Genomic DNA, 72089 nt, shown 5'->3' with positions numbered 1-72089 from the left:
CTGTCTGCGTGCCCTGAACCCAGTATCCACCGCTATATCCACCTATATAGCTAGCTATCTTGCTCTTTTTAAATAGAGCTTGCAGACAGTTGTCGGAGATTGTGCGTGCCGTCTGCGTGCCCTGACCAGAGTATACACCGTTATATCCACCTACATAGCTCTTCTCTAATTGAGCCATCTGCCATCTGCAGGATTTAGTGGATGTTGTCTGTGCCTCCAGCACAATATACACTACCCAATTGCTGGTTTTCCCATCTCCCATCCGGCCATTACCATGTCTGGAAGGCCAGCAAGGAGAGGCAGACAGGCACGAGCCGATAAAAGAGGGCAAGCAGGCTCTGTGTCTAGAGACAACAGTGCTGGTCGTGGACGCGGTGCAGCGTCATCAGCACGTGGCCATGGGACATGCTTGTCCTTCTTTTCGGCAGCTGGACATGTTGAGCCGCAACATGCCAACGACTTGGTAGAGTGGATGACCAAGCCCTCTTCATCCTCCTCATCCTCTCTCACCCAGGCTCAGGGTACTAGCAAAGCAGCTGCCAACGCATCGTCTTCCCTCCTCTCAATGTTTTTTAATCAGTGACTCCTTCCCTAGACCCACCACGTCCTCCTGAGGAGTCTCCTGAACTCTTTGAGCACAGTGTTGGGTACATGCTCCAAGAGGATGCCCAGTGTTTTGTAGGCTCTGATGATGATACTCAGCTAGAGGAAGGCAGTAGCGTGAATGCAGAAAGAGGGGATGCTCAAGAAGGACAGCAATCTGGCAGTCATGTTCCACAAGCTGCAGCATACTGCCAGGTTTGCTCCAGCGATGAAGAGGGAGGGGATGATGAAGGCACTGACTCCACGTGGGTGCCTGGTAGGAGAGAGGAGGAGGAGGAGGGGGCACATGTCCAGCGAGGCAGGAAATCCCTCCGGGGGCCAGCTTAGGGGCAAGCACACCGACTGAATCACACCGCAGTGCTCCGCCTGTGCAGGGCGCTGCCTCTGTGCATTATTCTAAAAGTTCTTTGGTGTGTGCCTTTTTTGAGACGAGTGCATCAGATTGCACCGCTGCTATTTGCAACATATGTCTCAAGCGTATCTCGCGTGGCCAAAACATCAGCAGCTTGGGCACCACATGCTTGACCAGACATATGTTGACCTGCCATGCAGCTCGTTGGCAAGCATACCTCAAAGACCCACACCAAAGAACAAAGCGGACCTTGCTCATCATCAGCTGGCATCTTCAACCCCACTAGACCTTCAGTCCGCTCTGAAACCTGCTCTTAGAGGAATGAAGGTGTAGAATTAGGTGTGTCACAGCCAAGTGTTTCCGGGCACTCTGCTAGCAGTACACCCACGTCCGATTATAGCAGGCAAATGTCCCTGCCCCAGCTGCTGGACCGGCGAAAGAAGTTCACTCCCAGCCAGCCACATGCCCAGGGGTTGAATACTAGCTTGGCTAAATTGCGATCACTTCAACTGCTGCCTTTTCAGTTGGTAGACTCGGCCCCCTTCTGTGAGTTTGTACAATGTGCGGTTCCTCAGTGGCAGGTCCCCAAACGCCACGGAAGGCGTATTCGGCTCTCTACCGGCATGTGGAAGGCAATGTCCTTGCCTCGCTGAACAGGGCGGTCAGTGGTAAGGTGCATATTACCGCTGACTCGTGGTCCAGCAGGCATGGACAGGGACGTTACCTGTCTTTCACTGCCCATTGGGTCACTCTTCTGGCAGCTGGGAAGGATACAGGACAAGGTGCAGTAGTGTTGGAGGTTGTTCCGCCACCAGGCCTCCAAAATGCTACTATTGGTTGTGACACACTTCTCTCCTCCACCCCCTCCTCTTCTTCTTCCTCCATGGCCTCTTCCAGTGCTCTGTCCTCAGAACCAGTGGTGCTCCGTAGGCGTTCCAGGGACTACCCAAGTACGCAGGCAAAAAGATGCCATGCCGTGCTTGCGCTGGTTTGTTTGGGGGACAGGAGCCACACTGGGGCGGATGATTTGTCAGTTCTGCGGGGGCAGGCCGAGAGGGGGTTGACGCCACGCCAGCTTAAGCCAGGAACGGTGGTTTGCGACAATGGCACCAACCTCCTCTCCACCCTCCGACAGGGACAACTGACCCATGTGCCCTGTGTGGCTCACGTCCTTAACCTGGTGGTGCAGCGGTTCTTGGGTAGGTACCCGGGCTTACAGGATGTCCTGAAGCAGGCCAGGAAAGTCTGTGTGCATTTCCGCCAATCATTTAATGCCTGTGCTCGGCTGGCTGAGCTCCAAAAGGAGTTGAACCTGCTCAAGAACCGCCTTATATGCGACATGCCCACCAGGTGGAACTCAACGTTGGCCATGCTGCAGCGGGTGCACACGCAGCAGAGGGCCATAAATGAGTACCTGTGCGACTATGGCACCAGGACAGGGTAAGGGGAGCTCGGTTTTTTCTCACCACGCCAGTGGGGCATGATCAGGGATGGATGCACTGTCCTGTCACCGTTTGAGGAGGCCACAAGGATGGTGAGCAGTGACAGTGCATGCATCAGTGACACTGTACCTCTTGTCCACCTCTTGGAGCATACGCTGTGTGGAATAATGGACAGGGCACTTGAGGCAGAACAGAGGCAGGAAGAGGAGGACTTCCTTGCCTCCCAAGGCCCCCTTTATCCAGACAGTGTTCCTGCTGTGCCACCTATCACACAGGAAGAGGATGAGGAGGAGGATGATGATTGTGTCAGCATGGAGATGGAGGCTGGCACTCAGCAGCAGCAGCAGCAGTCTTGTAGGGATGATTTACAGTCCCAAGAAACCTGTGGACTTGTATGTGGCTGGGAGGAGGTAGCTGCGGATCATGTTGTCCCTAGTGACTCAGAGGACTCCGGACCGAATGCCTCAGCTAACCTACCCTGCATGGCCTCCCTGATCCTGCAAAGCCTACGGAAGGATCCTCGTATTCTTTGGATCAAGGAGAGGGACCATTACTGGCTGGCCACTCTCCTTGATCCACGGTACAAGGGTAAGGTTGCTGACCTTATCTTGTCGTCAAGAGGGGGTTGCAGTGAATAGATCGGGCGCTATACCTATATATTGTCAGAGAATATATCACTGGGGACTCATTTGTCCGAAGTGTTCAGCATAATAGCGGGTGGTATTAAGAAATGGGATTGGTTGTATTAGTGTACCAATAAATAAATTAAAAATTAAAAAGTGTTAAACCAGCCCAATTATATAAAGAATTAAAGTGTACAACGTCCTACCACTTGGTGTGGCACTAGTGAAAAATATAAAAAATATTACGAAAAATTAAAAGGATTAGAAAATATTTTCCACAACAATAAATATTTTCCAGCGCGCTGGCTATATAAGTGAAAAAAACTAAGAAATAATAGAAACTTATAATCCTCAAAAAGGTTGTGACCAATTGCTGGTACAATTAAATATATGAAGTGCTAGTGCTATTGCATTGCTAATAAATTAGTGACAATAAAGTATAAAACAAAGACAGACTGTGCTGTTTTCAAAATTATTAGTGCACTGATGTGACGGTGAAGTTTATACGAAAATTCATGCAGCAAGTAAAATGATACAATAAATAAGTGGTAAATATCAATGCATCAAGTGAAACATGCCAAAAAAATGTAAAAATAAAAATAAAAAGTCTCTGGTGAAATAGGATTGATAGGGTTGTCCCGTGAAATGGGGAGAGGGAGTGTAATAAATTCAGATCTTATTCTCCATGCATTGTGGTCACTTCTAGGTTGTACTCTCACCGGAAAAAAGACCCCATCCGGGGTGGATCAGCCTTCACAATATTAGCTATTGTGTCGCTCTCTGGCTTGCTTCTGGTAAAGTGTTGGGGATCCCTCGTTATTTCCAGGTGGAGTGTGCCACAGTATATATGTTAAAAAAGAGGACCATCCATAGTGTGATACCGTATGAGAAACAGTTTTATTGACAAAGATTAAAACTACTTACAATTGTGAGTAGAAATAATAGCGGTTTGGTTTGATTATTCTTAATGTTGTAAAGCAGCTGCGAGCGTTCCGTTCGGCTTCCCCGCCGTCTATACTGAAGGTGTATGTCGATTAGGCCACGCCCTACGCGTTTCGTCACTAGGACGTCATCTGGAGCGGCCATCTTCATACACCCTACGCTCTATATAGAGCATAATACACCTATCGCGCATGCGCGGACAATCGCCGCCATTTTGGATATGGGAATGCCCTTGTAGTACAATAAAGCGCGATGGTAATTATGTTTACGGCTGCTGGCACTGTGATTTAACCCACCGAAGGTTTTGCAAAACCCCTATATATATACATGCAGACATGCCTGCTCTAAAAATACACATATGATTATTATACCAACGTATTATAAAAATATAGGAACATGAATGTAAAATAAGAATGCAATAAAATGAAGATAAAAATAGAAATAAAAATAAAAATATCATTAAGACAATTGGGACCTAGGAACAAATATTTGTTAGTCTATGGTGTTTTAATTTAAGTGTATTGTTTGAGGGAAAGAGGTATGTTGTGATTGATAATTTAAACGAAGGAGGACCTGTTCTTAGCAACACTCAGTATATGTCAGGGCGGAAATCGCCATGTAAAAATAGAATAAAAGCATATATGTGTGTAAAGATTAAAATAGAGATGAAGGATAAAAATGGGAATGAATAGGATTAAATTAAAATTTGAAATGAGGCGAAGGTTCAATTATTATAATTAAATTTGCTTAATAAGAAATACTTAATATAAAAGCTCTCTCTGGTTGCGTAAATTATGTAAAATTATATATAAAAAAGATTAAAATATAATATTATATCCAAGAATAATACATATTTTTGAAGGATGGATTCCCTGGTACTTGTATGTTATTAAATGTGCCCCAGCACATTTTTTCTCTTTCTTCCCTTGTATAGTTTATGTATTTAATTTGTTAAAATAATGTTGAAATGATTGGTTAAAATAATGGTTTTTTTTTAATAGATAACATTCGACCTGAATTTCTATGGATTACATTCGACCCAAAATTCGACCCAAAATTCTGTGTTGTTTTCTTAATATTGGTGTAGGTATGAATTACATTAGATCTGGATGTATTCTCAAAGGTTTTAAAATTACAAAAAAAAGGTATTTTAATAAATACTAGATTAAAAATTAGTTATATAGCAATTGAGATCCAGGTCTATGTTCATTCCTGCAGGATATAAGGTTTCTAAATTAAAAATCCACCTTGTTTCGTTCTGTGAAATCTTTTTGGTCATGTCTTCTCCTCTCCAGTGTCCCTTAATTTTGTCGATGGCATAGAAAATCATTTGCTTGGGATCCTGATTATGAAAATCTCTAAAATGCCGCGAGACACTGTGCTTATCATATCCTTTCTTAATATTTTTGATGTGTTCCCTGATTCTTTCATGTAATTCCCGTGTCGTTCTTCCTACATATTGTTTATGACAGGGGCACTCTATGACGTATGTCACATGCGTGCTTTTGCAAGAAATCAGCTCTTTTATGAGGAATTCTCTTCCGTTGGTGGTCGAAATGAATTTAGTGGTTTTCCTTTGGGTTTTTTTGCTCCTGCGACAAGGAAGACACTGGCCACACTTAAAGAAGCCTTTCAGGTGTTTGTTAATTTTAATGTGTCGCGGGGGGTCGATTGTGTTTTTAACCAATCTATTTCTCAGGTTAGGGGCCTTCTTATAAATAAAAGCAGGGTTGTTGGGCAATATTTCTTTCAACGTTTCGTCTGTTTTTAAAATTGACCAATGTTTCTTTATAATCCTTTCTATTTGTTTATGTTGCCTATTGAAACCAGTAAAGAAAGCAGTTTCTATATTTTTCTTATTTTTAAGGATCGTTTTGTCTTCTATTAGTTTTTTCCTCTCCATTTTCATTATGGTTTCCTTGAGGGCTCTAAGATAGGGCTCCTTGTATACCTTCTGTGTAAATCTCCTAATAATGACCTCCGCTTGTGCGTCGAAGTCCTCTCTCTTGGTACAATTTCTGAACCTTCGCCTCATTTCAAATTTTAATTTAATCCTATTCATTCCCATTTTTATCCTTCATCTCTATTTTAATCTTTACACACATATATGCTTTTATTCTATTTTTACATGGCGATTTCCGCCCTGACATATACTGAGTGTTGCTAAGAACAGGTCCTCCTTCGTTTAAATTATCAATCACAACATACCTCTTTCCCTCAAACAATACACTTAAATTAAAACACCATAGACTAACAAATATTTGTTCCTAGGTCCCAATTGTCTTAATGATATTTTTATTTTTATTTCTATTTTTATCTTCATTTTATTGCATTCTTATTTTACATTCATGTTCCTATATTTTTATAATACGTTGGTATAATAATCATATGTGTATTTTTAGAGCAGGCATGTCTGCATGTATATATATAGGGGTTTTGCAAAACCTTCGGTGGGTTAAATCACAGTGCCAGCAGCCAGAACATAATTACCATCGCGCTTTATTGTACTACAAGGGCATTCCCATATCCAAAATGGCGGCGATTGTCCGCGCATGCGCGATAGGTGTATTATGCTCTATATAGAGCGTAGGGTGTATGAAGATGGCCGCTCCAGATGACGTCCTAGTGACGAAACGCGTAGGGCGTGGCCTAATCGACATACACCTTCAGTATAGACGGCGGGGAAGCCGAATGGAACGCTCGCAGCTGCTTTACAACATTAAGAATAATCAAACCAAACCGCTATTATTCCTACTCACAATTGTAAGTAGTTTTAATCTTTGTCAATAAAACTGTTTCTCATACGGTATCACACTATGGATGGTCCTCTTTTTTAACATATATACTGTGGCACACTCCACCTGGAAATAACGAGGGATCCCCAACACTTTACCAGAAGCAAGCCAGAGAGCGACACAATAGCTAATATTGTGAAGGCTGATCCACCCCGGATGGGGTCTTTTTTCCGGTGAGAGTACAACCTAGAAGTGACCACAATGCATGGAGAATAAGATCTGAATTTATTACACTCCCTCTCCCCATTTCACGGGACAACCCTATCAATCCTATTTCACCAGAGACTTTTTATTTTTATTTTTATTTTTATTTTTACATTTTTTTGGCATGTTTCACTTGATGCATTGATATTTACCACTTATTTATTGTATCATTTTACTTGCTGCATGAATTTTCGTATAAACTTCACCGTCACATCAGTGCACTAATAATTTTGAAAACAGCACAGTCTGTCTGTTTTATACTTTATTGTCACTAATTTATTAGCAATGCAATAGCACTAGCACTTCATATATTTAATTGTACCAGCAATTGGTCACAACCTTTTTGAGGATTATAAGTTTCTATTATTTCTTAGTTTTTTTCACTTATATAGCCAGCGCCCTGGAAAATATTTATTGTTGTGGAAAATATTTTCGAATCCTTTTAATTTTTCGTAATATTTTTTATATTTTTCACTAGTGCCACACCAAGTGGTAGGACGTTGTACACTTTAATTCTTTATATAATTGGGCTGGTTTAACACTTTTTAATTTTTAATTTATTTATTGGTACACTAATACAACCAATCCCATTTCTTAATACCACCCGCTATTATGCTGAACACTTCGGACAAATGAGTCCCCAGTGATATATTCTCTGACAATATATAGGTATAGCGCCAGATCTATTCACTGCAACCCCCTCTTAATGTTCTCCACCCCACCAGGTGGATATTAATAGAGGCTGCTCTTACCTATCTCGACATACCACTTCTTTGTACTACTTATATATAGGCCCCATAGCGCAACCTACCACCCCTTTTCATTATCTTGTCGTCGCAGAGGGAGCAGAGGATGAGACATCTCCGGGAGGCCTTGCAGAAATGTCTGTGCAACGCGTTCCCAGAGACTGGGAGGTTACAAACTCCTGGTCCTGGACAAGATGTTGCTGAGGCATCGGTCAGAAGGAGCGGTGGAGAAGGTGGCCGTCTGACCGATGCTTTCAGATAATTTTTTAGTCTGCAGCCCCAAGGTATGATCGGTTCCAGCAACCATCGCCAGCGTCTGATTTACATGGTGCAGGAATACCTAGGGGCAAGGTCAGACTTGGACACCTTTCCCACCGAAAATCCTCTGGCTTACTGGGTCTTGAGGATGGATCACTGGCCAGAGCTTGCACAGTATGCAATTGAGCTACTGGCCTGTCCTGCATTTCAGCGTTCTTTTGGAACGCACCTTCAGTGCTGCTGGTGGCTTTGTTACCGATCACAGGGTGCGCCTGTCCACCGAATCAGTTGATCGACTGACCTTCATCAAGATGAATCAGTCTTGGATTACCCACAGCTACCAAGCACCTGAAGCTGATGTAACCGAATAATTTTTTTTGAAATATCACATCCCTTCAAGACTGCCTATGCTGATGCTGAGTGACTGTCCTGTTATGTTGATTGTCTATCCTCTTCCTCCTGCGCTGATATTTTGGAAGAACATTTTTGGTTCTGGGTGATACCATCAGCCCAATTTTTCTGCCCCTTGTTTAACAGGGGCGTTTAATTACAATTTTTGATGCAATGCTTTGCAGCAGGGCTGATTCCTGCACTAAAACTAGAGTATATGGGAGAGGTTGCAGTGTCGTGGCACCAGCACCAGTGCCTAAGGCACAATTTTTCTGCCCCTGTATAACAGGGACATGTAATTACAATTCTTGATATAATATTTCACAGGAGGGCCCGTTCCTGTGCCCACCCAGAGTAACTGTGAGGACTTATAGTGTTGTGGCACCAGCACCACAACCACCAAAGGTAAATTTTTCTACCACTGTTCAACAATGGCATGTAATTACAATTCTTGATATAATCGTTCACAGCAGGGCGCTCCAGTGCCCACCAAGAGTCACTTTGAGGGCTTACAATGTTGTGGCAAAACCAACACCTTGTACCGCCATTTCTGCAGAGCATATAGGGCAGGCCCCTACTTTCAAACATCCAACTTACAAACATCTCCTACTGCAAACGGAAGGAGACAACAGCAAGTGAGATGAAAAAAGACGGACGGCAAAACAAATTATACAGGGGTGATAACCCTTCCCTATGTTTTCCAAAAAGCTTAAAAATTGTTTTTTTGACTGGAGCTACACTTTAAAAATGTACCAGTTGAAAATTACAAACAGATTCAACTTAACACAACAAATCTACACAGTCCCTGTCTTGTTTGCACCGCCTGTATACTGCTGTTCTGAGTATATAGGGCCTGGGGGCCACACGTATTTCCTTTTTTTAATATGGGTACGGGGTTCCCCTTAATATCCGTACAAGACCCAAAGGGGTTGGTAATGGGCAGGGAGGGCTACCCATGCCATTTTTCTCAATGATTTTCAACCATATTGCAGGAACCAGATATAACATTAAAACCGCAAGCAGTTTTAAATGATGTTATTTCCGTTAAATGTCATTTTGTGCAGGGACTTTTCTAAACACGGGAAACACGTGGCACTTCATAGGCATACTATAGACACCCCCCAGGCACGATATTTAAAGGAATATTTCACTATTTTTTTTCACTTTAATCGTCATTAAAATCAGTGCTCCCGCCAAAACGGCCATTTTTAAAACTTTAAAAAAAAAAGGGGGCAGGGGCAGGAGCCAGGTCTCCAAATCCTTTTTAGGCAGTATCTTGCATATTAGCCGTTAAAATTAGCACTTTTAATTTTGAACGTTCGAATCCCATAGACTTCAATGGGGTTCTAACGTTCGTGCGAATTTGGGGTCCGTTTGAAAATTCTGGTGCGAACCGAACCAGGGGGTGTTCGGCTCATCCCTATTAGTGTGTTATGTCTTTTAGAGCCTTCCAGCGGTTCTTGGAGTAAAACTGAGGAGGGCCTGGAGGACCACCCTTTTATTTGATTGGGTTGACGTGTTTCCTGTCCCGGAGGGAGGAGCTGCAAAAAGATCCAGAAAGTCGACAAAACAAACAAAGATTTCACCGCTCCAAGTCAAAACCACTGACAGGCTGCTAGCTCTCCAAATGGGGTTCCAGGTGCAGGCTGATTGCATAAGCCAAATGTGTAGAAACAGAACGAAACTCTGGATAGCCACACTCCGGATTGTGTAAAAATTAGATGCCTTTATTTCTTCAAAATGCAAGTGCAAAACTTAATTGAACAAAACGTCACAGCAAAAAGGGAACAAAAAAGGATTTTTGAATAAAATAGCTAACGCGTTTCACGCTACAAACAGCGCTTACTCATATGAGTAAGCGCTGTTTGTAGCGTGAAACGCGTTAGCTATTTTATTCAAAAATCCTTTTTTGTTCCCTTTTTTGCTGTGACGTTTTGTTCAATGAAGTTTTGCACTTGCATTTTGAAGAAATAAAGGCATTTAATTTTTACACAATCCGGAGTGCGGCTATCCAGAGTTTCGTTCTGTTTCTACACACCCGGAGGGAGGAGCCCTATATCTCAGAGGCTGTCCTGGAAGACTCCTAGAAAAAGAGTTACCGGTAAGTCTAACTCCGTTTTTTTTGTTTTGTTTTTTTGCATTGATACATGTCCCCAGGGACAGGAGTCGGGTCCCCAAACACATTTTATGACAATACCTTGCATATAAGCCTTTAAAATGAGCACTTTTGATTTTTCATGTTCATGTCCCATAGAACCGGGGGGAGTTTGGCTCATCCTTATTTGTGAAGTCTCTGCTGAGATATCCTGGTAGAGTGCTATATTGGTGTAAGGGAAGATAGCAATCTATTTGACCTGGCTGCACATAGCAAGCACTCTTTGATGTGGTAAAAGTGTACTCTAGGGCAACTCTGGGAACCGTATCTGGAGTATGAGTCGGTTTGGGGATTCTGTGTGCCCTATCCAGCAGCATATCCCTTGGTGTTAGATCTGGGATGAGTTTGAGAAATAGTTGGTGTAGATAAGCAACTAGACCACTCTGCTTCACAGCTTCAAGGATATCCCTGAGCTTGATATTGCGCCAGGGAGCGATCCTCAACATCTGCCACTTTATGTTAAAGTTTACGGATCAGGGTTTCCATTTGATCATCATGTCTACCAACTCATCATGCGCTTTGACTACTTCTTCCACTTGGGACTCTAACAAGTCAGTGTGGTCCAATGGAGTCAATATGGTTGGTTAAGTGAGAAATAGAGGAGCGCAGCTCCTGCTCTTTTTTTTTTTTTTAATCTTTATTTAAATTTTTCATTTAAATTGCCTACAAAACATAATCAAGTATTAAAAGAAAACCATAGGACCAAAATACATTCATGCCCTTCAATTTTTCACATTATCCTGGTTTTCTTTCTTTACTTCTCGAGTTCTTCTAAATTATCTCCCTCCCACCCCTCTCCCCACCCCTACCGACCCATTACCTCATTAAAAATCATAGATTGTCTAAAGATTTTCCAGTATTTCCATTTCACATGGAATCTCTTTCTTTCTCTTTCTTCCTCCATTCCCAGCCCTTCAATACTATACATTTCCTCAACTTTTCCTAACCATTCCTTTACTTTGGGTGCTTCTATTTCTTTCCATTTTTTCGGAATCACACTTTTTGCCACGTTTATTAATGAGCTTGTAAGGGAATTCCTATACTCCTTAATTGGGGTATCTACTGCATGGAATAGGCATATCCATGGGTTCTCAGGTAACTGTATTTTAGCTATTACTTCTATATATCTTATTATTTCTCTCCAATATTCTTTAATCTTGGGACAGTCCCACCATATATGGGCCAAACTTCCCGTTTGTCCACAATTCCTCCAACATTTCCCAGATTGTCCCTCCTGGTACTTTGCCATTATATCTGGGGTCCTATACCATCTTACTAAAATTTTATAATTTGTTTCTATCATCTTACTATTTTCCGTGGATCTGTGCACCATCTTCAATATTTTTTCTATATTTTGGTTTTCACCCCGTGCTCCTATCTCTTCTTCCCATTTTTTAATGAAAGTTGGTACCTCCGCTTCACATTCCCGTCTCAAGACCTTATAAAACTTGGCAATACCTGCCCTTGGGGTTTTCCCCTCACATATCCGCTCCAAGGCAGTCAAATTTTCTCCAACTCTAAGCGGTTGTGGTAGTCTTGAGACGAAATGTCTAAGCTGCAGGTATCGCCACTCGTTCAAATCCATCCAATCATTTTCTTTCTGTAATATTGCTAGTGTTTTCAATTTCCCCTCTTTAATTTTGTGTCGTAATTGCATATTATCTTGTTTTATCCATTTCCCTCCTATTGTACTTTTACCAGGTGCAAAAAAATCATTATCTTTTAAATAAATTAAAGGGGAATTATATTTCCACTTGTTATGTTTGTGTATTCCCTCCCATACTCTAAACACATTTTTTGTGACCAAAGGTGTTGTCTTCCCTAGTGATCTATATTTTAAAGGAGTCCAGATTTCTCTACCTAGATTTGTGCCTGATAAACTGTGTTCTATTTTTCCCCATCTTTTTTTACTTTCTAATTTTGCCCATTCAACCACCCGTGTTAACACTGCTGCTTCGTAATATTTTCTAAAGTCTGGGACATTCAGACCCCCCCTCGTCTTTTCCCTTTTGCAAAGTCTTTAGTGGGGTTCTAGGTTTCTTGTTGTTCCAGATAAATTTAGAAATTAAAGAATTTATCATTTTAAAATATAGAGGGGGGATATATATTGGTAATAGCTGAAATTTATAAAGGATTTTAGGTTGAATAATAATTTTTAAGGCATTAATTCTTCCCAACCATGACAGGGGCTTTGTTCTCATTCTCCTTATTTCTTCTCTCAATTCTTCTAGAAGGGGGATATAGTTTATTTGATATATTTTTTCTATTGATGCAGTCAGTTTAATCCCTAAATATTTAATTTCTTTTTGCCATAGAAATGGGAATTCTCTCTTAATGTCAAGTTCTTCTCTCGAATTTATATTTACGTTTAAGATTTCTGACTTGCTTGGGTTAATTTTAAAGTTAGATAATTCCCCGTACTCCTGTAAAGCCTTTAACAAGTTTGGCATGGAGATTCGTGGGCTAGATACATAAAACAGAATATCATCCGCGAATGCGGCTGTCTTATGTATTTCCCCCTCTATCTCAACCCCCTTTATGACTGGGTTTCTCCTTATCGTCTCCAGGAGTGGCTCCAATGCCAGAACGAACAATAGGGGGGACAGCGGACACCCCTGTCTAGTCCCATTGTTCATTCTGAAGGCTGTTGATAGTACCCCATTAACTCTTACCACTGCCTTGGGGCTGTTATATAGTGCCTTTATCCACTTCAAAATTTTGGGTCCAAACCCCATTCCCCTTAGGGTACCCATCATGAATCCCCAGTCTACTCGATCAAAAGCTTTCTCAGCATCTATTGATAGGAGTAGACTGGGGATTCTACTCTCCTTCATCCTCTGAAGCAGTAATATTGACCTTACTCCATTATCTTTTCCTTCTCGCCCCTCAATGAATCCCACCTGATCTGCATGGACTAAGCTAGGCATTAACTTCTTTATTCTAGCGGCCAATGTTTTTGCGAACAATTTAACGTCCGTATTGAGTAGTGAGATCGGTCTATAGTTTGAGCATATTGTATTCTCTTTTCCCTCTTTCAATATCGTGGAGATTGTCGCAGTGGAGGCCTCCTCGCTCAGTTCATATTTTGTACCTAGTCCATTATAATATGCACATAAAATTGGGGCTAGTATGTCTCCAAACTTTTTTAGATATTCTATTATATAGCCATCAGGCCCTGGACTCGTTCCTCCTTTGGTCTCTTTTATTGCCTGTATTACTTCTTGGACTGAGATTGGATTCTCCAATTCCTGCGCCAATTCCCCCGGTATTTTAGGGATATTTGCTTGAAATATATAGTCTTTGATTTTTCCCCTTCTCTTCATCTCTTGTTTTTCTGTCTCTTTTTTTCTCACGGAATATAACTGCCCATAATATTCTCTAAAAACTTCTGCTATTTCCTTAGTTTTATAGACCGACTCTCCCTCTTTATTTAATATTTTCTCTATATAATTCTTCGATCTTTTTTTCCTCAATATCTTTGCTAAGATCTTACTATTTTTAATGCCGCCATAATATCTCTCTTTAGTAATCCTATTATATATCGTCCTCATTTCCTGTTCCATTAATTCCCCAAGTTCCTCTCTTTTCATAGCCAGTTTATGTAATAGGTCCACTACCTGTCCACTTTCCCTGCCATTTGCCTTTTTATGTTCTTGCTCTAATCCATGGATTTCCTCCCTCAACTCCCTACTCTTTTTAATACCTTCTCTCTTCCTATTTGTACCTAGTGAAATATATATCCCTCTTATATAAGCTTTATGTGTCTCCCAAATAATATTTTCCATATTCTCTTCATTTAAATTAGTGGTAAAAAAAAACTCCAATTCCTTTATAATTATTTCCTCTCCCTTCTCGTCCAACAGTTCCCTATTCAATTTCCAGGAAAAAGGAGATTTCTGAAATCCTGGGATTTTGATCTTCAGGCATATTGGAGAATGATCAGACAATGTTCTAATTCCTATATCTGTGGGTATCACCTCGTCCAGAACCCTATGTTCCACTAACCAGTAGTCGATCCTTGTGTACGTCCCGTGTACAGGGGAATAGAACGAGTAGTCTCGTATCCTTGGGTGCATTGTTCTCCACGCATCCATTAGCTGATACTGATATAGCCTATGTTTTATTATTCTCCTCTGCTCCTTCCCAATCCCCTGCACACGGGACGAACTATCCATTTGCGGATTCATACAAAAGTTCATATCTCCAGCTATAATTACTCTTCCTCTTTTAAAATCCCATAATTTCTCCAATATTCCTTTCAGAAAAACCATTGGACTTCTATTTGGGCAGTATATGTTAGCGAGGGTATAGTCTACTCCCCATAGTTTCCCCTTCAGAAAGAGGAATCTACCCTCCGGGTCGACTAATCTTTCTTCTATTTTATAGTATACCTCCCGTCCTATACCGATAGCTACCCCTTTTGAGTTCCTTGAGTAAGAATCTCCATAAAACCACACCGGGAACCTAGGGGAATATATTCTAATCTTGCTTTTGTATGATAGATGGGTTTCCTGTAAAAACACTATACCCGCTTCATATTGTTCTATTTCTTTCAAATTTTTAAACCGCTTTGCTGATTCATTTAGCCCCCTTACGTTATATGACAAACAATTAACTATAGACATAGATTTTAGTCAAGCTGGTTTTTTCTCTTTTCTCACTTAGCGAGGTTCTCTGCTGTCGGGTCTTCTTTCTCCCCCCACCCCTCCCAACCTCCTCCCAACCCTCCCAGACCCCTCTTTGGTCCTTGTACCTATATCCAGAATATATTCCCATCCTGGAATGTGTACCTCACCCCTTGGGGTGAAGCTCCAAGCCCGGCATTCCGTGTCCCTCCACCCCCCCCTGGCCATGAAGGCCCGGTAGACATAGGGGGGGGAGAGGAGGGAGCAGATAGTCCAGGGAGGCTCTTCCCGTTTCCACCCATACCCACATTAACTTTTATTTACTTTACCTCTCCCATCTCGTTTCTTTTGTAATAAATTACACCAACCCCCCCTCCCCCTACCCCCCCCCCCCCCATTAAGCTCTCTGCCCTATTCCCTCTTCAATTAGTCTTTCTTCTCTTTCCGATCGTTTAGGTATACTAATGGTTGGAATCTGTAACTCTGTACAAAAGTCCTGTACTTCTTCCAGAAATTTCAATCTAACCGTCTTTCCGTCCCTATGTACTATCAATGCTGCAGGGAACCCCCAACTATATTTAATATTAGTTTGTCTTAAATGTTCTAATAATGGTTTTAATTGTCTTCTTCTGGATAATGTTTCACTTGACAAGTCCGCAAATACTTGCAAAGTTGTTTGCTCGTATTGCAACGGGTGTCTCTCTCTGAGGTTCCTCCATATTTTCTCCTTGTCTGTATACCGATGGAATTTAACAATGACATCTCGTGGGGTTTCCTCCTTCATTCCTAGAGGCTTTCTGATTCTATGTACTCTATCGATCTTTAACTCCTCGTTCTCTTCTCGTCCTAGTAGGGGGTTAAATATTTTCCTTATTTTTTCTTCCAGTTTCTCTCCGTTTTGCTCTGGGAGGGCTCTTATCCTTAGATTTTGGCGTCTATTTTGATTTTCCTGTGCTTCCATTTTATAAAAGGTATTTCTTTATTTATTTGTTTATTTATTTTTTATTTGTTTATGTTTATTTGCAGTGCTTTCACTTGCGATTTTAATTCTGCGATTTCTTGTGTTTGTTTGTCAGTTCTCTCCTCAGCCTCTTCTACTCTCCGCAGAAAATGGCCCAGATCCATCCGGACATTTGTAATCTCACTCTTAATTAAACTTTCCATCCTTTCAAACATTGCCATCATCTCGATCTTTGTGGGCATTTGAGCTATACTTCGCTGTTCTTCCCCCTTCCCCCTCGTTAGTTGCCATCTCTCTCTCTGTTTGTGTATCTTCTCTTGTTTTATCTCCTTGGGCTCCTTTTAACTTAGCCATTTCCTTTTTTGTGTTTTTGGTTGGCAAGGATGTTTTTTTTTCTACATCTGGGCTTTTTTGGTTACCCTCTTTAGTTGTCAAATATTTTTGTATTGAACTAGCAGTTACACTAGTATTTAAGTCTGTGTGCATTTCCGCCAATCATTTAATGCCTGTGCTCGGCTGGCTGAGCTCCAAAAGGAGTTGAACCTGCCCAAGAACCGCCTTATATGCGACATGCCCACCAGGTGGAACTCAATGTTGGCCATGCTGCAGCGGGTGCACACGCAGCAGAGGGCCATAAATGAGTACCTGTGCGACTATGGCACCAGGACAGGGTAAGGGGAGCTTGGTTTTTTCTCACCACGCCAGTGGGGCATGATCAGGGATGGATGCACTGTCCTGTCACCATTTGAGGAGGCCACAAGGATGGTGAGCAGTGACAGTGCATGCATCAGTGACACTGTACCTCTTGTCCACCTCTTGGAGCATACGCTGTGTGGAATAATGGACAGGGCACTTGAGGCAGAACAGAGGCAGGAAGAGGAGGACTTCCTTGCCTCCCAAGGCCCCCTTTATCCAGACAGTGTTCCTGCTGTGCCACCCATCACACAGGAAGAGGATGAGGAGGAGGATGATGATTGTGTCAGCATGGAGGTGGAGGCTGGCACTCAGCAGCAGCAGCAGCAGTCTTGTAGGGATGATTTACAGTCCCAAGAAACCCGTGGACTTGTATGTGGCTGGGAGGAGGTAGCTGCGGATCATGTTGTCCTTAGTGACTCAGAGGACTCCGGACCGAATGCCTCAGCTAACCTACCCTGCATGGCCTCCCTGATCCTGCAAAGCCTGCGGAAGGATCCTCGTATTCTTTGGATCAAGGAGAGGGACCATTACTGGCTGGCCACTCTCCTTGATCCACGGTACAAGGGTAAGGTTGCTGACCTTATCTTGTCATCGCAGAGGGAGCAGAGGATGAGACATCTCCGGGAGGCCTTGCAGAAATGTCTGTGCAACGCGTTCCCAGAGACTGGGAGGTTACAAACTCCTGGTCCTGGACAAGGTGTTGCTGAGGCATCGGTCGGAAAGAGCGGTGGAGAAGGTGGCCGTCTGACCGATGCTTTCAGATAATTTTTTAGTCTGCAGCCCCAAGGTATGATCGGTTCCAGCAACCATCGCCAGCGTCTGATTTACATGGTGCAGGAATACCTAGGGGCAAGGTCAGACTTGGACACCTTTCCCACCGAAAATCCTCTGGCTTACTGGGTCTTGAGGATGGATCACTGGCCAGAGCTTGCACAGTATGCAATTGAGCTACTGGCCTGTCCTGCATCCAGCCTTCTTTTGGAACGCACCTTCAGTGCTGCTGGTGGCTTTGTAACCGATCACAGGGTGCGCCTGTCCACCGAATCAGTTGATCGACTGACCTTCATCAAGATGAATCAGTCTTGGATTACCCACAGCTACCAAGCACCTGAAGCTGATGTAACCGAATAATTTTTTTTGAAATATCACATCCCTTCAAGACTGCCTATGCTGATGCTGAGTGACTGTCCTGTTCTGTTGATTGTCTATCCTCTTCCTCCTGCGCTGATATTTTGGAAGAACATTTTTGGTTCTGGGTGATGCCATCAGACCAATTTTCTGCCCCTTGTTTAACGGGGCGTTTAATTACAATTTTTGATGCAATGCTTTGCAGCAGGGCTAATTCCTGCACTAAAACTAGAGTATATGGGAGAGGTTGCAGTGTCGTGGCACCAGCACCAGTGCCTAAGGCCCAATTTTTCTGCCCCTGTATAACAGGGACATGTAATTACAATTCTTGATATAATATTTCACAGGAGGGCTCGTTCCTGTGCCCACCCAGAGTAACTGTGAGGACTTATAGTGTTGTGGCACCAGCACCACAACCACCAAAGGTAAATTTTTCTACCACTGTTCAACAATGGCATGTAATTACAATTCTTGATATAATCGTTCACAGCAGGGCGCTCCAGTGCCCACCAAGAGTCACTTTGAGGGCTTACAATGTTATGGCAAAACCAACACCTTGTACCGCCATTTCTGCAGAGCATATAGGGCAGGCCCCTACTTTCAAACATCCAACTTACAAACATCTCCTACTGCAAACGGAAGGAGACAACAGCAAGTGAGATGAAAAAAGACGGACGGCAAAACAAATTATACAGGGGTGATAACCCTTCCCTATGTTTTCCAAAAAGCTTAAAAATTGTTTTTTTGACTGGAGCTACACTTTAAAAATGTACCAGTTGAAAATTACAAACAGATTCAACTTAACACAACAAATCTACACAATCCCTGTCTTGTTTGCACCGCCTGTATACTGCTGTTCTGAGTATATAGGGCCTGGGGGCCACACGTATTTCCTTTTTTTAATATGGGTACGGGGTTCCCCTTAATATCCGTACAAGACCCAAAAGGGTTGGTAATGGGCAGGGAGGGCTACCCATGCCATTTTTCTCAATGATTTTCAACCATATTGCAGGAACCAGATATAACATTAAAACCGCAAGCAGTTTTAAATGATGTTATTTCCGTTAAATGTCATTTTGTGCAGGGACTTTTCTAAACATGGGAAACACGTGGCACTTCATAGGCATACTATAGACACTCCCCAGGCATGATATTTAAAGGAATATTTCACTTTTTTTTTTCACTTTAATCGTCATTAAAATTAGTGCTCCCGCCAAAACGGCCATTTTTAAAACTTTTTTTAAAAAAAGGGGCAGGGGCAGGAGCCAGGTCTCCAAACCCTTTTAAGGCAGTATCTTGCATATTAGCCGTTAAAATTAGCACTTTTAATTTTGAACGTTCGAATCCAATAGACTTCAATGGGGTTCTAACGTTCATGCAAATTTGGGGTCCGTTCGAAAATTCTGGTGCGAACCGAACCGGGGGGTGTTCGGCTCATCCCTATTAGTGTGTTATGTCTTTCAGAGCCTTCCAGCGGTTCTTGGACTAAAACTGAGGAGGGCCTGCAGGACCACCCTTTTATTTGATTGGGTTGACGTGTTTCCTGTCCCGGAGGGAGGAGCCCTATATCTCAGAAGTCTAACTCCGTTTTTTGTTTTTTTTTGCATTGATACATGTCCCCAGGGACAGGAGTCGGGTCCCCAAACACATTTTATGACAATACCTTGCATATAAGCCTTTAAAATGAGCACTTTTGATTTTTCATGTTCATGTCCCATAGAACCGGGGGGAGTTTGGCTCATCCTTATTTGTGAAGTCTCTGCTGAGATATCCTGGTAGAGTGCTATATTGGTGTAAGGGGAGATAGCAATCTATTTGACCTGGCTGCACATAGCAAGCACTCTTTGATGTGGTAAAAGTGTACTCTAGGGCAACTCTGGGAACCGTATCTGGAAGATGAGTCGGTTTGGGGATTCTGTGTGCCCTATCCAGCAGCATATCCCTTGGTGTTAGATCTGGAATGAGTTTGAGAAATAGTTGGTGTAGATAAGCAACTAGATCACTCTGCTTCACAGCTTCAAGGATATCCCTGAGCTTGATATTGCGCCGGGAGCGATCCTCAACATCTGCCACTTTATGTTAAAGTTTACGGATCAGGGTTTCCATTTGATCATCATGTCTACCAACTCATCATGCGCTTTGACTACTTCTTCCACTTGGGACTCTAACAAGTCAGTGTGGTCCAATGGAGTCAATATGGTTGGTTAAGTGAGAAATAGAGGAGCGCAGCTCCTGCTCTAATCCAGTTTGAAAGGACAGCAGCATCGATTTTAGTGAGGTTTCTGAAGCTGGAGAATCAGAGGCAGGGAATGCAGCTAATGGTGTTTTGTGTTCTGCATCCATGTCAGGTTGTGGCTGTGAGGAGGCTACCCAGTGATCTTTCTTTGTGGAGGTTTATAGGGTGAGTGTGCTGGTGAGAGCCATTCTCTTACCTGTCAGTAAAGTGTAGAGGCATCTTGTGATGTTTCCTCCATCCCATCTGGGTTCTCCTGTTCTTGTTCTGCTAGCAAGTGTGCTGAAGAGAAAGAACGGCCATTCTCCTTGGTGACATCTTTGCTTCCTTCTCCTGCCTGTAGCATGAAGTAATGTGTGATATGGAATGGTGCTGATGTCAGGTTTTTCTTGTGGGACATAGCCTGCTAGATGCCCGCTCTCTTTCCCTCCTAAATGAAGGTATCTTCGTAAGTTTCCATCGCTCGTAGCTGCTGCTATCATCCTCGGTAGTGCAGAGAAGCCAAGTCAAGCAGCTATCACGCTCCGTGGCTAGGGCATGCCCCCATATTGGCCCTTTTTTAAATATTGGTGTTAAATTGGCTTTTCTCCAATCAGCTGTTACCATTCCAGTCAGTAAACTGGTCGTAAAAAATGAATAACAATGGTCTGGCAATTACTTAACCGAGTATAAATATAGGGTGTGGACTTGGTATTATAGCTATGCAGCTATGTTAGCCCATAAGACTGGACCTGTTGTGTCCATTACACATTTATTTATTGCCTTCCTCTTTTCCCTGATTTCACTTTCAGCATCAGACCCTGTAGCCACTACAATACGGCACCCTATTCGCTGCCTTTGGGCTGCCTAGGTGCGCGCCCTTGCATATGGGGGTATCTTGAGGTAGGCGGGGCTGTGGACCACAGGGAGGAGACATTATGAGCCATGTCAGACGATCATTGTACTGTATGTGTTTTTTTGTGGTTATGTATACCTTGTAATTTCATTAGTAACTTGCCGTGTCAACTAGAGAAATGTTGTTTTTGTATTTGCCACTAGAGCCACTGTCAAGTACTGGCAATTACATATCCCCCTGAAGCCAATGTTTGGCAAAACATGTAGGAAATCGCTACCAGTAAATGGATATGGCCAGTATTTGATATTTGGATATTCTGTGTTTTACACACTGATGATTGTTTTGTCTGATGTTTTTCTATGTAATAAAATAATTATTATACTAACAGAACTGTTTTCTATATTGTGTTAAGCACCACTATAACCCCAAGTCGAAACCATATATTTAAACTCTCTTAATTTCAGGGATGAGGTGCCAGATCTTTTGAGGTCACTCAATCCACACCCTATCACAAACTTTACTTGAGTGAGTTCCTTAAAGCAGAGTCCGATCCACTTTTGAGAGGTGGTCTTACATGAAAGACCACCTCCCCACTGCTCATTTTTGGCTAGTTCATTTTTTTTTCTTCTAACTTACCTTTTTATGAAGTACAGCCTGTACTTCCGATCCATCCAGTCCGCGGCACAGGATGTAATATCCTCCTCTTCCCCGACCCCCCCCCCCCATGTTTTCTGGGAGGCCATTCACAAAATGCCACGCAACTCGTGCATGCGTAGTAGGAAATGAGCAGTGAAGCCACAAGGCTCCATTGCCTGCACCCGGAGGGAGCGGCCCCGGGGGGCTGACAACACAGGCTCCCTGGACAGGTAAGTGACCTTATTAACCCCTCTAGCGGTATTCCCGAGTCTGGCTCGGATTGGGATTTTAATAACAGGAGCGATAACCCCGAGCCAGACTCGGGATCGCATCGCTGGATGCAGGGGAGAGTTACTTACCTTGTCCCCTGGATCCAGCAATGTCCTCTGCTCGATTCACAGTGCCGAATGCCGCCGAGCTCCGTTCTCTGCGATGTTACGGCGCACGGGAGCGGAGAACGGCGGCAAATTCAAAAAAGTAAAAACACACACAGCACTGTAATCTTACAGATTACAGTACTGTATTAAAAATACACACCCCCTTTGTCCCTAGTGGTCTGTGCAATGCCCTGTGTGCACTTTTATATAAATACTGTGTTTTTCTGCCTGAAATTTGGAGATTGTCCATAGCAACCAAAAAGTGTCCCTTTTTCAGTGTTTTAGGATTTGATTACATTATTAAATATTTTTTATTATATTATAAACTGGATCATACCCGGGATGTCTGCTAGACTCTGAGTTATTCCTAAGAATTACAGGACTACAATATAAAACGCCAAATTTCCATGAAAAATAATTGTACCGCTTTCAGCACCTAAAACCAGACTAAATCATACCGGGATCAGCGTATAACATGCACTCGCGATTTTCCCGATTTTAAGGGGGGGGGGGGGGAAGTGTTATACACCGATAAATACAGTAATTTAAATGCATCTGTTTACCTCTCACTGGGTTTAGAATCAAAATTAACCTTTCAAGCTCCTGAAGACGTATTCCGTGTCAACATGAAACATGTAGAGCACTATTAATTTCAACTAGTTTGAAGTCACTCTCACCCCTCAAACAGCTACAGTGTTTTATTGTGCAGGTCTCCAATAATCAGCGACACTGCTTAACCACTTGCTGCCCGATCTATAACAAAATGACGGTGGCAAAGTGGTTTCATAATCCTGACCGGACGTCTTATGACGTGATCAGGGTTTTGAGCCGCTGTGCACCCCCGGGGGCGCGCATCGCGACGATCATTGTTGCGGGGTGTCAGTCTGACACCCTGCAACTGCAATCTCGATAAAGAGCGTCCAATCACAGTGTAAATGGGAAGAGCCGGTGATCGGCTTTTCCTCACTCGCGTCTGTCAGACGCGAGTAGAGGAGAGCCGATCGGCTAGTCCTCTGACAGGGGGAGGGGGTCTGTGCTGATCGATTATCAGCGCAGCCCCCCCCCCCCCCCCCCAAGGATGCCACCAGGGATGCCCAGGACAAGGTATGCCACCCTAGACCACCAGGGATTCCAGTCAGTGCCACAATGGATGCCAATCAGTGCCCACAATGGGTATCACTGATTGGCATGCATTAGTACAGTATATTATAATACCACCTAACAGTTCTCATCCGTGCTGCCTATCAGTGCCGCCAAAAAAAAAATTCGGTATTTTTTTTATTTGTTTAGCAAAAAATTAAAACCGCAGAGGTGATCGAATACCACCAAAAGAAAGCTATTTGTGGGGGGGGGGGGGAGGAATGATAAAAGTTTCACTTGGGTACAGTGTAGCATGACCGCACAATTGTCACTCAAAGTGCGACAGCGCTGAAAGCTCAAAATTGGTCTGGGCAGGAAGGTGTTTAAGTGCCCTGTATTGAAGTGGTTAATCATTTAACTTTACAGGCACCATACCAATGAAGACATAAAGTCCCACATTTCTTTTCCTCAGATCAGTAGGAAGGCATCCTTATTAGTCACTGGAGCCAGGAAGTCTCTCTGATGATTAGAAGCAAACAACAGAGTGGATTTTAAACCTAAAATTTTGTTCCTTCAGGAATTTGAGACCATAGAGGACCTCCCTTTGGCTGGCATGGGTTCAAATAAACCTTAGGACAGCAGTTTTCCAGGGTAACAAAGACTAAAGCTTTGTTTATAAATCCAAAGATACTCTTGAGCAAAAAGCATTTTTGTGAGGGGAATAAACAGCCTCTGGCCGCCATGTTGCAGTCCCGGATGTCATAGTTCAGATGCCTGCAAAAACTAAGAGAGCCCCTCAACTGTGCAAGTGGGGGCACACTCCTTCACTGCAGGGGATTTACCTCCAAAACCATAAAGGTACTTCTGAGCCCAAGGATGAATGTTTCAAAAGGAACTATTTTTGGATTCCAAAGGCCATGTTGGTTTCTCACCTATTACCCTCTTTAGGGGTAAGCGCTTTACAAAGTCATGATCTGAATGAAGACATCCTAGGATGGCCCAAAAAAAAAAAAAAAAAAAAAAGAGCTTAAAAGGGAATCCTCTCAAACTGGTTCTTGAAAGCAGTTATACAGAATAGGTTGTCCCAAAGCACCATGCAACGATAATATATAAAATATATATTTTTTTTATCCATCAAGTCTTTCAGACAGGGTCCTCATTCACCAGGACCTAGAACAGGAGTCTCCAAACTATGGCCCTCCAGTTCAGGAACTGAAACTCCTATCATGCCTAGCCATGTCTGACAGCCTCCCCCCCCACTGTAAAACCAGTTCAACACCCAGAACATAATGCTGCATGCAGCTATGGTTTCATACAGCACACCTGTTATTGGAGTTAATTGTTGGGGTAGCTGTACCCAAAGTAAAAGCAGGAAGAGATCAGCTTTACTAGTAAAGCAAAGTTTAAAATGTCATATTGCCTCTAGAATGAATCCAGGTACATCCAAATACCCAGTAGCAGCACCAAAATACCTAAATTCTAGTTTATTGCCTACAATCAGCACACTAAACCCAAACATGGAAATAATTTTTTCTTTGCATCATATTGGAAATGATGTAGTCAACCCAGATGCCTGTATGTGGTGTTGGCATCCTGAATGCTTGGGAAACTATTGGGGGTGTACGTCAAGTTCAAGCCTAATCACACATGTTATCCACAGCAGCCTCTTGCTTTTAACCAAGTATATGTACAGAAAGACAAACATAGGCAGCAACATACATGTTTAATACAACAAAAACATCAAATAAAGTGGAAAAAAGTTGACTGATCTCTAAAACATTTCCATTGGAAATGTGCTAAAACTCCCTACTTAAATTTACCATCTTACAGCAATTTTCTTATGTGTTACTAGCATATTCATTACACACTTTTGGTACTCATGCAAACAAGGGCCTAGTTTTGAACGCTCAGAAAGGTTGAAAGTCCTTCTGCTGTAAAGAGTCATGTTTCAAAAAGTAGCCAGCCGAGCCTAAGCAATACAGGAGAGTTGGATCTTTCACATCTCAGAAACCATGGACTTTTAATTGTTCTTCCTTCACAATGCCAATCTGTAAAAGAGAAAAAAAAAAAAAAATTTATTAATGCTCCCAAACATTTTGCAGTTGCAGAACATGTGCCAAGCCACATTTTAAAGCACAATTCATTTACCCATGAGAGTTCAAGAGGAAAACATTAAGGGTCCTTTTACACGGGGTGGCTCAGTGATGATCCACCCCGTAGATATCTGCTTGCTCAGCGGGGATCGCCGGATCGATCTCCGCTGAGCAGGCAGAGGACAGGTCCATCTCTGCACACTGCACTGGGACGGACCTGTCACAGTGCCACTCTCCCTTATGGGAGATCAGGTGACGACAGACCGCAGTGTCCGTTGTCATCCAATGACGGATGGAAAATAGCCTATTCTTCTGTCACACTTTTCGGATCGGGTCGGATGTCAGCAGACATGACACCGCTGACATCCGACGCTCCATAGACCTCTATGGAGCATCCGTTCAGGTCTGCCTGAAAAACTGACAGGCGGACCTGAACGGATAGTCTGTGTGAAAGGGACCTTACTTTCGTTGCCTCTAAAAAAAAAAAAAAAAACTTAAGCCACAGACAGGACAGACAGGACAGACAGGACAGACAGGACAGACAGGACAGACAGGACAGACAGGACAGACAGGACAGACAGGACAGACAGGACAGACAGGACAGACAGGACAGACAGGACAGACAGGACAGACAGGACAGACAGGACAGACAGGACAGACAGGACAGACAGGACAGACAGGACAGACAGGACAGACAGGACAGACAGGACAGACAGGACAGACAGGACAGACAGGACAGACAGGACAGACAGGACAGACAGGACAGACAGGACAGACAGGACAGACAGGACAGACAGGACAGACAGGACAGACAGGACAGACAGGACAGACAGGACAGACAGGACAGACAGGACAGACAGGACAGACAGGACAGACAGGACAGACAGGACAGACAGGACAGACAGGACAGACAGGACAGACAGGACAGACAGGACAGACAGGACAGACAGGACAGACAGGACAGACAGGACAGACAGGACAGACAGGACAGACAGGACAGACAGGACAGACAGGACAGACAGGACAGACAGGACAGACAGGACAGACAGGACAGACAGGACAGACAGGACAGACAGGACAGACAGGACAGACAGGACAGACAGGACAGACAGGACAGACAGGACAGACAGGACTGCGCAAAAGTCACAGCATCTACAAAAGCAAGGTATAGATACACATACTGGAGTTTTTAAATATCAATGGCAGCAGTCAGCGACTTAAAAGCATTTTTTTTTTTTAACAAAAATAAATCATGTTCCTTTAAAAAAGGATTTTATACAGCACAGTGCTTGTGTCATTTGGCCCCCTGTAGTATCTGCCTTGCTATACACCACCCCCCCCCCCCCCCCCCATATCAGGGGTGCTGCTCTAATAACTCATCTTCATACCATGCCCTCTGATCTAATCCTGTGTGCACGATTATTATTTTTTTTTTAAGTCTAGTCTACTATACCCAATTTCACAGCTCTTAACCACATGATCAGCTGGTGCTCTAGAGTGATGTCAGCAGGGCAATCTCAACCCTGCCCACTGCATCTACTAGGGAGAGAAGAAAGCCAGCCAAGAGCCCTGAAATTAGGTATAGCAGGCTTTTTTTTTTTTTAAATCACTCACTGGATTAGAACACAGAGGGGATGGTATGAAGATGTGAAAGTGGCTTAACCACCACTTTAAAGCAGCACTGGGATACTGCAGTGGACAAATAGTGATCAGTGCTAAAAAATATGCACTGGCTTGGAAGGAGATATATGGTGTACACAAACTGAAGCTCAGCTAACCCCTTGCCTCGATGTCTGTACACCAGAGATATGCAATTAGACCTCCAGCTGTTACAGAACTACAAGTCCCATGAGGCATAGCAAGACTGACAGCCACAAGCATGATACCCAGAGGCATGATGGGACTTTTACTTTTGCAACAGCTGGAGGTCTGCTAATTGCATATCCCTGGTGTACACAGTGAACCATATTTTATTCGCTGCTTTGCAGGGAAACGAAATCCAGCACATTCTCACTGACCAGACAGAGCTCTGCATGGTTAACATCTGCAGAGCTCTGTCCAGTGCATCTCTTCACCGATCAGCAGATATCCATTAGCCGGCACCCGCTGATCAGCTTCTGCTGTGACAAAATCGCAAAAGCGCCACGCGTCACCTACCCAGAAGTGCAGAACCAGGTATATATGCGATACTGCACAGGACAGCCGCCCTATAGCAGTAAAGCCGCTGTAATGTGGTGGGCAAGGGGTCAATGGAAAACAAAATCCCACACAGGTTAAGCATGTCATAGCTCAACAAACTCTGCCCAGAAGCAGATATCAACCAGCTCTTGTGAAGGACCATTTTAGAAAGTGTCCCAATAACCATTTTTCAGCAATAATCAACAGGTACCCTATGCATTAAACTTACTAGGAGCTTCTGTTAAAGATCATTGTTCAGGTATATAGATCTGCTACCCCAAAAGAAAAGTAGTTCATGTCCAACTCCCCTCTACATTCTATGGAATAGCCTTACATACTCCAGCTGAAATATCTTAAAGAGGGATTCCACAAAAAAAAAAAAAAATTAAAAGAGCCAGCAGCTATAAATACTACAGCTGCTGACTTTTAATAAATGGACACTCACCTGTCCCGGGTTCCAGCGATGCCAGCAGCTGAGGCCGATCGATCGCTCGGCTCCTGGCTGCTGTCGCCACCATTCTAGGTGAGGGAATCAGGAAGTGAAGCAGCTTCACTTCCCGGTTCCCTACTGCGCATGCACGAGCCGCGCAATAGGAAATCTCCGCGCTGTCACTGGGACCCAGTCTTTGACAGGTATCTCCACCCCACCTCCCCCCTGAAAGGTGTCAATTGCGACACCGGAGGGGGGGGGGGGGGGGGGGGGGGAGGGATCCGATCAGCGGAGGTTCCACTTCAGGGTGGAATCCCGCTTTAAATCCTATTATCAAGAGTCTGCAATGCCGAGTTGAACATTGGCCTCAAAGCCAAGCAATAAACCACACTCCTGCAGGCAAAAAAAAAAAAAAATCAAAAAACCAAATATAAAAATTACATACTTCCATAAGAAATTGGCAGATGTTTTTCCTCTGATCTCCCTGAAGCTGAATGACTTCTCCGTATTCTGGGTGTTCAATCACAGTACCATTACAGGCAAATTTCTACAAAAGGGAAAAAAATAAAAATAAGATGTAAGCTAGTGTTGTAACTTTCTTTAATGCATGTATTCTTAATGCCAAGATACCTTCTATTGCTCTCAGCCTCCTCCAAAGTCTTATTGCTGTGATCTGACTTAGAGGCGGACTACATTCATTCTCCATGGTCTCATTGTATTTAGAACACAGCCACCATCTCTCACCCCTTAGTTAGGGACTATGGAATTTATACATGGAGCAGTGTACATCAATGCAACTAATGTGCACTGCTCGTTCCTGACAAATTTAAGCAAAGGGGGAAAAGGAGATGTTTGAGAGCCAACAGTGGATGTTACAAGGAAGCAGAAAACAAAGTAAAACAAACAAACAGTCTAATGAAAGTAGCATCAAGCAGGCATATGGATTTTTGGAGAAGTACCTTTTAGGTGTCACTTTAATAACTTCCAGCCTGTAGGACATCCTGACTTTCAGTGGTTGTACTGGGATGCCTGCAGCTACAGGCATCATCCCAGTATCCTTTTTCAGACAGCGATTCCATCATGCAACCGCTGCATTGCTTTTACAGGTAGGAGGGGACGCCCCCCACTCTCCTGTGCGATCAGGGAGCCCGGGATCCGATCTGGCTGTGTCGCCAGGTTACCATAGAGCTGGCCATGGTCCGGATTATCCCCGGCCATCTCTGATCCTGAGAGGCCAGAAGCGACATCACTTCCCTTTCTGGCAGATGTAAACACCGTCTTTCTGGAAAGCAAAACAAACCTTTTATCATCTCACACTTTCCAGGGTAGAGGAGAGATCTGGGGTCTTCTAGGCCCCAGAAGTCTCCATGAAGACCTGTCATGCCTCATTTCTACCACAATGGATAGTCATTTTTGTGATAGGCATAAAAGTGATTAAAAAAAAAAAAAATTTGAAGTACCCTGCTCAGAAGCAAAAATGCATATATAGTGTTTGCCCCCACACGTGAGGTATAATTGAAAACATAGCGAGAGCTATCATTTTAGCAATAGACCCAACTAAATCTGCCAACCTTTTCTGTTTTTTAAAGCCGCACCTAGGGGGATTTTTTTTAAAGCAAGTTTGGTGCAACACCACAAGCGTGCGCAAGTTTAAAGCACAACATGTGGAGGTATCCATTTACTTTGTGCAACATCCTACCAAAAATTGGGTTATACATGGTATATGCATTAAAAGCATTAATCTTTCCAGGTTCTCCATTTTCACCTACTAATGGCATAACATTATCTGTTCAAGTGGCTTTACCACATAGGCTGGACTGAACATATCCATCTTATTCTCAATACAAGGAGATTGAGAAATTAGTACTTTGCAGAGGACGTTTGCTTTCATTTTAAGCGCAAAGTGAAATGGGGCATTCCGTTCTCAGCAATTTTACTAAAAAGTAGTTTATCCCTTTTATTGATTTAACTAGTTAGACTTGTCTTTTTTCAAATCAGATTAAATGTATGACCCAAAACTTCACTGGATTTTACTAGTCACCTTCTTAAAGGCTTTTACGAGCTTCTTTTTGTCGTAATCATCTGCAATGCCCTGTACAGTTGTCAGAGTCTTCCTTCCGTTTCGTTGTTGAATTCTTATATGGATGTAATCTTCAGTCCCTGCCGGGAGTAAGTCGTCACCCTTAGTTGCATCAGCAAAGGGGTCTGCAAATGAAAGGGGAAATATTAAGCAGAACATTTTTGACTTCATTTCAAAACCAATGTCCAAGATGGTATATGTGTAGGTAACTCAATCTGTTGAGAATACTTCATAAGAAATCAAATCATATGCAAATTCTCATATCAAGCTGCTTTTGACTATGGAGCCCACTTGTCTGTAAGAGCGGTCAGATGTAAAACTTGACCACTTGTCTGTTTACACGCAACTGGCATCCAATGCACCAGACGGATGGGGAATAGATTCTCATCCATCTGTTTTTTAGTAGAGAGGATAAGATGTCAAAGTACACATGCCCATTGAAGAGACTGAATAGTCAGATTGGGTCCACCTGAAAACAATGACAGACGCTGATGGAAGCCACAACAAGACCGCTACTGCGCTTCCCTGAAAATAAGCCTGGGGCTTATATTAATTTTGGCAACAAAGGACACCAACCATGGGGCGCTGCGTTCCCCCACCATCCACAGGCATTAGTCCACTCACCACCAACCATGAGGCACTGGTCCCCCCCCCCATGGAGCAGTAGTTCTCCCCCCAATCTGCAGACATTAGTCTAACCACGGGGTATTTCTTCCCCCCCCCCCCCCCCCCCAATTGTAGTATTGGTCTATATTTATATCTAACCAGTCCGAGGTTGGATTCAAGAATAAGCGCTTGAATCATGTGAACTATCTAATCCAGGTAGCTCATGTATAATTATTATACAGGATGAGCTAATGACTCCCCTGGATTGAATATGCTGTATTGATCCTGCATCTGTATACATCTTTAATCAAAGCCAAGTAACCCTATTATATTATTTGCGTTGTGTTTTAATCCTTACATTTACTGACCACATATCTGAAAGGGTAAATATATGAATGAACTTCTGAACACAGAAATTAACCCCTTGTTACAACAGCCAACCATGGGCAGTAGTCTCCCCCCCCCCCCCCACAGACAGTCCACTCACAACCAAACATGGGGCACTGGTTTGCCCCACCACCTGCAGGCATTAGGCTACTCGCCACCAACCATGGAGCAGTAGTCACCCTCCCATCTGCAGACATTTGTCCACCAACCATGGGGCAGTCCACTCACAACCAACCATGGGGCACTGGTTTCCCTCAACCCCAACTGCAGGCATTAGGAGTATTAGGATACTCACCACCAACCATGGAGCAGTAGTCTCCCCCCCAATCAGCAGATATTAGTCCACCAAACATATGCATTAGGCCACTCACCACCAACCATGGGGCAGTAGCCCGAGGACCACACACAGCACTTTAGCATGATTTGGGCCCCTCATTCCTTCCATTAGGTCCGCATTTTTACAGTCCTCCAACAGTGCAGATGTTACACATTATGTGTGGCCCTTGGGGGATGGCAGGGGATACATTTGAGGGCCCCTATAGATCACACCTGGGCATCCCTAGAAGTGCCTGTAGGTGGTAACTGTTGGGTGCCCCCCGGGGATGGAGATAAGGGAGGTGAATGGCGGAGCTGCCCTCCTCACAGCACGCCGCCATCTTATAACAGCGGATAAGTGCGGGGACAAGGCGGCTTCCCGCCTCCAGGAACGGAGGAGTCCGCTCTCCCTCCGCGGGGACACCCAGCTCTCCTCCCCCCGGCTACAAATAACGGGCCCCGGGTGCTCACCGAAAGAGTTGAGGTTCTGAATAGAGGACATGCGATTTTATTACGAGCACGGAGTGCAGAGGAAATGTCTGGCGGCGGCCGCTGATGGAGCGGAGATAGAGAGCCGAGTCTGGCGGGCTCGACGGAGCTGCTGTCCCGGGACGTTAGAAGAGCACGAGGGAACTCAGCCGGGTCACCTGAGGCGGCTATGCCAAAGCAACGGGCCTGCTTCACCAACGTCTCACTAGGCCTGCCTCAGCCTGCTCACTTACAGAGTAGAATAAGATGGCCGAGTTGCGGCTTTTTAGCTTCTTGTTCAGCCGCCGGTCACGTGACCCCTCCGCGCACGACTCTCTGGGAGTTGTAGGCGGTGTCGCCCTCACGCGCCTGTAGCAGGAAAGGCGGGGAGGGGCGCTGGTTGGACTACACTTCCCGTCATGCACAGCGACCCCTGAGGGCTTGAAGAGGGCGTGGCGGACGTTACTGGGAGAGGAATTGTTGCTGTAGCGCAGTTTTGTTTTTGTTGCTGGGATTGTTTGGAGGGGGTGTAGTTGGGTGGTGTAGGCGCCATTTTATTCTGGTGGGTGGAAAAGAGACCTGCAACACAGTATGAATGCGGAATATGGTGTTTAATCACATTGCCTATAGCTACATTAATGTTAGGAATGGGAGGAGCTTTTTATATATATATATATATATATATATATATATATATATATATATATATATAAAAATAGAAAGGGCTGCTGGGTACAGTTAGGAAGGGATGTATGGTAAAGGTGAAGTTTTTTGGTATGCAGCACTGAACACATTGGTTCTCTATGACTGTCCATCCCATGTCCTTTATGTGTCCGTATCTCACCCAATCAGCCCAGTTGTAGTGCTGCAGGGGTTAACCGGAGCATCTGGGAGCCGCAAGGACTTGGCGTGTTCGCTCACCTCCACCATTCATACCCTTCATACTGTCATTGCCCACAATGCAACGTGTTCTGTGAATGGAGGACTAGACCCCGTCATTTAATAGGACAATCCTGCGAGCCACCAATTCCTAGATGCTAAAACGTAAATAAAATTGCCTAAAGCTGCTAGCGTTACACACATCATATATATTGTGCAAAGACAGTTATAAATATATATATATAAAAATATATACGCTGTGCTAAAAGGTATGTATAAGAAGTGCACAGTGAATAATTGATCTCAAAATTAATCACTAGGCGTTCACGCTATAGCTGAAAGACGGCTACAGCGCACACTCCAATTGCTGGGAGGACTTCCTCCTGTTTATTTTCCCTAACCATATGAGATCATCTCTCATTGCCGACTCTTCCCCCCTCACACAGAGACAGTGTTGTGAGGAGGGAGAGCGAATGGCTGCGGAGTAAGTGAAAGAAAAAAAAAGTGCCCTGAGTACCTGTCAGTGCCATCTGTCTCCAGTGCCACCTGTCAGTGCCATGTATAAGTGCCATCTGTCAGTGTAACGTGTCAGTGCCATCTGTCATAAGTGCCACGTATTAGTGCCACCTGTCATCAGTGCCACATATTAGTGTCATCAGTACTACCTGTCAGTGCCTAGTTCCACCTGTTATCAGTGTTACCTGTCATCAGTGTCATTAGTGCCATCTGTCATCAGTGTCACTTGTCATCAGTGCCACTTTTTAGTGCCATCTGTCGTCAGTGCCACGTATTAGTGCCATCTGTCATCAGTGCCACATATTAATGCCATCTGTCATCAGTGCCACGTATTAGTGCCATCTGTCATCAGTGTGACGTGCCATTAGTGCCACCTGTCATCAGTGTCACGTGTCATTGTCCTGGTGCTCCAGGGCCTTCAAAAGTGTAATAGGTAGTGAAGGAGTTAGATGTGTAATTTATGCTCCTAGAACACCTGATGGCACTCCCTGCATGTTGGGCCTCTCTAAGTGGCCAGGCTGTGAATAAGTCCCGCACATGTGGTATCATAATACTCAGGAGGAGTAGCAGAGTTTATTTTGCGGTGCCATTTGTGGTATACACATGTCATGTGAGAGAAATAACCTATTACAATGACAATTTTGTGGGGGAAAAAATATCTTCATTTTGCAAAGAATTGTGGGAAACAATGACAGCATCACCATGCATTTTACTAAATACCTTGGAATTTCTACTTTCAAAAAAGGGGTAATTTGGGGGGTATTTGTACTTTCCTGGCTTGTTCTGGTCACAAGAAATGAGATAGGCCACCAGTACATCAGGTGTGATCATTTTTTATGATTTGCACCACAACTTGTAGAGAGTCTACAAGTTGTGGTGCAAATCATAAAAAATGTCATAACTTTCACACAGACCAAATAATATCCACTCATTTGGGTTATTTTCACAAAAGATATGTAGCAGTATACATTGTGGCCAAAGTTTATGAAGAAAAATTAATAATTAGTTTATGAAGAAAAATTAATAATTAATAATGATAAATAAATTTTATCACAGAAACTAAGAAAATTTTGTTTTTTTTTCAAAATTTTCTGTCTTTTTTCCTTTATAGCGCAAAAAATAAAAAACCCAGAGGTGATCAAATACCACCAAAAAAAACTAGATTTGTATGAAAAAAAGGCCAAAAAAATAATTTGGGTACAGTATTACATGACTGAGTAATTGTCATTTAAAGTGTGAGAGCACTAAAAGCTGAAAATTGGTCTGGTCACGAGAGGGGATTAAGTGCCCAGTTGTCAAGTGGTTAAATAAATATTAAATCAGTGAATAATGAATGTTAATACACATTTATCATACTATGAATAATATAATTAAAGTGTCTAGTGCATAACTGTGTATTACAAACCACAAAACAAAAAAATATAAAAAAAACAGCAATATGTCAAAGTGCTTCTGTGCTTTCATACAGTGTCCACATAAATCAATGATGACCGTGCTGAAACACAATGCTGTAGGTGATAAGATCATATAACAAAGTGCTCATGTCCATATAAGCAGCGACCAATTGCGTCACCAATCCAACTCTTTGACAGGAGCGTCTTCTGATGAGAAGGGTTGAAGAAAATTGCCATACAAGTTCACTGTAGTTAGCTAAAGAAGTAGAAAGCCAAACTGGGGCTATTGTTACCCGTGACTGAAAAAGGGCGTACACTGCAGAGGAATGGCATGCATGGGTGTCGTCCACAAAGGAAGCCTCTCCTAAAGCCCTAGCACAATAAAGCCTGCCTAGATCTTGCCAGGGACCATGCTGAAAAAGAAAAAGACTACTGGGACTCTGTACTCTTCAGTGATAAGACTAAGATAAACTTTTTTGGAACTGATGGCTTCAAAACTATATGGCGTCGCAAAAGGTGAGGAGTATAAAGGAAAATGCATCGTGCCCATGCTGAAACATGGTGGTGACAGTGTCCTTCTGTGGGGGCTGCATGAGTGCTGCTGGTGTAGGAGAGCTGCATTTCATTGATGGTATCATGAATTCATAGATGTACTACTCTATATTGAAAGAGGAGATCTCCGTGCCCTTGGTCATTGTGCACTTTTCCAACATGACAATGACCCAAAACCCACATCTAAGGCCACTGTTTTATTTCTGAAGAAGAACCAGGTGAAAGTGACCAGTGGCCAAGTACTGTATGTCTCCTGATCTGAACCCAATCAGGGAACACCTATGGGGAATTCTGAAGAAACATAGTAAGCATCATTCTTCATCCAGCATCCAGGCTCTAAAAGAGGTAATTCTTGAAGAATGGAAAAAGATAGATGTTGCAACATATTGCCAACATGTTCATTCCATACCTAGAAGACTTGGTACTGTCCTTACAAATCATGGAGGTCATACAAAATAATAGATGGAGGAGTTTTTGCATCAACTAATTTGAGTAAAACTGAAGATTTAGTAATCTAAGTTATGTTAATAACCTTACTTTCATGTAATGAGCTAAACAAATGTTCTATAAAACTCAGTTTTTTCAAAATTTTGGAAATTATTCTTGTGTTCATTGAGATATTGATTAAAATCTTTTCAAAAGCAGTGTACTAATTTATGCTGAGCACTGTATGCGAACAGCCTTCAATGAAAATAATTCTATTTTCCATGAAATGTGAAATCTATGCTTTTCAGATTGCATCTGATCCACATGTGAACCAGGGCTTAAAAAAAATATCCTTGCAGTGGGCCCCCTTCCTAAAATATAAAAAGACTAGGATAACCTGAGAGCCTCCCATAGATTTGCAACGGGTGCATTAATGCCTAACTTTCACTTTGTCAGCTGAATAACTTTAACAGCATTGCTGCTTATATTTGCAATTTTTAATAAAGTCTAGAATGATCTTTTCTCCCTATCGCAAAGCACTGGGTGAGTATGGAATATTTATATTCTCTGTGATATTGTTCGAATGCAGGACTCCTGTCATTGCTCAATTATGTATTTGTGAAGTTTTATATGCATCTGACAATGTCTCTCTTCAATATATTGGTTGTATAATGTAGAATGTGGCCTGTCTGCGACGCTTTTTTCCTGGGCCATACACACATCCTTTATACAAAGAATTGTCTATTTCAGTTTTGTGGATATTCTATCCAAAATGGTCCTAGTATGTGTATGTATAAATGTGAGTTAGGGATCTTAGATTGTTAGGGCTGAGGAAGGAGCGTAGCTCTGCAAACGCATTGCCTATTCGTCCATCCACTCCAGCTCCCGGAAGTGATGTCATTCCCCTGGTTGTCGGCGTGCATTCCATCGACCGGAAGTGTCATCAGTGTATGTTCCAGCTTGCTCTATTGAATACCACCGTCCTCCATTTCACAGAATGATTCCACTCCATGGATATTTGGCAGTTTCTTGTTTAAACGCCTATTGCTAGTGCACTATTGTGAGTAACAAATTTTTTATTATCAAAGTTTTTATTAAAGCACTCTTTTGATACTGCACTTAGAGTGGTGCCTCTGTTTCCATTTCCAGTGTTCCTAGAAAATTATTTTGCTGCTTCTTAGTCTTCAAACGGGGCTGCCTTCTACAGTTGCTGTTTCTTTAACTACATGATATGGACTTTCATAAGCTATGACTTGTTTTCTTGTCATTATTCCTCATTATTCCTCTTGTGACTGTTTATATGCTATTTTAATTTGCCCTTTCCCCCCTCCCCCTCCTCTTTCCACCTTGTTTATGAGCAATCTGATGGTGAAATATACAGTGTAAATCCTTGTACACACAGTCAGACATTCCGACGGATTTTGTCCGACACTGGTGTTGCATACACATGGTCGGACAAAGTTGTCGGAAAATCCGATTGTTTGGAACGTGATGATGTTCGCTCGTTGCGACGGGACTACTAGTAGCCAATAGCTTTGGTCTTGTAATTTGATCTGAGCATGGGTGGCATTTTGTCCGATCGGAATTCTCTACGAATGATCAGACAAAGTCAAATCGGATCATGTTGTCGGAAAATTTTATATCCAGCTCTCAAACTTTGTTGGTTGGACATTCTGATGGAAAAAGTCAGATGGAGCCCACACACAGTCGGATTATCCGACAACACGGTCCGATCGGACATTTTTTCCGTTGGAATGTCCAACCGTGTGTACAAGGGCTAAGAGTTAGCGCTCACCTTTCCCACCTGTATTAATATCACACGGATATTTTTTGGTTTTAAATTACTGCCTTCTGGTTTATATGTTAAAACAACTTTTTATTTAGATTTATGACTTATTGACTAGATGCATTTCCTTCTTATGTAATTATTAGAAGTGTATTATTCTTTGCTTAGCTTTAGCCACTGCTGCATCAAAACATGAGACCAATGTTTTATCCAGAGAACTTAAATGAGCCAGATCCACGAAAACCATAGAATTGAACATGAATGCTTTGAAAGAACATCTATCGTATTTTTAATATTGTTTATTTATGAGAAAAAAATACTCTTGAAAAATACACTTGAACATCATCGTATTTCTATGTTGACTGACTGATTCTATATAAGCATATCTAGTGTCTTAAAACAGTAATGATAATTAGTTAAAATATTTTTTCAGCCAGTCCAGCATGTCTTTCCTTGCTTCTAAAATGTAAGGTTTATCTTCAGGACTAATGTCTTCTTTCTTCCTGTGTGCAAATCCATGATTCTGTTTTGGATATACCTTTACTTTATAGTCAACTTTTGAATGCTCTTTTAGCTTTTGATCCAATGATTCCACCTAGAAAAATACATACACAATTTAGGATAAAAATGCTTTGGATCGCTGTATTTAACCACATTATTTAGAATAATAATTGTTTAGATTGGTGAATTTAACCTTTCTCTCAGACACCTTTAGCTGTATACTTAATACCCTAAAAATATATTTAATAGTATATAGCTATATAAAAACCTAAAAAAGATCTTTTCAAAGATGGGCATTCGTGTTGATATTGCATTCTGCTTTTATGGAACCAAGAGTTTCCCAGAAAGGTCGGTATTGTGCTTATAATACCCACCCTCTTAGATTGTAAATTTACATAAACCCTTGGAACCCTCTTGTATTAAATTGTACTGTAACTGTCTGCCTTAATTTTGTCACGTGCTACTTAAACTGTTGGTGCTAAAATAAATCCTGCATAATAATAATACAAAACTGCATGGAACAAGGAAGCATGCAGAACTGATTCTATTACAAAAGGGTTTTACTGTAATGTGGATGTACAATATAGTGTAAAAATTTGTCAAAGTTGTGTGAAATTTTAGTATATCACTATTCCATTTGTTCATCCAAACTTTCAATGCTGAACTGAAAGGAAAAGAGAACAGACATATATGTACATGTTTCACATCAAATTGCCGTTTGTGCGGTATACTTGTACTATGGTGTTTATGTGAAAATTTTCTTTGCAGTAGTTGCTAGTCTGTAGGTGGGCTGCAGCGTTGTGCGGTGGTAATAATCCACATAGTCAGGTAAGTAGAAAACTTGTATTAAAGTGCAGCAACAGTTCACAACAATTTGGTGGAACATCTACCCAGCTGAGCACACAGGTTCAGGCCGAACCAAGAGCATCTGTTGGGAGGGGACAGAATGTGGCCTGGCCGTCTCATGCCCAATCAGAAAGGTATCCAGAAGCGATGCGACCCTTCACCTTCCCTCTTAGTCAGGAACCTTTCCCTGCTGATAGTCCTGTCCCTAACAGATTGAGAAACTTTCCTTACACCATCCATTCGCAAAATGTGCACCAAACCCAGGGGCCAGGGTCTTAAATAGGCTCTGCCACACCTAAGATGGCCACCAGAGTCACATGGGCAGCCAGCATCCAATCAGATTTCTGCCCCAGTGATTCAGGAAACCATAGAGGAACCCTGTTCTTCATGAAATCCTCTCCCTCTGCATTGCTGCTACAGTTGAGCGTCACCTGAAGTGTACACAGCAGATTGCACCTGCACCTGCCTCCAAGATTTTTTCAAGTAGTGGGAAACCATACTGAAATTCCAATTTTTTTATGCTACATGTCATCATACAAGCAAACATTTTGCGGGTTCTTCAAATAATAAGCCAGCCGGAACAGACAACTGCTGCACAATAAACCACTACAGTTTAGTGTGCGACAACTGTCCAGGGCAGTGTGAACGAACCCTTAGTGTGGGCTACTTCAGGCCAATGGGTAAGTATTTCAGGGTCATTCATTGATACTTTAGTATGGAACAGCAAGGAGTGGCAGAAGGCTAAAACAAACTTTTGCATTAGATTTATTTTTATTTTACATTAAAAGTCACTCGGGTTTCTTTGCTACACAGCAGCCTAAAATTCATGAGGCGTATAATTAAAAGGTCTGATTTGCAAATCTCCTAACAGAATCTGATACTACTTCATCACTTTAGTCATTTTTTGCTTAGCTCATATCCCCTGTTCCTGCTTCCTGCTTATCACCTTTATGCAGCCATCAACGTCTAGTGTGTACTTTGCTTTGTTCCAGTTTTCTTATGCTGTTGTCTTCCTATTACTAATTTCCTGAGTACCCAGTCTTGCATTTGTTATTTATTGCCAGTGCCTTAGTGTTTTTTGTCAGTTGTTACAACTGGCAGTTGCCTTTTGTGGGCTCTCCTATCTCCTTGCACCTTTTTACCTTAAATATTTATTTGTTTGGTTTCTCATTTTCATTCTCAGTTTGCACCATATCCCCTATGTACTCATCTTTCATCAGCTAGGGAATCTCATAAAGCCATGCTATGGGAGTTGTTTGGCTGCATTAAATCTTTATCACCATATGGCCCCTTTCACAGGGGTCATCCAATCAGGTCCACCTGTCAGTTTTTCAGGCAGACCTGATCGGATGGTCTATGCATCCCTATGGGCAGGTGAGTGTAAACAGACATGTGTCTGTTTACACCTGCTTACCTCCAGGTCCGATCCAGACAGGGATAAGGCAGGGATATCGCTAACATTTAGGCAGATCAGATCGGAGGGTAGTCAGGTGTAAATGGACAGTCAGATTACTCCCAGCTTCCCACAGAACAGAGCGGGCTCTGTCTGTGTGGACATGGATATGTCACCTGCCCGCTCTGCTCTAATCAGCTTAGGATCTGTGAGCAGATCCCCTGCTGATCAGAATAGATTCTGCCCCATGTGAAAGAGGTCTTGGAGGCTCTGATAAAGACTTTCAGGGCTAGCACCTTGCTGAGGGGTGTCTGCCATCTGCTGACGACATTATCACTGTTGGTTCCCACTGATCCCTTAACAACTGGTCCACACTTTAGCTTTCATGTACCCATCCTTACTCTCCTGAGCCTCAGCCTTTATACCAAACTAGCCAGTATTAGCAGTTCTCTGCTGATTTTGCCTACCATGGCCTTTAGTTAACATATAACCAAATCTAAGCCAACATCAAATGGACCCTGAGTTGCTAAAAAAATTTAATATTTACATTGTCTTATGACTCATTCTTGACTGGGCTTCTCTCTTTCTAACAATTTTTATATTTTATTGCAACAAATCCAACAGCAGTAAATAGTGTTCTGTCAAAACATCGTTTATATTTAACACAACAACACTTGCCTGTTGAAGTGGTATAAGGGGATCACATTCTCCAAAGATGAATAAAGTTGGACATTTCAAATCATACTTATCTCCTTCTTCGCGGACTAGGCCTGAAAAAAAAAAAGAAAAAAGGCTCAGATTGTACACAAATACATAGTCTTGGGAAAACATGGGAGACAGTTAATGTTCATTACATTTGTTACCATGCATGGCAGCATAGTAATGCGTGATTTTAATATATTTACACATCTGTTATTTTTGCAGCAATGGCAGTAGCAATGTTCACTTTCTCATGGGGACATCTCTTTAACTTGCTATAGTAAATTAAGCAAGTGTTTGTACAAGGCCAGTTGTGTTGTTCTTTTGTGTATATCTGCTTTAAACAATGTTACATTTTCAGATGTTCCTATTATTTACAAAATCTTTTATCAAAAGTTATTCCTAACCTGTATTTGCAGCTGTGCCAATAAGGCTCAACAATAGTTTTCCATAGGTTAACTATATCCTACTGTGTGGCCATCTAGAGTTTGTATGACCAAGTGGAAGAGCTATACAATTCTAAAGGGCTTAAAAATTACCATCCATGTATCCCAAATTTTTCAAAAAATATTAAGAATTTTGACTTCAGTTTTGTGTTTGATAGAACTTGCCTAGCATCAGTGCAGCAAGCAAGCATTTAAGTAGGCCGCAAATAGATAGAAACAAGGCAGGTTTTCACCTGAGAGAGAATAGCCACACATATTGTACAGTGGCTGGAACAGTATGTAAGGAACTTGGTGAGGCTGCAGTGAAAGAGGGAGAGTCAATGCAGGTTTTATCTTGCAATATAGTGTATTATCTGAGAAATAAGAACCACAAATATTGTTTGGTCACAGGACAGTAAGTAAGCAGATTGTTAATGTCACGACATACGAGGGAAAGACAAGGTAGCTTTTATCTTGCAATAAACAGAGTTTATTATTTCAGAGACAATAGCCACAAATTGTGTACAGTGGCTAGAAAGTATGTAAGCAGCTTGGTAAGGCTGCAATGTAAATGGAATAAATAAAGCAGGTTTTATCCTAAAATAAATGTTAGAGACAATTCTCATATAGACAATAGCCACAAATATTGCAGTGACTTGACAGTTTTGTTAATCTGCAATATAAGAGGGAGAGATATGGCAGGTTTCATCTTGAAATAAACAAACAGAGTGTATTATCTGAAGGACAATAATCACAAATATTTTCGAGGTCTAGAGTAGTGAAATAAGCTGCAAATGTGTAGACACAAAGCAGAACAGTGGAATAGGCATCAGGCATGTAGACACATTAGAAAGTGTCAGCTAAGGTCCAGCTGGGGAAACTGTGTGGCATCTTTACAGTGCCAAAGCACTGGAATAGGATGCAAATGTGTAGACACATAACTCTGTAACAGAAACATTGTGTGTTACCTTTACAATGTTAGAGCACTGGAATAGGCCACAAGATTTTTCAGCTATGGAAATATTATGTGCAGCACATTTACCATACCAGAACACAGGTATAAGCCAGGAGAGCTGACAGGAGCTGGATATGGTGGCAGGCCAGGAGGGGTAGCAGTAGCTGATAATTAAGGTAGGCACCATTTTTTTTGGGCCAGATGAAACTGAAAAACAGTCCTTCTAATCCAGGACTATTTAACTTTTATGAAAGTGAGCTGGCCCATAGTATCAGGGGACAGATAAATTCCCCTCTTAGTAACAAAACCTCCTGCCACTCTGATGTCTCTCTCAGACAGCACAGTATGCAAGCTCTGTCCAGTGGTCCAGTCTGGTTAACCAATAGTCCATAGGTTCCTCACTTCTGAGAGTGTCTATGAAGCCCTGGATTCGATATTGTCAGAAATCATGTGGTTGAGGTGCTGTTTATGAGTGCTGCCTGCAGCCAGGCCTAATCACTGTAGTGTAAGAAAATCTCTTAAAATTGTAGATCTCTTAGGGATCACAGTGCAATAGTCATAATTGCACAAGTAATAATTGATGACCCTCTGCTGCTTGTACAGCCTCAAGTTTCAGCCCATGGGTGTGTCACAGATTAGGCGATTGGCGGGCAGTTTGCATTGGTGCTGAATTTCTGCCAGGTGAGCAAGGTATGACTGCCTATAGCTGCCAAAAACTTTTTGGGCCTGATGCAGAGCCTCCTCTAAGCCATGGCAGTTAACCAGGAACCACTGCTCCATCAAGTTGAGGACATGTACCAAGCAAAGTAAATATTAGGGACGATCCCGATGTTCGAATCGAATGTAAGTTGGAATCAAGCATCGGGTGTTTGTTTGTTCGCAAATGAACCAAACATATGGTGCTTTGCAGCAATTTCTAGTGCCCCATAATGCACTGAGATCGTAGTGCATTGACGGCTGCTTTTTGGCCAAAGCATGCACCTGACCTGCATGCTTTGGCCAATCACAGCATGATCTGCTGTGAGAGCCATGATTGGCCAAAGGCAGGGTGCCTAAGTCCATGCCCCACACTATATATATATGTATGTATGTATGTATGTATGTATGTATGTATGTATCTCTATATATATATATATATATATATATATATATATATATATATATATATATATATACATACATATATACACACACACACACACACACACACACACACCGTGCAGTCAGTGCAGAGTATATAATAGTGCATTGAAGTGGTTAAGGGGAGCCCTATGACAGAATTAAGAAAAAAAAACAACTTTGGGTCTGGAATAGAACTCCATACCAAAATGTAAAAAAAAATTTGGGGTGGGGTCCCCCCAAAACCCATACCAGACCCTTATCTGAGCAAGCAGCCTGTCAAGCCAGGACATGGGGGAGGGCGAGCGAGCGCCCCCCCCCCCCTCCTGAAGCATACCAGGCCACTTGCCCTCAACATGGGGAGGGTGTCGAAGCACCCTGTCCTCATGTTGATGGGGAGAAGGACTTCTTCCCGACAACCCTGGCCATTGGTTGTTGAGTCTGCAGGTGAAGGGCTTATCGGTCCTCAGATCCCGCCCCCACCATGTGAATCGGTATCGGGTACATTGTACCTCTACCTATTCACAAAAAAGTGTCAAAAAATAAAAACAGCAATAGACAGTTTTTAAAAATTCCTTTATTAAAAAAAAAAAAAAAAGTGTCCCGCAATGCCCATCCATCTTCAATCACGCCGCCCAACGTACCTGAAAAATAGAAAAAAAGAAAAGCTCCGCCTCGATGGGATGCTGTCTCTTGGCTGTGACAGCTGTTATATAGGCAAGGGTGAGGCCACCCCGTGATGTGACCAAGTGACCCTGCCCCCTTCTGATGTCATGTGACATCATGTGATGTCAGAGGGGGACAGAGTCACTTGGTTACGTCAGCGGGTGGACCTGCCCTTGCCTATATATTAGCTGTCAAAGCCAAAAGACAGCAGTCGCCGGGAGGCCTCCCATCGAAGCAGAGGTATTTTTTTCTTTTTTTCAGGTCCATCGGGCAATGTGATTTAAGATGGATGTACATCACGGGACACTTTTTTGTTTCTTCAGTTCATTTGAATATTTTTTTCAGAACTAATGAAGAATCTTACCATAGAATGCCACTCCAGCTTTCAATTCAGGATAATTGAGAGTAACATAATGGGTAACAATTCCTCCCCAGCAAAAACCAATAATGCCGATTTTTGTGGCATGGCACTTCTCCTTTAGATACCTTAGCACAGCATCGACCTGCCTGTAAATATATAACCATTTAAATAAATCATACATATGTCATGTAATATGTTAGTTTCTCTATTAAGGCAAACCTGTGCAGAGAAAAGAATGAATGTCTATTGCTGATTTCTTTCTGTAAATGTTTGTTACCACTGATTTAGAACACTCAATTCAGGACAGAACCACTGGAAAGTTAATTCACACAATGTTTTATTTCATTATGGATATCACCCTCTGTTTTGGATGTCCTAAATATATATTTTTTTAATTATGTAGACTGAAGCAGGGGGAACTAAAGCATGTAAAATGTGGACTGGAGAATAAAATCCCAGTAATTACTGCAGAAAGATTTTACTGTTGGAGTTTCTTTGCCATATAAGAAGCCAGAAACTGACTGCAAGACTTCTACCAAGCCTGGATCGATTAAAATTGCTCATCTGAATTTACTAGATGGGAAAAAAAGGGAAATACATAAGCTGCTAAGCTAGTAACCTATTTCTGAATAAGGGTAGTTGCAATTCTGTTGGGTGCTGATCTTTTGACTTCAATACTTGATCACTCATAAACCCGAAAGAAGTGTGAAGATGTAACCTCAACCTGACTTCACTCGCAAACTTTGATTCAGGTCAGTTACTTGGAAAGCACTGAACCTAAAGTATCTACACAATGCTCAGGTAGCTAGAATTTAAAGATAGATAGATAGATATAGATAGAGACTTACTTGAATGCTTTATCAGCTGGACGAGTCTCAAGCCAGGCGAAGAATGTTGACCTATCATTTGTTGTTTTCCATGGTTCTTGTCCAACAAAAAAATCAGCAAGGACAGCACTGTGAAAATACCCAGAGATATATGTAATGCATGCATTAAAAGTTGAAAAAAAACATTTTAGTTTAAAAGACTTCTATTAATATGGTTTGCAGAAAAAAAAAAACACAAAACTTGGCATTCTTATATGGTATCCACAATTGAGTTTAATCCTTTTGGCTAGAACTTTTTTTCTTGATGGGTATTATGTGACATACAGCACTATCTATATAAGAAATATTCACTCGTGATTTGAAATTTCTCATTCTACCAATGAAAACTGATAAACGAGCAAAATAAATTGTTATGGTGTTTGAAGGTTTTTTTTTTTGTGACTAATGTAATCCATACATAAAGTTTTTTTCTTGTTCAGCCCTACATACTGTATAAGAGAAATCATCCAATTCCTCCATCTAAGTTAAACAGCGTGGATGGAGGAATCCCCACTGCCAGATTTTGCATTCAGATAGCTGCAACACTCACCACTGTCTGAATACCTGACCAATGACTGTATCTGATGGAATGCAATCACTGTTTGGCCAGTAAATTTCCATCCAACTTTGTTATTTTTTTAAATTGAGCTTTTGTTGAGCTGGGTGGTACTGACAGAGCAGCCCACAGCTTGCAAGTCCGATTTACCAGGTATCAGCAGAGATTTGAGCCATGTATGGCTGGCTTAAATTTCCTTTTCTATTCCTTAACATTCTGCTTGTTTGTACTTGGAAACATAGTTAGAAAAAGGTAAATTATAGTGATGACATGATGGATGGATGATGAAAGAAAGAGACCAAAAGTAGAATTGCTAAGCTAAATGTGTGCTTTATTTTGGGATGATTGAAATATTGGGAGATTCTGGATAGCGAGACAGGGCACTTATGGTGATAGATTTACTCAAAACAAATAGGCTGTTCATTTTATAAAGGAATTTTCCATTTGCAATGGAATTTTGAATTGACTTAATAGATGAGGTGACATTTTATTGAATTCAATTATACAATTATGTGCAAGTAAAAAAAATAAAAAAAAGTTTTCTCTTTATTACCTTGCACTTGATTGGGTATTCTTTGAAAAGTGATTTTTCATCACATTCACTCAGCTTAGGGAAAGTTCTCTTGCAAAGCAAACAGCCTACTTTCCTTAAGTAAATCAACCCCATAGTGTTGCTGCAAAGGTGAAAAATCCAAACTTCTCTGTGAGGAGATTGAAGTGTAATGAAGCATCATAGCCCGAGAGGTAGAGAATACAAACTTTGTGAGCCAGTCACCTACCTCCTGTGTGTTCTATGGCTGGACTGGTCAGTCACTTTGTGCAAGGAAAAGCAGCTTTGCCATGCTTCTCACTTTGTGCAAACCTAACACTGCTTTATTCCCCAAGATCAGTTTGCCCCCTACTATCTCCACACACAGCACTTTTTCCTCCACCTTGTCATGTTTTGTGGAGGCATAGGCCTAATTTTTAATTGTATTATGAAAATAGGTGTTGTAATGTGAATGTGAGTAGGTTTTGGTGCAAACTGCATACATACAGCAAAGCAGTGGTATGCTGCATAAAAGGGCAGCTCTAGGAACTGTCCAGGAAAAGGAGAACACGGCTCTTTGAGAACCCCAAACTTAAAAAAGGTCCTGGCAACACAAAAATATATTTCCACAATCCAAAAATATAAACACAACAATAATATCCCATTATTTTTTAAAGTCTAGCAGAACATAGAACATAAAATGAAATAAGAAAAATGCAGCTTTGATATTCATGGGGCAGAAGCAATAAAGAACTGTGTATCAAGCACAAACTACGGTAAATAAAATAAAAAGCCCTATATAAAGTTTGCGGGGGGGGGGGGGGGGGGCAACAGCAAGCAAGCAAAGACACTTGTTGCTGATACAGAATTCTCCCAAAAATAACTTTTGGAGTTGTATAAAAAACTGTGAACACTGAAGGGAGGTTGGGGGCACACACGACACTATAGCCCATCACTCTGCACAAGCTCCAACACACTGACACTATGGCTGCTGTAAGCCCCTCTTTTAGAGGAGTGGGGCTGGCTTATCCAAAAGCTTTCTATTATTGGCCATGGTTCAAAGGACATGCAGTTCCATATTAAATTTGTCAGGACCTCATCCCCATGTAAATCCAAACGTCATCTCTAGCTAGTAGTGGGGATTATGCCTTTTCAGACATACTGGGAATTGTGTAGATCACATCATTTACATACAGCTTTCACCAAAGTTATTTGAGCTCCAGATTATTGTCAGGTCAAAATATAGCCAAGGGTTCTTCTCTTTCCTGCGAGAGACAGCACAGGCTTCTACAGTTCCAAACCTATAAGTCAGTGATGGTCAACTTAATAAAATGGGGGGCCCCCCAAGTATACCCTTGACATCACCAATAGACTGCACAAAATATGAAGTAAATTCAATGCTACATAAACCTGTCAGAGACTATATACATGCAACAGCAGATGGTCAGAAAATATGAGCATACTACAAGAGATGGTCAGAGGCTGTAATGCTACAGGACAGGATCAGAGACTAGGAGCATGTATAGAGGTTACACAAAAATTCTGGGTGGTCACTTCAATTATATCCCCTTTAGAAATCATATCTACAGGAACCCCAAGGGGCTGGTCAGTAAGTGCCACAGGATGGGCCCCAGAGCAACACATACTCAAAGTTCTACACACAACATAGTTAGCTCAAACAAAACAGAAGAACTTCATAGTGTCATTTATTAAAATTATAGAATGCAAAAAACATTAACAAATAAAATACCAAGGGGTGACCCATGTGAATAATAATAATGCTAGCTATCCACTCATTAAATATTTGCTTTTAGTAGGAATTGATTTGTATAATTTTAATAAAATATGATTACACTAGGAGGTACTTCATGTTTTGTCTTATGATGTGAATGGAAATTTGAGAACATATTAGTTTGGGATTCTTATGCTGCGTACACACGATCGAATTGTCTGGCGGACTCTGTTCGCCGGACCGTAGTACGCCGGACAATTCGATCGTGTGTGGGCTCCAGCGGACTTTTTCATTGTAAAGTCCGGCGGACTTAGAAAGTAGTTTTGACTCAAAATTTGTCCGCCGGACTTGGCTTTCAGCGGATAATCCGTTCGTCAGTGTGCTAGCTCGACGGACTAAGAATGACGCATGCTCTGAAACAAGTATGAAAAGGAAGCTATTGGCTACTGGCTATTGAACTTCCTTTTTCTAGTCCCGTACATCATCGTGTTAGAAATCGCCAAACTTTCGGAGCGTCCATGTGTGGCCAAGTCCGTTCTTTAGTAAAGTTCGGCTGGATTGTTTGCCGAACAAAATCCGCCGGACAATTCGATCGCGTGTACGTGGCATTAGAGTAGAGAATTCCGATCGGACAAAGTGCCACGCATGCTCAGATCAAATTCCTACATCAAAGCTATTGGCTACTAGCCTGAACATAGTCCCATCGTAACGAAATTACGTCATCGCGTTCTGAAAGATCGGATTTTCCGACAACTTTGTCCGACCGTGTGTATGCAACAGTTTCGGACAAGATCCGTCGGACAAAATCCAACGGATTTGGTTGTCTGAATCTCGGACCGTGTGTACAAGGGCTAACAGTAGTGTTGTGTATGTTTTGAAGGTGATATAGAGTTGAAATTTGCACTTCACTTTAGGAATCACCAGATTTGGAAAGAGACGGACATTTAACGTGGACTGTTTGTTTATATATTTCCCTATTGCTGATATTTTATTGAAAATTGGTATTTTTTTAACATTTACATAATTAAGTAGTGTGCTACCTTATTATATTTGTAATTAACTTTGTGTCTCTTTTGTATTTAGCCAACTTTCTGCTCCTCTTCCATAGAGACTCTTAACTGCTTTTTCTGTGTTTTTATTATGCCCTATCCTTTTGTTCCCTTGAGGGAAATTAACATCCCTGCTGTATATATTGATTTCATCATACTATAAAATCCTTCTGTGAAAAACTCACAGTGAAAATAGTTTAATATAATCTAAGTGATGGACTCTCTTCCTAATATAAGAATAGTGTTTGCAGTTTCAGCAGCTGTAACTAGCAATGATTTGCATTCACATCTTTACAATATGCATATACAATATATACCAACAAAAAAACACATGTACACAGTGGGGGCCATTTACTAAAGCTGGAGAGTGCAAAATCTGGTGCAGTTCTAGAAACCAATCAGCTTCCAGGTTGTATTGCCAAAGCTTAATTGAATAAGCTGAAGTTCAAAGCTGATTGGCTACCAAGCACAGCTTCACCACATTCTGAATGCTCCAGTTTTAGTAAATCTCCCCCAGTGTGTCTGTGTATATGGTTTATATACGAAGACAGAAAAATATTACCAAAATTAAAAGAATAAAAAGGAATATATGTTTGTCTTACGTGTATCCATGTTCAGCAAGCAGATCAACAAAATATCTGGTATTAGTTAGTTCCCATCCATAGACATCTTGTACAACAATTACGGCCTTATCAGTGGTTGTCTTTGGTTTGGTGACATATGCTTTTATGTGCTCAATTTGTACATCCTCTCCAAGGCCTTTATAATCAAATTGATCTCCTAATTCACAAGGACAAGGTCTTGCTTCATTCGCCATTGCAAAGCTAAAATAACAAACACAAATATTATTAGTTAGTTTATTACTGTAAATGATGTAATCCACATTTGCAATACTCAATTTTATGAAGTTTATTCAACTGAGATGCAACATTCTTTAATTACAATTAAGGCTTTTTGAGCCTAGTGAGATTTGCAGTTGCCAGAAAATTTGCAAAATATGCATTGCATTTTACTATTTTAACCCCTTCTCTTCCATAAGACGTACTCGTATGTCCTTGGAAGGAAAGGGTGATATCTAGGTAATCGCTGTAGCTGCATTTTTTTAGAGCAGGTTGAATAAAATAAAAGTAATCCAAGCGGGTTAAGAGCTGCTGGTTTACTTTTGCAGAAGGGGGTCCTGGTGATTTAACGAATCATGCACTGGAACCGACAAAGACCACAGCTGAGTGGTCTGCTTATATACCCACCCGGACTCCTCCCATAAATTTAGGCCACCATACTGGCCTTCTTATATACTGCAGACAAGATATGGGAGATGGTCAGAGACTGCTGACATGATACAGGAGAAGGTCAGAGACTGATGACATGATACAGGAGATGGTCAGAGACTGTGGACATGATATAGGAGATGGTTAGAGACTGTGAACATGATACAGGAGATGGTCACAGATTGCTGACATGAAACAGGAGATGTCCAGAGACTGTGGACATGATACAGGAGATGGCCAGAGACTGTGGACATGATACAGGAGATGGCCAGAGACTGCATACATGATACCAGAGATTGCAGACCTACTACAAGAGATGGGGGTCAGAGATTGTGGACATGATAGAGATGGTCAGAGACTTAGGCCACAGCTGACAGCAGAGGCTTCTCACACAGGCCATGAAAGTGTACAATGTTCTGTCTATGTGGGTAGGGGGGGATGTCAGTAAGGTAAGAGATGGGGCTGCAGAGAGCCCAAATTTCAGGGTAGAAACATACCTCTGCTTGGATGTACTCCAGCATTACACATGTTGCAGTTGAGCTTAAAGGAGTTGTAAAGGTAAAGGTTTTTTCACCTTAATGTATTCTATGCATTAAGGTGAAAAAACATCTGACAGTGCCTACGCCCCCAGCACCCCCGTTTTACTTACCTCACCCCTCAAACGTCCCGCCCACGCTCGTTCCCCGACGTCCTTTCCACCGTTCAGCCTGGCCGCTGATTGGCTGGAGTGGATGGATGGAAAGCAGCGCAGCCATTGGCTCGCGCTGCTGTCAATCACATCCACTGACGCGAAGCGCCGGGGGGCAGGGCCGTGTGATACAGCGAGCGGCTATAGCCGCCAGCTGTATCACGGGAGCTCGCCCGCAGATGCTTCACCATGCGAGTGTGCTCGCATGAACGTGAGAAGCATCTGTGGGAGGAAGCAGAGACAGCCGCCGAGGGACCCCAGAAGAGCAGGTTCGGGGCCACTCTGTGCAAAACGAGCTGCACAGTGGAGGTAAGTATAACATGTTTGTTATTTTAAATTAAAAAAAAAAAAAAATCACTTTACAATCCCTTTAAGGCAGGCTGGCATATTCATCTTCACCTCTTCAAGACTGGCTATGTCCCATCTCCAAGTCCCACACAATCAATGAGTGGCAAGCGCCACCAGACCTCCTTACATGCTGAATTAATTGAAGTGGAGGAGATGGGGGGTGGGGGGGATCTCAGAAAGCTCTACTATTAACCTGTGAATTACCCCGGAGCTTTGACTGTGTTTTAGAATACAGTCTTCTAGGCTGGCTGCTGTCCGTGACATTGCTTATTTTTGGGATTCTGCCCAGGACAAAGTCAGCCCGGGTCACCAGTCAGTTTTCCATGAATGTGAATGTCACAGGCAATTCGGGACTGTATATAAAAGTATACAGAATAATATTAATACAATATATATATATATATATACACACACATACACACACACACACACACACACACACACACACACACACACACACACACACACACACACACACACACACACACACACACACACACACACACACACACACACACTGGTGTGAAAAAGTGTTTGCCCCCTTCCTCATTTCCTGTTCCTTTGCATGTTTGTCACACTTAAGTGTTTCGGAACATCAAACCAATTTAAACAATAGTCAAGGACAACACAAGTAAACACAAAATGCAATTTGTAAATGAAGGTGTTTATTATTAAAAGGTGAAAAAAAAATCCAAACCATCATGGCCCTGTGTGAAAAAGTGATTGCCCCCTAAACCTAATAACTGGTTGGGCCACCCTTAGCAGCAACAACTGCAACCAAGCGTTTGCGATAACGTGCAATGAGGCTTTTACAGCGTCCTGGAGGAATTTTGGCCCACTCATCTTTGCAGAATTGTCCTAATTCAGTTACATTAGAGGGTTTTCGAGCATGAAAGGCCTTTTTAAGGTCATACCACAACATCTCAATAGGATTCAGGTCAGGACTTTGGCTAGGCCACTCCAAAGTCTTCATTTTGTTTTTCTTCAGCCATTCGGTGGTGGACTTGCTGGTGTGTTTAGGATCATTGTCCTGCTGCAGAACCCAAGTTCGTTTCAGCTTGAGTACACGAACAGATGGTCGGACATTCTCCTTCAGGATCTCTTGGTAGACAGCAGAATTCATAGTTCCTTTTATCACGGCAAGTCTTCCAGGTCCTGAAGCAGCAAAACAGCCCCAGACCATCACACTACCACCACCATATTTTACTGTTGGTATAATGTTCTTTTTATGAAATGCAGTGTTCCTTCTACGCCAGATATACTTGGACACACACCTTCCAAAGAGTTCCACTTTTGTCTCATCGGTTCACAGAATGTTGTCCCAAAAGTCTTGGGGATCATCAAGATGTGTTGTGGAGAAATTGAGACGAGCTTTGATGTTCTTTTTGCTCAGCAGTGGTTTTCTCCTTGGAACTCTGCCATGCAGGCCATTTTTGCCCAGTCTTTTCCTGATGGTGGAGGCATGAACGCTGACCTTAACTGAGGCAAGTGAGGCCTGCAGTTCCTTGGACGTTGTTGTGGGGTCTTTTGTGACCTCTTGGATGAGTCGTCGCTGCGCTCTTGGGGTAATTTTGGGCGGCCGGCCACTCCTGGGAAGGTTCACCACTGTTCCATGTCTTCGTCATTTGTGGATAATGGCTCTCACTGTGGTTCGCTGGATTCCCAAAGCTTTGGAAATGGCTTTATAACCCTTTCCGGACTGATAGATCTCAATTACTTTCTTTCTCAATTGTTCCTGAATTTCTTTGGGTCTCGGCATGATGTGTAGCTTTTAAGGATCTTCTGGTGGACCTTACTGTGTCAAGCAGCTCCTATTTAAGTGATGCCTTGATTGTGAACAGGTGTGGCAATAATCAGGCCTGGGTGTGGCTAGAGAAATTGAACTCCGGTGTGGACAACCACAGTTATAGTATGTTTTAACAAGGGGGGCAATCACTTTTTCACACAGGGCCATGATGGTTTGGATTTTTTTTCACCTTTAATAATAAACACCTTCATTTACAAATTGCATTTTGTGTTTACTTGTGTTGTCCTTGACTATTGTTTAAATTGGTTTGATGTTCCGAAACACTTAAGTGTGACAAACATGCAAAGGAACAGGAAATGAGGAAGGGGGCAAACACTTTTTCACACCACTGTATATATATATATAATGTGTGTGTATGTGTGTTTATATATATATATATATATATATATATATATATATATATATATATACATATACATATACATATACATATACATACACATACACATACACACACACACACAAACACAAACAGTAAAACCTTGGTTTGAGAGTAACTTGGTTTTGGTTTGAGAGCATTTTGCAAGACATGCAAAATTTTTTGTTATACAAGCAAGTTTCTTGATATGCCACAACTGAGTATAAAAGAGAAGAGAGGCGCCTCTAAGTGTAGCAATATGGTTACATTTAATGAAGGTACAACATTTAGCAACATATTGCTACACTTAGAGCCGCCATTCTTCTCTTATATACTCTTGTAGCGCCTGCTGGATTTTGCTTCTAATCCTCTTATGGAGGCTTCCATTTGTGGATGGACATTTTATGGTTACACAACCTGGTCACATTGCTATAATGTTTTTATATGGATTATAAACTGAAGGACCTATGAATATATGGTTGTGGAACAAATCATTTGAGTTTCCATTATTTCTTATGGGGAAACTAGCTTTGATATACAAGTGCTTTGGATTACAAGCATGTTTCTGGAAGGAGTTATGCTCGCAATCCAAGGTTTTACTGTTTATAGACACTGTATATTGCATAAGTTTATACATATTATGTACACCCACTAGACACCAACTAACTGTTCCAAACATACTTTTATGTCACTTTTTTTTTCTCTTACCCCATACCTCAGCCAAGATTTAAATACTGATTTTTAAGATTTATGCAACTTTTTGCCTCATCCTAAATTTTATAGAAACTGCACCTGACACATGCGAATCGTCACCCCCCTGAAATTAGTTTTTGCAGGTTGGGATGTCTGCCTGAAGTTTCAGTCAGACCAATCGTGCCTCAAGAAAGGCAACATTTGGTGCTTGTCTTCTTAGCTAAGACATATTGAATTGAAATGAGCCTGTACTATGTTAAAACATCCTGTGCTGGAAACACATCAAAGGACCACTGCTCTCACACACAACTAGCATCATGGGTTTATCCCCAGCTTTGGATGGTTACATCATGCCTTTATGTATACTGACGTTTTAATAAGATCCTACACAACCCTATTTTTGGAGCTTACAGCATGCATGAATCATCCCATCTCCACTCCTGTGAGAGGTAAACCTCTCATCGATTTTGGGAAAATGTGCCTAGTCATATGTGTTATTCATGATCAGGCTTGGTCACTACTCTTATGGCCAGATGGGTACACTCTTATACACATATATATTTTTTTCTGTTTAGAGTGCTACATGCTTCTGAGGGGTTCCCCATCGGGTCATCTTCTACCCCACAGGCTAGTGAGATATCTTTAGATTTGTTCCCCTACCTGCCTCCTTTGTTTCACTGTACTCTGTTGATAGGTGTACTTGACTAAATTTGACATACAGTGAGGGAAAAAGTATTTGATCCCCTGCTGATTTGTTCTGGTCCGATTCCTCACAATTCTCTTGAAAACTGAAGCTCCTTGAGGTGAGATCTTGCATGGAGATAGATAGATAATTTCTTTGTCAGTGGGCAAACATACAAAATCAGCAGGGGATAAAATACTTTTTTCCCCTCACTGTACGTATGAAGAGAATGTGCTTTTTGATTTATATATTTTGGTGTTTCTAGAGGCATATGTGCATGTTAGTATGCACATGTGATAGATTAGGTTTTTTTGTTTTTTTATTACTGTTGTCCCTTCTTCAAAATGGGGGATAAATAGTTCATTGTTATTAGCTATATTATTATGTAATATGATAGAAGTTCTTCAGCTTTATTGTATTTCTTGTACAATATGTAATATTTATTACATATTTTTTTGATACCACTGTAGTGACCATTTTACCGGGTGGAAATAGGAGGTCCTGAAGAAGCGGGCTATCCCATGAAACGCATTGAACTACATCTAATGCCGTGTACACACGATCAGACTTTCCAGCAGACTTGGTCCAGCGGACCAGAATCCGTCGGACAATTCGATCTTGTGTGGGCTCCGTCGTACTTTTTCTTCCCAAAAGTCAGACGGACCTATAAATAGAACATGTTTTAAATCTTGGTCCGCCAGACTAAGTTCCTATCGGGAAGCCCGTTCGTCTGTATGCTGGTCTGACGGACCAAATACAACACGCGGGCAGCTACAGTACCTGCCCTCGAGAATGTTTCTCGGCTGCAGGATACTGTACATCTCGCCCTCGCTGCAATAGGAAAAACACATTTTCCTATCTCAGCGAGCGTGAGAGGGAATGCCCCTCCAGGGGCATTCCAGGCCCTTAGGTCTGGTATGGATTTTAAGGGGAACCCCCTACGCTGAAAAAACGGCGTGGGGTCCCCCAAAAAACCATACCGGACACTTAGCCGAGCGCGCAGCCCGGCCGGTCAGGAAAGGGGACAAGCGAGTGCCCCCCCGCTGAACCGTACCAGGCCGCATGCCCTCAACATGGGGGGTGGGTGCTTTGGGGAAGGGGGGGCGCCCTGCTGCCCGCCCACCGCAAAGCACCTTGTCCCCATGTTGGTGAGGACAAGGGCCTCTCCCCAACAACCCTGGCTGTTGGTTGTCGGGGTCTGCGGGCGGGGAGCTTATTGGAATCCGGGAGCCCCTTTTAGTAAGGGGGCCCCCAGATCCTGGCCCACCACCCTATGTGCAAAAGCATGGGGTAAATCGTACCCCTACCCATTCACCTGGGGGAAAAAGTGTCAATAAAAAAAACACACTACACAGGTTTTTAAAGTAGTTTATTAGGCAGCTCCAGGGGTCTTCTTCCGACTTCGGGGGTCTTCTTCCGCGCTTTCCGGTTCTTCTCCTGGGCTCCTCTGCTATCTTCTGCTCTTTTGCCGTTCTTTTGCTAGTGGTGGTCCGGCTTTCTCTTTCGTCGTCGCCATATTCTTCTTCTTCTTCCTTCTTCTGTTCTTCCAATGTTGACACAATGCTCTCTCCTGCTGTAATGCCGTGGACACAGTGCGCAATGACGTATATAGGCATAAGGGGCGGGGTCACAGGGTGATGTCACCCGGTGACCCCACCCCTTATGACGTCACAGTCCCGGGGCATGCTGGGACTGTGATGTAGGGTGGTGGGCCAGGATCTGGGGGCCCCCTATTAAAGGGGGCTCCCAGATTCCGATAAGCCCCCCCCGCTTGCAGACCCCGACAACCAATGGCCAGGCTTGTCGGGAAGAGGCCCCCCTTCCCCAAAGCACCCACTCCCCCATGTTGAGGGCATACAGCCTGGTACAGTTCAGGAGGGGGGGGCACTCGCTCGTTCCCACCCCCTTTCCTGACCAGCTGGGCTGCGTGCTCGGATAAGGGTCTGGTATGGATTTTGGGGGGGACCCCATGCCGTTTTTCCGGCGCAGGGGTTCCCCTTAAAATCCATACCAAGAAACGGGGCTTGCAATGTGTCAATCTCACCGATGAAAGTTGTGAGATTGACTTCCCTTTCTAGTCCCATCGTACCTGGAGTCACGTTCAAAATTAACGGACGGGCAAGTCCGTTCGTTTTGAAAGTCTGTCGGGAAGTCTGTCAGACCTAGTCTACCGGAAAGTCAGTTAGTGTGTATGCAAGTCAGCTCGTTCAGAAAGTCCGTCGAACCTCCGCCGAAATGCGCCAGGTAGACCGTTGGACTTAGTCCGTCTAAAAGTCAGTCATATGTATGCGGCATAACAGTCTCTAGGGACCCTACAACTCAAGTCCCCCTATAATCTATAACCTAAGCGGCGTGAAATTTATTTACTTTTTTATATAAAAAATCTTTATGTTACGAAAATTCTCGTATGACAGAATAAAAATTGATGTAATGTGTTGTAGTGAATTTGTATTGTATTTTCGAATGACAACTGTATTGATTTAATGAAAATCGTATGATTTGGTATCGTAGAAGAAAATTGTTTGTGCTTGTCTGATCGTATAATATCAGATGAACTGTTGTGATTTGCAAGCTATGTACTAGTGATCAAATTATCATACAATCGATTCAAAAGCAGTATTATTCGTACGATTTTCTGATCGTGTGTACGGGCTGTAGCCTCCCTGGCAGTATTCCCGAGTCTGGCTCAGAGTAAGATTTAAATACCATAAGCGGATCCATGGAGGGGTTTACTTACCTTGTCCCCTGGATCCAGCGATGTCCCCCCCTCTGCACAAGCAGCTCATCCTCCGCTCGATCTGTCACATCGCCGGGCTCCATTCCCTGCGAGCATTGCGATGCACGGGGATGGAGTTCGGCGCCAAATTCAAAAAGTTAAATACACAGTATAGATACAGTATACTATAATCTTACAGATGACAGTACTGTATCAAATAATTACACATCCCCTTTGTCCCTAGTGGTTTGTCCAGTGTCCTGCATGCAGTTTTATATTATAAATACTGTTCTTTATGCCTGGAAACTGGAGATTGTCCATAGCAACCAAAAAGTGTCCGTTTACGTCAAAAGTGGTTATAGACCAGCTAGAAAACAGCGATAATAAATTAGAATCACTCGCAGAATTGAGCGATAGTACTTTGTGGGGAAATTCATCATAAAACACTAAAAGTAATGACAATTCTGCAACTCAGCATATTTCAGTGTTTTTGATTTGATTACATTATTGAATAATTTTTATTATTGTTATATTATTATTTGTTATAATTATTTATAGTTATTTATTTTATTCTAAAATCTGAAATAATCATACCGCCAGGGAGGTTAAGAGATGGGCTGTCCAGCATAAACAACACACTGTTTACATTTGTGATTGTTGTGATTGATCCTCATGCTGCTCGGATTGTGGTGTATACTGTGCATTTGATTTTTTCCCACATGAGGACCGACTAAGTTTAATCACAGCCATTAACAAGCGGGCTGGCAATACGAAGGTGATTTCTGCAGAACTTATAAATAGCATTACAGTAAAAGCACCCACCACTTTGCTCTTAACCAGTTCCCGACTGGCGCACAATGATGTACTTCGGCAGAATGGCATGGACAGGCAAACTGGCATACAGGTACGTCCAGTTAAAATTGTGCCCTGCCATCGCGTGCGCGCCGCCAGCGGCATGCACACGTGCCGGTTGGGACCCCCGTGAGTCCAGTTGCGGATCCTGTGGACTGGATCGCCACGGGGATACCCTCGATCGTCTCATGGGGAGGCTACACGGGGAGATGCTGATGTAAACAGCATCTCCCCGTTCTGCCTAGCAATAAGTGACACTGATCTTTGCTCCTTGTAAATGGAGCAGAGATCAGTGTTCACTAACACACAGCCCAGCCCCCCACAGTTAGTAAAACGCCCCTAGGATACACTTAACCCCTACACTGCCACTCCCTGGTTAACCCCTTCACTGCCAGTGTAATTTACACAGGAATCAGTGCTTTGTATAGCACTGATTGCTGTATAAATGACAATAGTGCCAAAAATGTGTCAAAAATGTCCGATGTGTCTGCCATAATGTCGCAGTCACAATAAAAATCTCTGATCGCCGCCATTACTAGTAAAAAAAAAAATATTAATAAAAATGCCATAAAACTAGCCACTATTTGTAAACGCTATAAATTTTGCGCAAACCAATCAATAATCGCTTATTGCGATTTTTTTTACCAAAAATATGTAGAAGAATACGTATCGGCCTAAACTGAGGAAAAAACGTTTTTTATATATTTGAGGGATATTTATTATAGCAAAAAGTAAAAAATAATGCGTTTTTTTCAAAATTGTCGCTCTTTTTTTATTTATAGCGCAAAAAATAAAACCCGTAGGGGTGATCAAATACCACCAAAAGAAAGCTCTATTTGTGGGAAAAAAAGGACGACAATTTTGTTTGGGAGCCACGTGGTATGACCGCGCAATTGTCAGTTAAAGCGACGCAGTGCCGAATCGCAAAAAGTGGTCTGGTCTTAAGCCAGCAAAATGGTCCGGTCTGAAAGTGGTTAATAAACGTTCAGCGATAGGGAAGTGGTTATGCTCCGTTGGTATGACAGTTACTTGTCTATTACACCTCGAATAATTATGTCTTCATGATTATGATCTAATCATTCTATACTTTTGTGGCTGCATGTTCTCATTTTCTGCCTTTAGTAATTTCTGCATGAATGACTTATTCATACTGTAGGGGATCTCTGTATACATGTAGTCATGTTTAACCGGGCATCCCTTTAAAAAGTTGATCAACTGATCAAGTGACCACTGTGACTGGCTATTACAGTGGTCACATGATCAGGAGCTGGTCGCGCTGGCTACCGATAAAAAGGGAGGACCAAGAGCTGTGTTTTACAACTCTGTCTCTGTGCTGGGAGTGCGCAGTGAGCAAGCACTCAGCACAGAAACATTGTCTGTCCAGCGTCACGTATGTGCGACGTGTGGGCATTGAAGCCCACGCTTTTGCTGCTGCATAAATATGTTAGTATAATCATGTAACAATATGCATGATCATATTTCTGCATTCTGACCACAATAATCAGTTTCTGGTTAATGTAACCGAAAAGTTAATCATTACAGCAGTCATTTTTGTGAGTTTATTTTATGTTTAGTACTATTTATTTTCTGATGGGCTATTTAATTAGACATCACATAGTAAGCTCCATGGTGTGCATAAATGCTATATACTAATGCTGCACTATAAGAAGAATATATGCATTTTTTTTTAAAGGATCTCTCTCTTACCTTCTCAGTTGGCCGTTCGATGTCCTTTAGTGAAAATATCTGTCTTCTTCTGATAATGAACAACTGCCTGCTTATTTTTATTAGGATGAACCCGCCTACAATCTATTCAATAAAGTTGCGTTGTAGTTAAAAGGCAAATAAAGCAAGAACAAAAAAAAAAAAAAGTCAGAATGATAACCAAAACAAATATGCTTCAGAAATAGTAAAAAGTAAGCGTGAGTGGCTATTGCATGTCAGAATGACTTGACAACTTTTCCCCCAGCTCATATCTTCTTTGCAGTGTCATTGAAATACATGGCTTACACATTAAACTCAAGTGTAGCTTTTACACAGACCAGATTTTCAAGTTTTGGTATGTGTTACATAACTTGAATGATTAGTTTTCATACCGTTTCCTATCAACATACGTTTACGCAATTACCACACTTTTATTTAATAGTTTATATTTAATTTTAATAGTTTATAAAATAATGTCTTGGAGTTATGTTTTTATATATAAACAAACATTTGTAATAATGTGCAAAATTCACGGTGTGGTTTTTATATACATAGCAGTGCTCACATTTTTTTTCCTATTATATATATTGTATCTCTGCAACCTAGCCATTAGACTCTTGGGTCTGACATACTTAATGTACTGCTACTCCATCAATTTCCCTATAATCATTTTATGATTTATTACTATTGTTGTCAAGCATACCTTCCCTTGTTGAGTGACATGTTATTTGCTTAACTTTATCCTTTTCCGCCGTCATGGCCTAAATGTTTATCCAGGAGCCACAAAAAGTTGCGGGGTCCAAATATAGACACTACTTTTATTCCCATATGTGTAAACATACTCCCACCCAAATTTCCCCAAACCTTGCTCAGATTAAGATCCAGCAACAGGGTCTCATCTTCACCTTATATTGTCCCCCTCAAGGCCACAGCCACCTAGTATCCCTATGTTCTATATCACCTCGCAGCGGACAGTAATATACCATGACGTTAATGTGCGTTCTACTACACTTCACTGCTGACTCCTCTTTGGAATCCCTTAGATTCACCTCTGGACAGGTTAGCGGGTTCTTCTCTGTCTCCAGAATGCTCTATCCTAACTTTTATCCCATTCTCATTACCATCTTCTCTGCTACCCTTCCTACTCCTACCCCTCCCTTAGCTCTCTTCTTCTCTACTTGAGCCTCACTTTTAAGGCCATCAGTTGAGACTAAACTAGTTGATATTAATTTGCACTGACATGGGGCAGGATTGCTTTCTAATTACTGATAGATTTCCGCTAGTGTCTTGGCTTTCCATGCCTTTTTGCACCTCCCTTTCTTCATGTGTTCAATACTTTTTTCCCTGTGTCATTCCATTTTATTACAAATAACCTCATTTCTGAAATTATTTGTTTTGGTTTCTTTGTATGTATGAATTGCATTGATTGTTACCGACATCTGGTGAAAATTTCATGTCAATAGCACCTTTTGAAATAGATTTACCTGGAAAAATTGTGATGTTCTCAATACTTATTTTACCCGCTGTGTAAATACTATATTATATTTATGGTCGAAGCCCTTCAACTGGGATGGATGTGAACAACATAAACATGTCACAAGACTTACAACATGAAATGGACCAGACATGTGACCTGGTCTGCTGGTCAGTATACCTAAAAATGGGGCATACCCAAGATAAGTAATAGATGTTTGTGGAGATATATGGTATATTGCACACAGGAACCAACAAAGACCACAGATGAGTGGGCTGCTTAAATACCCCCCCGGATTCCTCCCATAAATTCAGGACACCATACTGGCCTTTTTATTTATGGTTGAAGCCCTTCAACAAGGATGGATGTGAACCACATAAACATGTCACAAGACTTACAACATGACATGGACCCGAACTGTGCCCTGGTCTTCTAGTCGTTTTACCAAAAAAGGGGCAAAAACATTCAGGTAGGGGTGAAAGTGCTTTATTGGTTTAGTGTTATTTACTGAGCAACTCTGGTAAATGCTTGCGACATTTCTACCTGAGGATTCGGGATGTACCGAAAAATGGTGACACATTAAAAAAAAAAAAAAAAAAAAATTATATATATATATATATATATATATATATATATATATATATATATATATATATATATATATATATATATATATATATATATATATATATAAAATATTTCTGTGTTGCGTTTGTTAAAATATGATTTTTTTTTATATTAATCAGAGCTGGAACATGCAGAAGAGTTGGTGGAGTGGATAACAAAGCCATCCTCATCCCCATCCTCCATCACCCAGGCTCAAATTAGTTTGCCTTCCAATGCAGCTGCCAAAGTGGCCTATTCTGCAGGCTGCTTGTTCACTGTCACTCCTTCCGTAGCCCCACCATCATGCACAGAGGAGTCCCCAGAATTATTTGACCACAGTGTTGGGTACATGCTACTGTAGAATGCGCAGCGATTTGAAGCCTCCAATGTTGGTTCCCAGGTTGAGGAAGGGAGTAACGTGAGCCTAGAGAGACGGGGTGCCCAAGAAGGACAAGAAGCTGGCAGTCATGTTCCCCCAGTAGAAGCATACTGTCAAGTTTACTCCAGTGACGAGGATGGAGGGGATGATGAGGTCACTAATTGTACTTGGGTGCCTGAGAAGAGGAGGAAGCACAACTCCAATGAGGCAGAATATCATCATTGCATTACACCGCAGAGCTCCGCAGGTGCAGACTGCTGCTGACTTTTAAAAGTTCCTTGGTGTGGGCCTTTTTCGACACGGGTGCAGCAGATCACATTGTTCCTGTTTGCAACCTATGTCTGAAGCGGATCAAGCGTGGCCAGAGCAGCAGCCGCTTGGGCACCACATGCTTGACCAGACATATGACGACCTGCCATGCAGCCCGTTGGCAACAGCACTTGAAAAACTCACATCAAAGAAAAAGGTGGACTTCTCCTTGCTCCTCATCTGGGATCTCCAACCCTAACTATACCTCCAGTCCTCTCAAAAACCTGCACTGAGAGGAATGAAGGTATAGCAATAGGTGTCCCAAATACTTGCAGCCAATCTGCTAGCAGTACACCACAATCTGATTTTAGCAGGCAAATTTCCCTACCCCAGTTGCTGAGGCATAAAAAGAAATTCGGTCCCAGCCATCCACATGCTCAGCATCTAAATGCTAGCTTGGCCAAATTGCTAGCACTGCAACTGCTGCCTTTTCAGCTGGTAGACTCTGCCCTCTTTTGTGAATTTGTGGAATGTGCTGTGCCTCAGTGGCAGGTTCCAAAATGCCATTTATTTTCATGGAAAGCCATTCCGGCTCTCTCTATCGGCATGTGGAGGGCAAAGTTTTGGCCTCGTTGGACAGGGATGTCAGCAGTACGGTGCATATTATTGCTGACTCGTGGTCCAGCAGGCATGGGCAGGGATGTTACCTTTGGTGCACTGGGCAACTGCTGGCAGCTGGGAAGGATGCAGGACAGGGTTCAATGTTGTTGGAGCTTGTTCTACCACCACGCCTCCAAAATGCTAGTGGTGATTCTGCCACAGTTCTCTCCACCCCCTCCTCTTCTTCCTCCTCTCTGGCCTCTTCTACAGATTTGTCCTCTGAACCAGCGGTGCTCCGTAAGTGTTCAAGGGGCTACACAAGCAGTCAGGCTAAAAGATGCCATGCGGTGCTTGAGTTGGTCTGCCTAGGGGACAGGAGCCACACTGGGGCAGAGATTCTGTCAGCTCTGCAGGGGCAGGCTCAGAGGTGATTGATGCCATGCCAGCTTCAGCCAGGAATGCTTGTATGCGACAATGGCACCAACCTCCTCTCTGCCCTCCATGAATACCCGTGCGAGTATGGCACCAGGACAGGGTGAGGAAGCTTGGCTTCTTTTAACCACGCCAGTGCGTACTGATCAAGGATGTATGCACTATCCTGTCACCATTTGAGGATGCCACAAGGATGGTGAGCAGCAACAATGCATGCATCAGTGATACTGTCCCTCTAGTCTTCCTTTTGGAGCACATACTTCGTTGAATCATGGACAGGGCACTTGAGGCAGAACAGCGGGAGGAAGAGGAGGACTTCCTTACCTCTCAAGGCCCCATTTATCCAGATAGCATTCCTGCGGGCCCAGCAAAAACAAAGGAAGAAGAGGATTGTGTCAGTATGGATGTAGAGGATAAAACTCAGTCTATAAGGGATAGTTTTCAGACCCCGGAAACCCAAGGAGTTGTAGGTGGCTGGGAGGAGGTAGTTACAGATAATGTGATCCTTAGTGACCCAGAGGACTCAGAATCGAATGCCTCTGCAAACTTACCCTGCATAGCCTCCCCGATTCTGCAAAGCCTGCGAAAGGACCCTAGGATTCGTGGTATTAAGGAGAGAGATCATTACTGGCTGGCAACCCTTCTTCATTCACGTTACAAGGGTAAAGTTGCAGAATTCATCTTGCCTTTGCAGAGGGAGCAGAGGATGAAACATCTTAAGGAGGCCTCAAAGAAAGGTTGTGCAATGCATTTCCAGACCCTGGGTGGTTACAATTTCCTGGTGCTGGACAACGTGTTGCTGAGGCTTTGTTCAGTCAGAGGAAGGGTGAGAAGGTGGCCAGCTGACCGATGCCTTTGAACAATTTTTCAGTCCTCCGCGACAAGGTCTGATTGGTTCAAGCAACCATCACAAGAGTCTGCATTACATGGTGCAGAAATATCTAGGGGCAAGAGCAGACTTGGAGACCTTTCCAACAGAGCATCAACTGGGTTACTGGGTCTTGAGGATGGACCACTGGCCAGAACTTGCTCAATATGAAATTGAGCTACTGGCCTGTCCTGCATCCAGCATGCTTTCTGAACGCACATTCAGTGCTGCCGGAAGGTTTGTAATGGATCAAAGAGTGCGCCTGTCTACAGACTCCATTGATAGGCTCACATTCATAAAAAAGAATCAGTCTTGGACCAGCAGCTATCAAGCACCTGATGCTGATGTAACTGATTGAATTTGCTATGGATGTGGGATCCATTGAAGACTGCCTATACTGACTATCCTATTCCTCCTCAATCTTGATGATGCTAGCTTCCAACAATATTTTTGTATTAGGGCACCACCACCACCCAAGGCCCAAGTTTTCTGCCCCTGTTTAACAGGGGCATGTAGTTAACATTTTTAACCTAATATTTCACAGCGGGGCCAATTCCGGCACCCAAAAAGAGTATCTCTGAGGAGTTACAGTGCTGTGGCACTAAAACCACCACCACCAGGCACCATTTTTCTGCCCTTGTTTAACAGGGGCATGTAATTACAATTTTTGATATACTATGGAACAGCAGGGCCAGTTCCTGCGCCCACCAAGGTTAACTGTGAGGGATTAAAGTGTTTTGGTACCACCACCACCAAAGGCCCAATTTTTCTGCCCCTGTTTAATGGGGGCATAGAATTACAATTTTTGATATAGTATTTCAAAGCAGGGCCCATTTCTGCACCCACTAAGAGTAAGTGTGAGGGCTTACAGTGTTCTGGTACCACCAACACCTACTGCACCACTGCAGAGTATATAGGGCAGGCCATATACCATATATACAGTTGTTCAGAGTATATAGAGCCTGGGGGCCTGGGGGACCCTCAAGCCATTTTTTTTAATCTGGGTGCGGGGTTCCCCTTAATATCCATACCAGACCCTAAGGGTCTGGCAATGGACTGGAGGGGGGCACATGCTGTTTTTTTTTCAATGATTTACATCTATATTGCTGGGACCTGACAATACATTACAGCCGCAAGTATTTTTAAATGATATTTTTTCCTTTAGAAATGTAATTTTGCTGTAGTATTGTTCTAAACATAGGAAAAATGCGCTACTTTACAGGCATACTAAGGACACCCCCCAGGCACAATATTTAAAGGAATGTTTCATTTTTACTGTTTCACTTTAAGTATTATTAAAATTGCTGCTCCCTCAAAAAATCATTTTTTAAAACATTTTTTTGCATTGATGCATGTCCCCTGTGGCAGACCCGGGTCCCCAAACACTTTTTATGACAATAACTTGTATATAAGCCTTAAAAATGAGCACTTTTGATTTTTCATGTTTGTGTCCCATAGACTTTAATGGTGTTCTCATGTTTGGGGGGGGGGGGGGGGGTGTTCGGCTCATCCCTAGTGGTGTGTTGTGTAGCTTGTGCTAGGTAAAAATGCTACATAAGCCGTTTAGGAAACACAAGGCTGCAGAGGGTTCTGGTGGCCAGAAGGAAGTATGCAGCTTACCTTTCTGGGCCAGAAACAATGAGTGGGAGTCTCTTGCTAAATAATTTGTAAAGTATGCTTCTCCCTTGACTATGCCTATGGGGTGATAAAATCTCAGATCATTTTGTAGATTTTAGCCTTATAGGGTTTGATTTAAGTAAAAAAAAGAGAAGAGGACAGTGTCCACAGTAAGTCGGTTCTTCCTACATGCTATATATACTGAAACACATGGAAGGGAGAAGGCAGAGGTGGAAGTTAAGGTATTAAAAGACCAGCTAGCAGTTGCTTTGGAGTGTTCGCTCAACTGCTAGTAGGGTTGATGATTTGCAAAAGCGGTGTGCAGCCCCTTATGACCAAATCAATTAATGCCTTAACAAAAAAGGAAGGGGTGTAAACCTGTTAGTAAAGCCAGGGTATGTGCCATTGTCACATCCCAAAACTGGAATTGTGAGGATGAGAAAAAGTGTTATTCATGTTATGGATTTTACAATAAAGAGATTCATCACTACCTCGGTGTGCAGCCATGGATTCCTTTTATCCAAATTGCACAGCCAGCGAGCCGAGGCTAGCACCTCTGGGAAGAGTCCATTCCCCAGCCTACCTGGGTCCATCACTCACCAGGAGTGGTATTTTCTTTTCCTATTTTTTCTTGATGACCTTGGCCAACTGGGCCCACAAGCAATCTGGGCATTTGGGGCAGAAAGCAACATATGAAAGGGCACAGCAGAGAGGATTGCCTATTTACATGTACATGATAAAGACTAAATTAGGGAACTGTACAGTGTGTGGAGAGTTGCGACAATGGTCATTGCAAAAGTACTCCACTGGGTCGATTTAGAGGGGTGAGAGGCCTGCAGAGATCTGGCAGATTGACTTCACCAGTCCCCTGCCCCAGGAAATAATGGACGGAGATATTGTTGCACTGCAGTGGACACCTATTCAGGACTTAAGCTTGTTCATCCTTGCAAATGTGCAGATCAAGCCTCAAAGCTTCAACTGCTCCAGAAACCTGTCATTGCTTATGGTTGTCCCAAACAAGTCCAAAGTGATAACGGCTCAACTTCACCGGATCAACAGTACAGCAGTGGGCCAACGATTCTGGAGTGTACTGGTTGTACATGTTGTTAAATTCTAGGCTAATAGCTGTTGTTAAATTCTAGGCTAATAGCCAAAAGCACACCATATGAGTGGATGGTAGGGGCTGGGGCACAGATTCCACAGCTGGAGTGCAGATTTCAGTATTTATGTAAGGTTCCTGAAAGAACAGGGCTTAACAGATACCATGTTACTACTTCCCATGACATAGAAACCAAGAGTGACGTATCTAAAGCTGAAGCCTACCTATGAATGAGAGGGAATCAGGCAGGAAGGTTTGAAGTTATATTTGCATTGGCAGATGAGCTTCAAGACAGTACTACATAACATCAAACCTTCCAAAATAAACAGCAGTGATCTTCTGGGAAATATCAGTATACTTCCTCTCTTCCCTATTGATGTTCTTTGGGAGGGTCAGAAGTGGATAAAGGCAGGTGGCAAAGTATTGGTCAGATTTCCAGGCAAGAATCCAGAGAAGAGATTGTAGCTGGAGGGCCGGGACCTACTGTTTATGTATTATAAAAAGGAAAAAATAATCCGCTTTGTTTTCCACTCCGATTTGATCCATAGGAAGACGAGAGAAAAGTGGTTACATGATTGACAGAATGATGGAAGACCACAAGAGCTGTGGAGAACAAGGCCTTTTATGTATTGCCTGGACTTGTTTCTAAAGAACTTTAGAATGGACTTTCTAATAGACATGTGCATTTGGTTTCGTCTGAATGCATTTTTGTCCGAATTTCGGGTATTTTCGTTATTGTTTTAATAAACGATAATAAATGTGCAGAATCCGAAAACCGAAAGATCCGACATAAATAAATGCTTTTCATTGTGACAACAGTACAATATAGATAGGAGATTCGACATGACGCTGACAATACTCCCCTTCCACCACCTTCCAGGTACTACTAGCCTTTTGTCATCTAACAGTGAGGTCTTCTGTGAGGCTCAGGTTGGACAACACAACCGTGGTGGCCTACATAAGGAGCCAGGCCGGAACACGCAGCAGGTCCCTGCTACGGGATGTAGAGCCAATTATAAGCTGGGGTCAGAAGAACTTGTCCAACATTTCAGCAGTCTGCATACCTGGGATCCAGAATGTTCAGGCAGATTTCCTTTCTCATGTTCTGATGGACAAAAAGGAGTGGGATCTCCACAAAGACGTGTTCAAGTGGCTCATAACCCTGGGGGTTTCGCCATAGGTCAACACCTAGCCTCTCCATGCAACAACAAGTTGGCAAAGTACTATTCGAGGTTCTGAGACCCTCATGCCTATGGGATAGATGCCTCCACGGATCAATGGAGGTTCCACAGAGCTTATGTCTTTCCTACGGTGCCTGTGATTTTCCAGTTCCTACAGAGACTCAGAACAGAGAGGGTGGAAGTGGTAGCAATAATGCCTTTCTGGCCCAACAGGCCATGTTTTCATCTCTTGACACTCCTCAGCTATTGGGACTCGGTTCCCCTGCCACTCGGACCAGACCTACTGTCTCAGGGCATGACCCTCTCACCTGCACCTCAGAGCTTGGTTCTTGAGAGGGGAAGGCTCGAGGCTCTAGGCTGCCAGGAAGAGGTCATCCCTACCCTCCTGTAGGCTAGAAGAAGGAGCACCAACAGGGTCTGTGAGCGATATGGGCCAGATTCTCAGAGCACATGTCTTCCAGGACCAACTCACGTAGTGCCCCTGCAGCGCAGGACATTCTAAGCTTCCTGCAAACAGGCCTAGGCCTGACCCTATCAGTTAACTCCCTCCGGGTATAGGTATCAGCCATCTCAGCATTCACAGGTGTATCTTGAGCCAAGCACGGACCGTCCACCAATTGTGTACGGTGAGTTATTTCCCACACGTATGCTGCCATGGAGTCTGTCAGGAAAACTGAAAATTTCCTATCAAATACTTAACCATAATTTTCCTTTCCTGATAAACTCCATGGCAGCAGGAGTTCCCTCCCAATGCCTGGAGTAGGCTAGTCACAGAACATGGCCCTTGGCTCAGAGCAAAGATTTATGGGAGAGGCGTCCTATAGGGTAGGGATGGAGGCGAGGCTAACACACACATATGCTGCCTTGGAGTCTGTCAGGAAAGGAAAATTACGGTAAGCATTTGATAGGAAATTTTCCGATATTTTTTATTTTTTTTTAAGGGTGGAATAATGCTGCACTGTGTTGAATGAAGATGGCTGACAACTGGTACACAGGAGAAGATGCTGGCGCAGGACCATTGGAAAGGTGAGTATTTATCCCTTTAGTTTCGCTAGATTTACTATATTTAATACTAGAGGGATCCAAAAAACGAATACAGTCTGTGCTTTCAGGACCCTGAATGTCAGCTAGATTACTATAACACAAAGCTCATGCAGGTTTGCCTCAAATCACCACTGACACAGAGAAAGTTCTTAAAGTGGACCCCTTCACTAAGTATCACATCAGTATGCAGCTCTGCATGCTGCCATGAAATTATCTTAAATGCATTACAAGTCCACCTTTTGGAGCATGTTACACCCCGAGACTCCCCGAGACTCCCAAAATGAATGCACTTTTTTTCTGTAAAAATATGTACATTTATTATTTTTTCCCAAAAGGTAAACTTAGCCTTTAATAAAACAAAGTAAGAGTTGTATGTGATTCCACACAAAGGAATGTATAAGATAAATAAGAAATATAAGAGAGAGCTGCTGCCCCTCCATCTAAAGAGAAGAAGAGAAGAACAGAAGACGGTGACAGTGGCGACAGCGGCGACAGAAGACCGGGCCACCGCCTGTAAAAGAGCTAGAAGAAGGCGCGGTGGCCCGGCAAGAAGAACCGAAGAGGGGGACAAGACCCCCGAAGTCGGAAGAAGAGGGCGGCGGCGAAAAAGAAAGCCGGGCTCCTCCTCTAGCAAAAGAGCTAGCAGAAGATAGCGGAGGAGTTCGGCGAGAAGACCCCCGAAGACGGACATAAGACCCCCGGAGCTGTGCAATAAACTATTTTAACACTTGTGTGTTGTGTTTTATTTTTTACAGGTGAATGGGTAGGGGGACATTGTACCCCAAACTCATTCACATAGGGTGGGGGGGCTGGTATCCGGGGGCCCCCTTATTAAAGGGGGCTCCCGTATTCCGATAAGCCCCCTGCCCGCAGACCCCGACAACCAACGGCCAGGGTTGTCAGGAAGAGGCCCTTGTCCTCATCAACATGGGGACAAGGTGCTTTGGGGTGGGGGGCCCCCCTTCCCCGAGGCACTCCCCATGTTGAGGGCACACGGCCTGGCATGGCTCGGGGGAGGGCGCTCGCTCGTCCCCACCTTTCCTGGCGGGCTGGGTAGCGTGCTCTCGGACAAGGGTCTGATGTGGACCTGGGGGAGACCCCCACGCTGATTTTTTCGGCGTAGGGGTTCCCCTTTAAGTCCATACCAGGTGACGGGGCCAGCGAAGAGGCGTCGCTGGCCCCGGCTACCTGGAGACGCGTTCAAAATCAGCGGACTTTCCTCCGCGTGTGTGGGCGAGTCCGTTCATTTCAAAAGTACGGCGGATAGTCCGGCGAACTTAGTACGCAATATTAGTCCGCTGAAAAGGTGCTGTGTGTGCGCGAGTAGCCCGTTCGGAAAGTCCGGCGGACAGTCCGGCAGGAAGTCGGCTACATGTGTACGCGGCATTATTGTACCTTTAGTGGAAAAAACAGGGTCTATACATGCAATTTTTATTTAATGATTAACCTGTCCACTGTTAAAGGTATTCATACATATATAGTCCAAGTAACCCTTGTAACCCTTATTTCACAAATGCATCCTGGGAAGTCTACATAAATAGTGCCCTTTCTCCCTCAGATCACTGTCACATGTTCAAGGGAGCAGACCCAGAGTTCCAGGAAATATAGAGAAATGGATTAATCTGCCCTTAGTAAAAATGGCCACTGTGAGAAAAATAATTTATGCCAAAGAATAAAAGCCCTGCAATTATCTCAAAGTATCCTTTTGACTGCCCTTACTAAGCATTTCTATAGATGCCTTTGTTGTCATTTTTAAGCTAAGGGAGGGGTTGTAATGTTGGTTTCTTTATCTCCACTCACTGTATAAATACTGTTCCCCGTGCAGTCCAAGAGATCCTTCCTGTGAAGTCACACAAGGAAATTCCATAACAGTACCTTGTGACCAGGGAATCCAATAAATTTTTCACCAGCTCTTCTCTGTCCTGCTCAGCAATATGTCTCCGTCTGTGCACGCTGCTGTCCCTCTGACAGATACAGCATTCCCTGTGATTTCTCCAGGCTCAGCCTCACTCTCATTCCTCCCCATTCACCCTCCCTGGTCCCATTAACCCTTCTTTCTACAGAATGCACCTAATCCAAACTTCTTAGCACAAAAAACTTAGGGCCAGTTCACACAACATGCAGCCCAGTGCATTTTTTTATGCATCAAAAATGCATTGAAAGTACCGTAGGTTATATGGTTGTCAATGGCATAGTTCACACCAGTGCATGCAGTTCCAGTGTGTTCGAGTTACATAAAAAAAAAGTAGAACATGTTGCATTTCTCCTGCACTGGAGCGCTGTAAAACGCATCAAAAAGCGCACTGAAATGCACCCGAATGCACAAAAAGGCACTGGAACACACATGTCCTTATTTACAATAAAGAAACGCAGTCTGGATGCGTTCCGGATGCTTTTCTGCATGCACGTTTCCAGTGCATTTTTGATGCAGTCAAGTGCATTTCCCCCCTATTTTTTCTTAACCTTAAATAAGGACAAGTGTGTTCCAGTGCATTTTTGATGCATTTTACAGCATTCCAGTACAGTCCAGTGTAGA

The 72089-nt window shown here is 42.8% G+C and overlaps 2 protein-coding genes across 4 annotated transcripts; both read right to left on the bottom strand.

The window, feature by feature from the left end:
* Nucleotides 1–24789: 24789 nt before the first annotated feature.
* EIF1B (eukaryotic translation initiation factor 1B) lies at nucleotides 24790–31951 on the bottom strand. The gene is made up of 4 exons (XM_077491547.1): nucleotides 31642–31951; nucleotides 29824–29987; nucleotides 28228–28329; nucleotides 24790–25129 (listed from the first exon to the last, which is right to left on the bottom strand). The coding sequence occupies exons 1-4, from the start codon at nucleotides 31670–31672 to the stop codon at nucleotides 25085–25087; spliced, it is 342 nt and encodes a 113-aa protein (XP_077347673.1). The 5' UTR covers nucleotides 31673–31951; the 3' UTR covers nucleotides 24790–25084.
* Nucleotides 31952–37475: 5524 nt separating this feature from the next.
* CMBL (carboxymethylenebutenolidase homolog) lies at nucleotides 37476–71574 on the bottom strand. 3 transcript variants are annotated; one of them, XM_077491545.1, is made up of 6 exons: nucleotides 71429–71574; nucleotides 49491–49712; nucleotides 45005–45112; nucleotides 44160–44302; nucleotides 40610–40701; nucleotides 37476–37786 (listed from the first exon to the last, which is right to left on the bottom strand). In XM_077491545.1, exons 2-6 carry the CDS (start codon nucleotides 49703–49705, stop codon nucleotides 37604–37606), a joined length of 741 nt encoding a protein of 246 aa, XP_077347671.1. In that variant the 5' UTR covers nucleotides 49706–49712; nucleotides 71429–71574; the 3' UTR covers nucleotides 37476–37603. The 3 variants fall into 3 exon arrangements, with proteins under 3 accessions (XP_077347671.1, XP_077347672.1, XP_077347670.1); XM_077491546.1 differs by lacking the exon at nucleotides 71429–71574 and adding an exon at nucleotides 71354–71375; XM_077491544.1 differs by lacking the exon at nucleotides 71429–71574 and adding an exon at nucleotides 60008–60166.
* Between the last annotated feature and the right edge of the window lie 515 nt (nucleotides 71575–72089).

The sequence above is a fragment of the Lithobates pipiens genome, unplaced genomic scaffold (genome assembly GCF_037356315.1).
Source record: "Lithobates pipiens isolate NorthernLeopardFrog02 unplaced genomic scaffold, aLitPip1_a1.2 Scaffold_19, whole genome shotgun sequence".
NCBI lineage: Eukaryota > Metazoa > Chordata > Amphibia > Anura > Ranidae > Lithobates > Lithobates pipiens.
This window is presented reverse-complemented; position numbering and strand designations above follow the sequence as displayed.

Coding starts and splice junctions, on each gene's coding strand:
- EIF1B (XM_077491547.1), bottom strand. CDS start 31,672: ATGTCCTCTATTCAGAACCTCAACTCTTTCG. Junction 29,988..31,641: donor TCAGAACCTCAACTCTTTCG/GTGAGCACCCGG, acceptor TTTCATTTGCAG/ACCCCTTTGCTGATGCAACT. Junction 28,330..29,823: donor TCGTAAAAGCCTTTAAGAAG/GTGACTAGTAAA, acceptor TCCCTTTTGTAG/AAATTTGCCTGTAATGGTAC.
- CMBL (XM_077491545.1), bottom strand. CDS start 49,705: ATGGCGAATGAAGCAAGACCTTGTCCTTGTGAATTAGGAGATCAATTT. Junction 45,113..49,490: donor CTTGCTGAACATGGATACAC/GTAAGACAAACA, acceptor GTATTTTCACAG/TGCTGTCCTTGCTGATTTTT. Junction 37,787..40,609: donor CCCTTATACCACTTCAACAG/GCAAGTGTTGTT, acceptor GTATTTTTCTAG/GTGGAATCATTGGATCAAAA.